This window comes from Triticum aestivum, chromosome 2A, assembly GCF_018294505.1.
Source record: "Triticum aestivum cultivar Chinese Spring chromosome 2A, IWGSC CS RefSeq v2.1, whole genome shotgun sequence".
Classification (NCBI taxonomy): Eukaryota; Viridiplantae; Streptophyta; class Magnoliopsida; order Poales; family Poaceae; genus Triticum; species Triticum aestivum.
This window is the reverse complement of record NC_057797.1, coordinates 551558009-551630097: the sequence shown is the minus strand read 5'-3', so window position 1 is coordinate 551630097 and position 72089 is coordinate 551558009. Positions and strand designations below refer to the sequence as shown.

The 72089-nt window shown below is 44.9% G+C and overlaps 1 protein-coding gene, 1 long non-coding RNA gene and 1 pseudogene across 3 annotated transcripts; all 3 read right to left on the bottom strand.

Moving 5' to 3' along the window:
- Positions 1 to 9328: 9328 nt before the first annotated feature.
- On the bottom strand, positions 9329 to 12178 carry LOC123189384 (uncharacterized). Of its 2 annotated transcripts, XR_006495729.1 has the most exons (4): positions 11901 to 12178; positions 11594 to 11814; positions 9734 to 9814; positions 9329 to 9633 (listed from the first exon to the last, which is right to left on the bottom strand). It is a non-coding gene; the product is annotated as an uncharacterized lncRNA (long non-coding RNA). The 2 variants fall into 2 exon arrangements; XR_006495728.1 differs by having other exon boundaries at positions 9734 to 11814.
- A 22562-nt stretch (positions 12179 to 34740) lies between these two features.
- LOC123191743 (ras-associated and pleckstrin homology domains-containing protein 1-like) lies at positions 34741 to 35738 on the bottom strand (annotated as a pseudogene).
- A 1887-nt stretch (positions 35739 to 37625) lies between these two features.
- Positions 37626 to 38545, bottom strand: LOC123185543 (snakin-2-like). Its single transcript, XM_044597410.1, has 3 exons — positions 38302 to 38545; positions 38136 to 38208; positions 37626 to 38054 (listed from the first exon to the last, which is right to left on the bottom strand). The coding sequence occupies exons 1-3, from the start codon at positions 38365 to 38367 to the stop codon at positions 37870 to 37872; spliced, it is 324 nt and encodes a 107-aa protein (XP_044453345.1). The 5' UTR covers positions 38368 to 38545; the 3' UTR covers positions 37626 to 37869.
- Between the last annotated feature and the right edge of the window lie 33544 nt (positions 38546 to 72089).

Sequence of the window (72089 nt, the reverse complement as noted above, 5' to 3'; positions counted from 1 at the left end):
GGTTCCCCCGCCGCTCGCTCAATCTGCGTCAATCTCGCGCGAGCTGGCTCCTCAATCTTCGGAGCATTTGTTGGGCGGGTCTGCGATTGTTTCAAATCCTCCTAACTTACCTTCAATTGCTGGACCAATTGGGTCAACCACAGCCAATACTACCCAGCCCAACAGCCCGTCTTCTGTATCACGCGACACTTCTACAAGCCTAGTCGATGCTGAATCTCCCAATGCATGGCAGGTCAATGACAAATCTCCTACCCACGAGACGGGCCGGTCAGCGGCGGATTTGGATGGTTTTTCTTCTATGGTTGATGATATGGTTTTCAATGTTTGGAAATGCCACAACTGCTTTTCTATGGCACATATCATCGCTAATTGCACCAATCAAACGCGTTGTCGCCAATGTTTTCGGCCAGGCCACAGGGAAAATCTTGCACAGGATCTGCGCCAGCAGGAGGTTTTAGGTGGGTCCCGCGTGGCATTGAGAGTCCATCTGACCACCCACCACCATCTATAGGGCTTGATGCCTCGAGTTCCCTCCAACCTGCCGCTGCCGCCTACCCATTGATACGTCTCGTCGACGAGTTCCATCTAGCATCGTCATCTGAGCCTACGCCATTACCCTCTTCCCCTCCAGCTCCGCCTCCGCCACCACCCCCCCCTTGCACCACCTACACCAGCACCACCGTCCGCCCCACCGCCAGACACGCCGCCACCTCCACCCACAACACCCCCGCCATTGCAGCGCTCTCCGCCAGCATCTCCAGAGATGGCCAACTTCGAGCTTGACCCACTGCCATATGTGCCGCCCGGCTTTGAGATCATCGACGGTGGACCGCTCCGTCTTCCTCGCATGTTTTTTGCTCCAGCTGTTGCGCCTGACAGAAGGCATGAGGAGTACGTGATTGGCATCGTCGAGCCAACGCCACTGCCTGAGGAGATTCAACTCTACCGCAATATGGTTAGTGATTTTGTTGTCAATCAGTTGGAAAGCGAAATTCTGGATGTCCAGCCATGGATTCAAGGTGTCGGGCTTTTTCGGTTTCGTAGTGCCATCTCTAGGCAGATCATGGTAGATCACCCTCCCTTTGATTTGGGTAATGACCGCTTTGTCCGTTTTATTCCGCATGATGAGGGGAACAATTACAGAGCTGTTCAGGGTTTTCGTCGTGGATGGGTCATGCTTCTTGGGGTCCCATTGGATTATCGTCGGCCGCAGTTCATTGCAGAGGTAATCAGCACCTTTGGTCGCTTCCATTATTGGCATCAGGCGAACCCTTTACTGGCGACGACTCTGGCATATGTGTCCTTCCCTGCTCCATCCCTAGTACCACGAGATGTGGTTTATCGCGAGTTCGAGGACTTTGGTGGGACTAGGGTTTCATGGTCTGCTCCTATATATGTCCTGTCTACGGATTTTGCGGACGTGCTACCTGCAGATGAAGACCCCATGCCATTTGATGGAAATCCTCACCCCCTGCCTGGTCATCTCCACTTCAACAATCACAACTGGGTTCTACCAGAGTTTCCTGAGATTGGGTGGAATGACGTGCCGCCACCCACTGTTGACAATGCTAATGATCAGCATGAGGCTGCTCCTGCAAATATGGCAGTTCCTGACAAACCTCTTGAAGTTCAGTCTCAAGAATCCATGGTGTTGTAGGTGTCTGATAATTCTATGCACAATGACAATGGTCCAGAAGACGCTCACAATGCAGAGATTGCGCCTTTTCACCCAGTGGCTCTTCCAGCTCAACAGGTCCTCCACATTGGTCAGGTGCTCACGGTCTTTGGCCCAATCCTGCCTCCCCAGATGCAGTGGACCCGTACCTTCTATAAGTACATGCCACAGTTTGCTTCAGTAGTCATCCCACGTCCATTGCAGATGCCTTTGTTCAACTCCATCAAGCAGTCCTGGTATCCGCATCTTTCTACTGGGAGCATGAATCTCAGCTTGTTGCCACCACCGATTGCTACTGAGTCTTCCTACCAGTTTTCTCCAACCAAGCGCCCTGTTGCTCGGGCGCTCTGTTTTGAAGAGCCTGCTGAGTTGTCTGAACCTGTCACCGAGAAATTTCAGTTCTATGCTATGTTGCCTGCAACCACTAACAAGTGCCCACGCAAATCTGCTTCTATTGTCCTGGAGACAGAAGTTCGACGTAGCGCGCGGCTCCGCTCCCTGCGCGATGGTTTTCGTCAGGTACCCCCAGGAACAGACACACCACAATCTGTCAGGCGCACAAAGAAGCATAGAACTTGTGCTCGGCCCACTCAGTCTGCACCCGCTCCTGATGAGACAGTTGTGCCTCCTCCAACTGCCATTGCTGATCTGCAACGCATTGGCGCACGCCTGAAGATTGCCCCTGAAAAGATCACGGTGGAAAAGCTTGTAGCTGATCCTTCTGAAGCCTCTACCTCCAGGGATGCCGATGATGCATGAAGCTAATTGCATCAAGGGTTGCTGGCGAACCCCTTCAATCGCCACTTATCTTTATTTACTCTATCTGCTGTGGAACTTTATGATGCTGTTTGATGGATGCTGTAGGTCATTATGTGATCTACTTTTGCTCTTCTTTATGTTAGTTTGTAATGAGTCAGACAAACCTTAGAGACTGGAAGATTTTGTGTTGGAATGTGCGTGGTCTTAACTCCGAAGCGCGACAACTTGCAGTCAAACAAAAGATAGATGAAAGTGGGTGCTCCATAGTCTGTTTGCAAGAAACTAAATGCATGCACATTGATCAGCGTTTCCTTAGGAAATTTTGTCCTCGACGCTTTGATACTTTCGCGTATATACCTTCAGCCGGGGCTTCTGGTGGGATTCTGGTTATTTGGAATTCAACTTTTTTCTCTGGCAGATTAATCCAGGCGCTTCCATATGGTATTATTGTTGAGTTCAAATCTTCTCACACTTCTGAAGTTTGGACTTTAGTGTCAGTTTATGGTCCTTGTCAGAATCCAGCTCGAGCTGAATTTGTTCAGTGGTTATATAATCTCAACATTCAAATGGATGAGAATTGGCTGTTGCTTGGTGATTTCAATTTCATGCGATCTTTGGACAACCGTAATCTACCAGGGGGTGATGTTAATGATATCTTCCTTTTTAATGAAATCATTGGCCATTTAGGCTTGGTTGAATTACCAATAAAAGGACGGCAGTTTACCTGGTCCAATATGCAAACAAGTCCACTCCTTGAACAGATTGACTGGTTTTTTTACCACAGTAGCTTGGACCTCAGACCACCCTAATACGATGGTCTTGCCCCTAGCAAGGACTGCATCGGACCACGTACCTTGTGTGGTCTCGGTTGCCACTTCTATCCCAAAAGCCAAAGTTTTTCGTTTTGAAAACTATTGGGTTAATCTACCTGGTTTTGCTGAATGTGTTTCTGAAGTCTGGAACAGGCCTGTCCACAGGGCTTCTACTGCGTCCACTATCTCGGCCAAATTTAAAGCCCTTCGCTATGCTCTTAAGAGGTGGCATGTTAGTCTCTCGAAGGTTAAAGCCCTTATTGCTGGTTGCAACAAGGTGATCTTGCACTTTGATGGCCTGGAGGAACTAAGGGTGCTCACTTGGCCAGAGATGAACTTTCGTAAAATTGTTAAACTTCATCTTGAGGATATTCTTCGTTTGCAATTTATATACTGGAAACAGCGACGCACTATCAGATCTATCAAAGTTGGGGAAGAAAACACGAAGTTCTTCCACGCCATGGCCACTGAGCGCTACCGAAGGAATACAATCACCTCCATTAAAAATGCTGCAGGAGAGGTTGTCACTGATCATCATCAGTTAGCTTCCATGTTCTGGTCAGATTTCAAACAACGTATGGGCCAATCTAAGGGGATTCGCATGACCTTTGATCTTGACACCTTGCTGCCTAGAGTCCAGGGTCTTGAGGAGTTATCCAGGCCTTTCTCTGATGATGAAGTGGAGGAGGTCATTAAACATTTACCACCAGACCGTGCCCCGGGCCCGGATGGATTTACTGGCCTTTTCCTCAGGAAATGCTGGAGCGTTCTAAAGCCAGATTTTATGAAGCTAGCTAATGAGTTCTATGAAGGAAACTGCAACCTGGAATGTTTGAACACATCCCTCATTACTCTCATTCCTAAGAAGTTAAGCCCGGAGTCTGTTGGTGACTTTCGGCCCATCTCTTTAACCAATACATGTCTAAAATTCTTGACCAAACTTCTAGCGAATCGATTGCAGAAAGTAATCCTCCAATGCATACATCGCAACCAATATGGCTTTCTCAAGTGTCGCTCTATCCAGAACTGTCTTGCATGGTGTTTTGAATATATACACCAGTGCAAAGCATCAAAGAGGCCCATTGTTTTACTGAAACTTGATTTCACAAAAGCATTTGACACGATTGAGCATGATGCCATCCTCACAATTCTTAAGCATAAGGGCTTTGATGACCATTGGAAGGACTGGGTCAGTAACCTCCTATCGTCGGGTTCTTCTTCAGTATTGTTAAATGGAGTACCGGGCCAGCATTTCCAATGCAAATGTGGTGTTCGGCAAGGCGATCCCCTATCGCCCCTCCTCTTCGTCATTGCGGTGGATCTTTTACAAGCTGTCGTGAATGACATGTGTGACCGTAATGTCCTCACCCTACCAATCCCAACGAGATCAAATGATTACCCGATTGTGCAGTATGCGGATGATACTCTGATAGTTTTGCCAACGGTGGATAGCCAACTCATTGCCCTCAAGGATATGTTACACAACTTTGCTACATCCACGGGTCTGCAGGTCAATTTCAGCAAATCATCTCTCATCCCAATGAATATGTCTGCAGAAGAAGGAGCTCGCATTGCTGATTTGCTGGGCTGCTCTGTTGGATCAATGCCATTTACTTATCTTAGCTTGCCCATGGGTACCTCTAGACCGACCATTTATGACCTGCTGCCTCTTGTTGATCGCATTGAGAGAAGACTTTCGGCATCTTCATGTCTCCTCAACCAAGGCAGTCGACTCCAACTTCTGTAGTCTGTCCTCACATCCATGCCCATCTACTTTCTCTGTTCCTTATCAATACCGCAGGGTATCCTCAAACAGATTGAAAGGATCGAACGTCAATGCCTCTGGCGGGGGAATACTGACGTTCCAAGGCAATCTCTAGCCGCTTGGGATTTGGTATGTCGACCAAAAAAGTTTGGAGGGCTAGGGGTCACCCATTTGGGAGTGCAAAATGAAGCTCTTCTGCTCAAGCATCTGTTCAAGTTTTTCAACAAGAAAGATGTTCCATGGGTGAATCTAATCTGGGATTCTTACTATCATTCCTCACCTCCACAAGTCACTCAGCTCTGTGGCTCATTTTGGTGGCGCGATGTGCTCAGGTTGTATGACAAGTTTGTGTTGTTAGCCATACCAGAAGTGCATGCTGGGGATACTGTGGTTTTTTGGCTTGATCGTTGGCAAATCGACAACCGTATGATTGCCCTTAAGGATCGTTTCCCTCGACTTCATTCATTTGCCATGGATGACACAATAACAGTTAAGGGTTTTCTTTCTCATCAAACGATTATGGAAGGTTTTCACCTACCTTTCTCAGAGGAGGCATATCTGGAGCTAACACAACTGCAAAACTTGCTACAACCCATAAGTTTGCAGTCTGAGGAGAATGATGTTTGGAAATGGCCATCCAAATCTGGAGAATATCAATCCAAACTCTATTATGAGTTTACCTTCTCCCGTTTGAGGATTGACCCACTGTTCCAGTATATTTGGAAAAGCTCCTGTACCCTCAAGATCAAGGTTTTTGGATGGCTTTTATTGATGGATCGCCTCAACACACGTGACATGATGCAGAGAAGACACTGGAATATCCAAGATGATACTTGTGTGCTATGCCAATCTTCACTCCATGAAGATAGAGTACACCTCTTCTTCTCTTGCAACTTCAGTCAAAGAGTTTGGAATTATCTTGGGATATCTTGGTCTGTAACGCCCAATCAGACTACTTATATGATGGCTACAGCTTCTAGGAGGGATTTCAACAGGCCTTTCTTCTCTGAGGTGGTCTTTACTGCCACTTGGAACATCTGGACACAGAGGAATGGCAAGATCTTCAGAAATGAGACTCCAAGTTTCAGAGCTTGGAGGAGGAATTTTGTGCATGATTTATCCTTACTGGCTCATAGGATCAAATGTAAATATAGGGACAGTTTATTAGCCTGGATAGCCTCCCTCCCCTAACTTCCTTTGTAAGTATGATAGCATCCCTCCCCTAACTCCCTTTGTAAGTATGCTAGCTTTCCTTTTTTCTTTCCTTCCTCCGTTTGTTGTACAGAGATCTTTTTGTTTTGTTTTGAATAAAGAGTTGTGAGGCTGTTGCCTTGCAGTATATAGTCAAAAAAAATTATCGGTAATAGATAGTTTTGTGATAAGGTAATTCATAACGGGTAACAAGTAATAAAAGTAAATAAGGTGCAGCAAGATGGCCCAATCCTTTTTGTAGCAAAGGACAAGCCTGGACAAACTCTTATATAAAGTAAAACGCTCCCGAGGACACATGGGAATTATCGTCAAGCTAGTTTTCATCACGTTCATATGATTCGCGTTCGGGACTTTGATGATTTGATATGTGGGTGGACCGGTGCTTAGGTATTGTCCTTTCTTGGACAAGCACCCCACTTATGATTAACCCCTCTTGTAAGCATCCGCAACTACAAAAGAAGTATTAAGGCAAACCTAACCATAGCATGAAACATATGGATCTAGGTCAGCCCCTTACGAAGCAACTCATAAACTAGGGTTTAAGCTTCTGTCACTCTAGCAACCCATCATCTACTTATTACTCCCCAATGCCTTCCTCTAGGCCCAAACAATGGTGAAGTGTCATGTAGTCGACACTCACATGACACCACTAAAGGAAACACAACATACATCTCATCAAAATATCGAACGAATACCAAATCCACATGACTACTTATAGCAAGACTTCTCCCATGTCCTCAGGAACAAACGTAACTACTCACAAATCATATTCATGTTCATAATCAGAGGGGTATTAATATGCATAAAGGATCTGAACATATGATCTTCCACCGAATAAACCAACTAGCATCAACTACAAGGAGTAATCAACACTACTAGCAACCCACAGGTACAAATCTGAGGTTTTGAGACAAAGATTGGATACAAGAGATGAACTAGGATTTGAGATGAAATGGTGCTGGTGAAGATGTTGATCGAGATTGACCCCCTCCCGATGAGAGGATTGATGATGATGACGGTGGTGATGATTTCCCCCTCCCGGAGTGAAGTTTCTTGGTAGAACAGCTCCGTCGGAGCCCTAGATTGGTTCCGCCAAGGTTCCGCCTCGTGGCGGCGGAGTTTCGTCTTGTAAGCTTTATTCTGATTTTTATCCAGGACGAAAGACTCCATATAGCCAAAGATGGGCATCAGAGGGCTGCCAGGGGGGCCACGAGGCAGGGGGCGCGCCCCCACCCTCGTGGATGGTGGGTGGCCCCCCTCTGGTACTTTTTTCGCCCAATATTTTTTTATATATTCTGAAACATGCTCCCGTGAAATTTCAGGACTTTTGGAGTTGTGCAGAATAGATCTCTAATATTTGCTCATTTCCAGCCCAGAATTCCAGCTACCGGCATTCCTCCTCTTCATGTAAACCTTATAAAATAAGAAAGAATAGGCATAAGTATTGTGACATAATTTGTAATAACAGCCCATAATGCAATAAATATCAATATAAAAGCATGATGCAAAATGGACGTATCAACTCCCCCAAGCTTAGACCTCGCTTGTCCTCAAGCGAAAGCCGATATCGAAAAACATGTCCACATGTTTAGAAATAGAGGTGTCGATAAAATAAAATACGGACATAAGAACATCATGATCATTCTTATAACAGCAACATATATAAGGACATCTATTCGTCACCCAGGGTAAAGAACTCTTATTCTTCACCCCACCCAACTCCAGCCTGAGCGCTACAACGTGTGTGATGTAAATTTACAACCGAACCAGCCCACTGTGCACGCATCCCACACATGCAACTTAAAATCTTGAGGTAAATTTATGGAACGAGCTACCGCTCCGCTACAACTGCACGTGGCGTAAAAAATGGATAGCAAGCCATGTAAATTTACTTCACAAAGGCATCGACTCTGCCTCCTGTTCAACTCCCACAAAGAAATGGATAGCGAGTCGTGCTGCCTCTCCAGTTCGCTTCATCCTAACCTTGTCTCGTCGCTCGGACGGCCTATCCGGTGCTAGGGAGTATTGCCATGGGAGAGCCCAACCTGACGAGGATGCATCGGGGTGGTTGCACACTGACGCACTGTCTGGCGAGTAGTCGCCGCGGCCGCTGTGGCACAGCTCGTCCCGGCGCGGAGGCTCCTCAGAGGGAGCAGAGTACCCGTCCCACCCGAGAAGGCCGTAGTGGGGGAGCCTCGTCTGAGCGAGCAGCCATGGTTCTGCCTCGAGCTGCTTTAGATCACAGCTTATTCATAAAAAAAATCGTTCTATTTTAGCAAGACCTGTTCATAACACGCCATGAAGAGCATGTGGTGGGAATCTCATGTGGGATATTTTTTTTAAGTATCGATTTCTGAAGTTGCAGCCCTAGTTATTTGTAAGATAGCTACCTTGCTATAAACGGTGAACATAAAGGGGAGAAATAGGAGATATGGTAAGAAAATATGAAATTAGTTATCTGGAATTGCAGCACCAGTTCTCAGTCATCTTATTTTTTTTACCGGCGCATGAAATGAGTTTAACTGTCTGACAAATTGCAAATTAGTACTCTTGCTGCATTTCCTGGTGAGCATCTTTCTTTTTACTGGAGTATGGCGTGCTCTTGCTGCATTTCCTGGTGTTTGATGACTGTTGGAGGTAGTACTAGCATTTTTTTAATCACATTCATATGCCTTTCTTCGGCCCATGAATGACATGTCCTCTTGTGATTAGGTGGTTGGCATTGCTTCTTTATTCATGCATCACATTTATATTTGAGACAGTGTACATGTTTGGCATCACTGGCTTAATTAGCAAGTGTCTGTGTAACAGTGTAAGATCAAGTATTGATGATTTGATCCGTTGTTGTTTTTGGTTATCACATATAAGTTCATTTCTTTGGTAATTTTGAGTGTCTGCAATTAAGAATTACACCACTAGCCTTTTGTCATCTCCCTAGTCGATTGGTTGCCAGTATCTGAACATGCTAGAGTTCGGCTTAAATGAAATGATTCGCTGGGCATAATTCTCCCCAATTACCATCACATTCAATGGACAATACCATCTCCAAACTACCAAACATATTATAGCCAAGTTAAATGAATGAATTAGATCAGAGCAGCAAAGTAAGAAGCAAAATATTCAACACTTCGAGCGACAATGTGGCAACAAAATGAAGCACTAATGCAGTCATAAGAAATTACTTTACAATGACTAGTCACAAGAAAGAGCATCTACAGATATATACATACATAGGAGCAGCTTTGTAATTTACATCTGGTTTTTTACGTGACTGAAGGAAGATGTATGAGAGATCTTCAGCGCTGCACTGATTAGCCTTTGTATGCAATACTGAAACTATCGATTAGAACTTCCAGAATTAAGCTTAGACCAGCAAGCTTGGTGTTGATCATCTTGCAACCCACGACAGCCTGCAGCCAAAAAGAAAGTGTTACAGAAACATCATATGAAAACAATATCACTTAAATTAGAAACTCCTTTAAAATAGCAGGTGGGTGAATTTTGCGGTACCAGCAATGGAGACATTGTTTTCTATTTCTCATTTCTCGACCTCCCCTCCTCTTTGTACTTTTTGTTGTCGCTTCTTTATTACTGGGGAAAACAGCAGTATGAGTCTTCCCGTAAAACAAACAATATCACTTCTGTAACATGTTGAGTACTGTTATCAGGGTATAAACGATGAGCTACCTACAGCCTAAATAAAACTGATCATGATATCATTCCAGTGGGAAATTCATATTTAATGGTTAGAGTTCAAACAGTAGGCCCACTAGAGTACATCCAAAAAGAGGCATAGCTTGTTTCAATTGAAACTTGAAACAAATTATCTGTTGATGTTCATATGCAGTTCCGTGAGAGAATGCATGGAGTTTCAGAACAAGCCCACATGATTAAGAAGAAAATCAGTGGATATCCCCAATAAAGTAATGGTGTTCTTTTTGGTGAAACGTTTCCAAGGTGTATTAATAATACATTATTGAGATGAACAAATTTACCTTGCATGAAATGATCAACATCATAATAGATGATTGTAGAAAATGCTACGCATAAATAAAACAAATAAATTCCTTCTATTAGCTGCAGTACAAAAGTGACAATTTGTTTTTTTAGAGGGGAGACCAACTACCTGGTTTCATATTTTGTTGTACTCACAAAGGTTTAATCAAACAATGAAGAGCACACTCGTTGGGCTAAACTATAGTTTCAGTGGAATTATTCTGTGCTTGTGACAAATGTCATTCTTAATTCGGGGATAGTGTCAAAATAGAAACCAGAATCCTTTGCCTCCTCATATGGGGAAGTTAATCTATGTAAATTCAAATTAGCAATTTTATTTCTAAGTCTAACCAGATTTGAGCAGATAATTTCCATGGGCAAATGAATCGACACATACTAATGTAAATTAGTGGAGAGGGGGTGATCTCAAGGCGACCCGTGGTGAATGCCTGGCTGGACGACCGACATGGTAGGAAGAGATGCAGAGACTGCATGAAGAAGCGATGCCAACAACCAACCTAACCTGATGCCAAGGACCACTGGCGACGCTACATCACTGCTCGGCCTGCTACTAATCCACGACCACCAACCACGGTACAAATACCAGGTAGTGCTCAAAAGAAAATACATATACTATTATCTGCAGGAAAGCTAACTAATATGAATTCCTAATATGTACATATATTAGATTAACGAGCCTAAACTCCAGCTACATTCAAATGAATACTGCTAAATAATTCAAAAGCATGTAAAATACTGAATGGTTTTCCCAGGGGACTAAAACAAAACTGGAAATCTTCATCACTGATTGAGAAAACATCAGGCTTCAAAAATTTAAACAACAAACTAAATATTCTCCTATATGACTGTACTTCTAGCTGACAAAATTTTAGCCATTTCGTAGCACCTGATGCTTCCACATCATAGAGCATAGAAATTTGACAGAAATACTGCTCTACCTCTACATGGACTGGGAACAAACAGCAGACTAAAACTTCCTAACCAAAAAACACATCCAACAAAACTAGTTGGAGATACAAAACAAACAAAATTAGAGTCTGTTACTAAGAAAAAACAATTAAAAAAGTGTAAATGAACCCATGCAAACACAAGCACACCCATACTGTAAACTTCATATAACCTCTTCGGGTATGACATTCCTTCTCAAGATCTCTCTAGAGTCTACACTACCGATTCGACAAAAATGGAACACCGATTTAGCAATTTGGAAAGAACCAGTTCCCACAACGTTGTAACCCTGGTCCTTAATTAATGACATTCGTTCAGAAAAAGAAAGAAAATTTGGGAAGAACATGGACATAAAGAAAGTGGAAATATATTGGAACTAAGACTAGTAGGATCAGGGTTTCTCACATCCTCCCATGAGCTCTCCACCTGAAACCTTGCGGCTTCCTGTGGATGAGTATTACACACACCAATGACTCGCTCAACTTCAGGCACCATACTCAGAAAGGTATCTAAAACACAAGCTATAATGGCTGTTGCCACTCTCCACATCTAGGAGATGGCACACGCCTTCGACGCCCCCTTGTCCGTGTCACCTTCTTCCCAATCTTCTTCCTGAACTGCTGCAGCTACAGGCAGACAACCCAAAACACTCAATCGGCAAGAAAATTGAAAATATCCTAAAAATAAAAACAAAAAACGTTGAACTCAGTACCTTCTAGCGCCACCTGAAACCCACCGCAGCGCCGCCGCATCCATTCATGTAGAGCCACCGCGGCCACCATACATACGAGGGCCGCCCCGCCTGCCAACCGACAACTACACTGCTGATCCCATGAGCAGCGCCTCACCGCATCGCCTGTTTGGAATAGAATGGGAGGTGGGCCGCCAACACCAAGCAGTAAGATTTGCCGCCGAGCACCACACTGTCGATCCCACCAGCCGCTCGCCACGAAACCGCTCGTATAGAATAGGATGGGGAACAGGATAGCTCCTAATCCCCACGATTAGCTAACCATCAAGGCAAAAGTAAAAGGGACAATTACATTTGAGCCCCTAGTTGTGTCACACCCATGTGTTTTGCCTCTAAATTCAAAAAAATCTCATTTCTATCCAAGCTCGTTTACTCCTCTTATGCTTTTGCCCTTTGACCGTTTGACCGTAACTTTAAAAACTTCATAACTAAATCATACTAACTCGGAAAAATGCAAATAAGATATCAAAATGATCAGAAAAACATCACCTATATGTGCATGTCATTTGCATTCATGACAAAAGTGCTGAAAAATCCCTATCTCAGTTTGAGCTCATATGATGCCTTTTGTCATGAATGCACTTTTTTCATGAATGCAAATGACATGCGCATCCAGGTGATGTTTTTCCGAACATTCTGATATCTTATATGCATTTTCTGAGTTAGTATGAATTCGTTATGAAGTTTTCAAAGTTACGGTCAAAGGGCAAAAGCGTAAGAAGAGCAAACGAACTCAGGCAGAAACGAGTGTTTTTTGAATTTAAGGGTAAAACACACGGGTGTGACACAACTAGGGGCTCAAATGTAAATGTCCCAAAGTAAAATTACAGCGGCACTAGTAAATTTTACAGCGGTAAGGAGGAAAAGTAAAATTACATCGGTGCCAGTAGAATTTTATAGCGGTAGACGGTGTCAGTTTGGTTTAGCTTTAACCTCCGTCTCGGTCGATCGACCAGGGTGAAGAATTACTTATTCTTCACCCTGGGTCCCTAATAGACTTTATATATATATATATATATATATATATATATATATATATATATATATATTGTCATATGATTTTTTATGCTAAAGTAACAATTCAATCACAATTTCAAGTATGAATCAGAAACTTCACTGAAAACTAACAAACTATAATCTCAGTTATTGAAGCAATTACAATTTATCATAAGATAAGAAAGAGTCAATATAAGAGCTTTTCAGCAAGTCCACATACTCAACTATCATTTAGTCTTTCACAATTGCTAACACTCACGCAATATTTATGGGTATGAAGTTTTAATCGGACACAGAGAAAGATAGAGGCTTATAGTTTTGCCGCCCAACCTTTTACCTCATGGGTAATGTCAACAATAATAGTTCATGAAAACTCACATCCAATTAGCTATATATATTTGGATCTTTCCAACACATTGTGCTTGCCAAAGGATAAAATGTAAAAAGAAAAGGTGAAAATCACCATGACTCTTGTACGAAGTAATAGATAAGAATAAAAGATAGGCTCTTCGCAGAGGGAAGCAGAGGTTGTCATGTGCTTTTATGGTTGAATGCACAAAATCTTAATGCAAAAGAATGTCACTTTATATTGCCACTTGTGATATGGACCTTTATTATGCAGTTCGTCGCTTTTATTTCTTCCATATCACAAGATCGTACAAAGCTTATTTTCTCCACACTAATAAGTCATACAGATTTGGAGAGCAATTTTTATTGCTTGCAACAATGACAACACTTGAAGGATCTTACTCAATCCATAGGTAGGTTTGGTGGACTCTCATGGCAAAACTGAGTTTAAGGATATTTGGAAGCACAAGTAGTATTTCTACTTGATGCAAAGAATTTGGCTAGCATGAGAGGGAAAGGCAAGCTCAACATGTTGGATGATCCATGACAATATAATTTATTTTGGATGTAAGAAAACATAACCAATTACGTTGTCTTCCTTGTCCAACATCAACTCTTTAGCATGTCATATTTTAATGAGTGCTCACAATCATAAAAGATGTCCAAGATAGTATATTTATATGTGAAAACCTCTCTTTCTTTATTACTTCCTATTAATTGCAACGATGACCAAAACTATGTTTTTCAACTCTCAACAACTTTTATTCATCATACTCTTTATATGTGAAGTCATTACTCTCCATAAGATCCATATGATCTCTTTATTTCTTTTTATTCTTTCTCTTCTCTTTTATTTTTATCCCCTCAAGATCATAGCAAGATAGCCAAGCCCTTGAATCAACACTAATCTTTATTATATAGCTCACAGACTCGATTACATAGAAGGATCATAAAGCAAAAACTCAAAACTAGATCGTACTAAAACTTTATTCTACTAGATCAAGATATTACCAAAAGGATCAAACTAAGAAAAATGGTAAAGATAAAAGTGTGATGGTGATACGATACCGGGGCACTCCCCCAAGCTTGGCAGTTTCCAAGAAGAGTGCCCATAACAGATACTCAGTTCTTCTTTGTTGGTGGAGAAGATGATGCCGATGATGGATAGTCGCACATCGAGCGTAGGAGATCCTCCAATTTGCGGATGATGCCCTTGAGTACGATGATATGCTCCTTCAACACAATATTTTCACTTGTGAGATACTTGTTTTGAATGCGAGCTAACTCAATCATCTTGAAAGCTTCAATCTCCGTTGGGATAAGGAGATTATGATGGGATTGAAGAATGTCTTTGTCTTCTACCGCCGGAACTTGATCCCCCATGGCCTTCTTGATCCCATCATCTTTTTTGATCTCTCCGAGCTCTTCTCTCTTCAGCTCTATCTTCATTAGCCAAGCATCGTTGTCTTCATTGTTGGAGAAGGAGGGAGACGACATGATGCCTGGCCTTGACAATCCTGGCAGAAAACAGCTCAGAACAAAAACAGGAGATATTTGCATGGTACAGTGGTCAAAACCTTCGGGAGATTATATAATGATTTTTTTACTGACCAAAAGAAGTATCGTGCAAGAAAACAGAGTCCGGAGAGCACATGAGGTGCCCACGAGGCAGGGGGCGCACCCTCCACCCTCATGGAAGACTCGTGTCCTTCTCGGACTGATTCTTATTTTCCTATTTTCTTAAATATTCCAAAACGGAGAAAATTTGCTATTAGAACTATTTTGGAGTCGGTTTACTAACCGTACCACATACCTCTTCCTTTTCGGAGTCTGAAACGTTCTGGAAAGTGTCCTTATGTATTCCTCTGGGTTTACGGTTTCAATAACATTAGTTTCAACATTTATGGGATTACCTGAGATATAATGTTTGATTCTTTGACCATTCACCACCCTCGGATTTGTGCCTTCGAAGTTGTTAATTTTTATGGCACTGGAATGATAGACCTCCTCAATGACGTAAGGACCTTCCCATTTAGAAAGGAGTTTGCCTGCAAAAAATCTTAAACGACAGTTGTATAACAATACATAATCACCTACATTAAACTCACGTTTTTGTATCCTTTTGTCATGCCATCTTTTAACTTTTTCTTTAAACAGTTTGGCATTCTCATAGGCCTGGGTTCTCCATTCATCAAGTGAGCTAATGTCAAAAGGCCTCTTCTCACCGGTAAGTTTGAAATCATAATTGAGCTCTTTAATGGCCCAATATGCCTTATGTTCTAGTTCAAGAGGTAAGTGACATGCTTTTCCATAGACCATTTTATACGGAGACATACCCATACGATTTTTGTATGCATTCCTATATGCCCATAATGCTTCATCAAGTTTCTTGGACTAATTCTTTCTAGATCTATTAACAGTATTTTGCAAAATTAATTTAAGCTCTTTATTGCTCAATTCTACTTGACCACTAGACTGTGGATGATATGGAGATGCAATTATATGATTAACATCATACTTAGCAAGCATTTTACGAAAGCCACCATGAATAAAAATGTTAACCACCATCAGTCATTAAATATCTAGGGACTCCGAACCTCGGAAAAATAACTTCTTTAAGTATCTTAATAGAGGTGTTATGATCAACACTAATAGTTGGAATAGCTTCTACCCCCTTAGTAACGTAATCAATAGCAACTAAAATATGTGTATACCCATTAGAGGAAGGAAACGGTTCCATATAATCAAAGCCCCAAACATCAAATGGTTCAATAACAAGTGAATAATTCATAGGCATTTCTTGACGTCTACTAATATTACCAATTCTTTGACATTCATCACAAGACAAGACAAGACAAACTTACGGGCATCCTTGAAGAGAGTGGGTCAATAAAAACTGGATTGCAATACCTTATGTGCAGTTCTATCTCCAGCATGGTGTCCTCCATAAGCCTTAGAGTGACACTTGCGTAGGATCTGTTCCTGTTCATTCTTAGGTACACAACGTCTAATAACACCATCTATCCTTTCTTTATAAAGGTGTGGGTCATCCCAGAAGTAATGTATTAAATCATAGAAAAACTTTTTCTTTTATTGGTATGTGAAACTAGGTGGTATAAATTTAGCAACAATGTAATTAGCATAATCAGCATACCATGGAGCGGTACGAGATGCATTTATGACAGCTAATTTTTCATCAGGAAAGCTATCATCAATAGGTAGTGGGTCATCAAGAACATTCTCTAACCTAGACAAGTTGTCTGCAACGGGGTTCTCAGCTCCCTTTCTATCAATAATATGCAAATCAAATTCTTGTAGCAAGAGAACCCATCTAATAAGTCTAGGTTTAGCATCTTTCTTTTCCATAAGATATTTAATAGCAGCATGATCAGTGTGAACAGTTACTTTAGAATCAACTATATAAGGTCTGAACTTATCACAAGCAAATACAACTGCTAAAAATTCATTTTCAGTAGTAGCATAATTTCTTTGGGCACTGTCTAGAGTTTTACTAGCATATTGGATAACATTTAATTTCTTATCAACCCTTTGTCCTAAAACAGCCCCTACAGCATAATCACTAGTATCACACATAATTTCAAATGGTACATTCCAATCAGGTGGCTGAACAATAGGTGCAGAAATCAAAGCTTTCTTAAGTACTTCAAATGCTTCTACACAATCATCATCAAAGACAAAAGGAACATCTTTTTGTAAGATATTAGTCAGAGGCCTAGAAATTTTTGAGAAATCCTTAATGAACCTCCTACAAAAGCTGGCATGACCAAGGAAACTTCTTATACCTTTAATGTCCTTAGGACACGACATCTTTTCAATAGCATCAACCTTGGCTTTATCAACTTCAATACCTCTTACAGAAATTTTATGCCCCAAGACAATACCTTCATTAACCATAAAGTGGCACTTCTCCCAATTCAAGACAAGATTAGTTTCTTCACATCTCTGCAAAACTCGATCAAGGTTTCTTAAGCAATCATCAAAAGAAGTTCCATATACGGAGAAATCATCCATGAAAACCTCAACAATCTTTTCACAAAAGTCAGAGAATATAGCAGTCATACATCTTTGAAAGGTAGCAGGTGCATTGCATAAACCAAAAGGCATACGTCTATAAGCAAAGGTACCGAAAGGGCAAGTAAAAGTTGTCTTTTCTTGATCCTCTTTGACACAGGTATTTGAGAGAAACCAGAATAACCATCTAGAAAGCAAAATGTGTATGTTTGGATAATCTTTATAGCATTTGATCAATAAAAGGTAAAGGGTAATGATCCTTTTTAGTAGCTTTATTTAATTTGTGAAAATCAATTACCATTCGATAACCTGTGACAATTCTTTATGGGATCAGTTCATCTTTATCATTAGGAACAATAGTAATACCTCCCTTCTTAGGGACATAATGGAAAGGACTTACCCACTAACTATCAGCAACGGGATAAATTATACCTGCCTCCAAAAGTTTTAGTATTTCTTTTCTTACCACTTCTTTCATCTTAGGATTTAATCGTCGTTGGTGATCAACAACCGGTTTCGGGTATTTCTCCAATTTTATTTTGTGCTGGCATAGAGTGGGACTAATGCCCTTAAGATCATCAAGAGTATATCTAATAGCAGCACGGTGCTTCTTCAGAGTTTTCAATAGTTTCTTTTCTTCTTACTCTAAAAGGTTAGCACTAATAATAACAAGATATATCTCTTTCTCATCAAGATAAGCATATTTAAGAGTATCAGGTAAAGGTTTAAGCTCAAACATGGGATCACCCTTGGGTGGAGGAGGATCCCCTAGGATTTCAACAGGCAAGTTGTGTTTCAAAATAGGCCCCTGTTTAAAGAATACTTCATCTATTTCCCTTCTTTCGTTCATAAACATATCATTTTCATGGTCGAGCAAATATTGTTCTAAAGGATCACTAGGATGCATGGCAATAGAAGCAATACCAATAATTTCATCTTTACTAGGCAATTCTTTATCATGGGGTTGTCTATGAAATTTAGCAAAATTAAACTCATGAGACATATCCCCCAAACCAATAGTAACAACATCCTTTTTGCAGTCTATCTTAGCATTAATAGTATTCAAGAAGGGTCTACCAAATATAATGGGGCAAAATTCATCTTGTGGGGAACCAAGAACAAGAAAATCAGCAGGATATTTAAATTTCTCACGCAAGACATCAACATCTCTAACAATCCCAACTGGTGAAATAGTGTCTCTATTGGCAAGTTTAATTGTAACATCAATTTCCTCTATCTCAGCTGGGTGAAATATCATGCATAATTTCTTTATATAAGGAATGAGATATTGCACTAGCACCCATATCACACAAGCCATGATAGCAATGATCTCATATTTTAACAGAAATAATAGGCATGCCTACAACAGGTCTATGTTTATTTTTAGTATCGGGTCTAGCAATTCTAGCAGCTTCATCACAGAAGTAAATAACATGCCCATCAATATTATCGGCCAAGAGATCCTTAACCATAGCAATACTAGGTTCAACTTTAATTTGCTCAGAGGGTGTAGGTGTTCTAGTATTACTCTTATGAACAACAGTTGAAGCTTTAGCATGATCCCTTATTCTAACAGGGAAAGGTGGTTTCACAATATAAGCAGTAGGAACAACAGAATCATTATAAGTAATAGTCTTTTCTTCAACTTTAATAGGTGCAACTACTTTTACTTCAATGGGAGGATTATATTTAAACCACTTCTCCTTAGGGAGATCAACATGAGTAGTAAAGGATTCACAGAAAAAGCTACTATCTCAGAGTCAAGTCCATATTTAGTGCTAAATTCACGAAAGGTATCGGTATCCATAAAAGATTTAACACGATCAAACTTTGGGGTTATACCTGAGTCCTTACCTTCGCCGAGATCCCAATCTTCGGAGTTGCGTTTAATTCTTTCCAATAAATCTCATTTGAATTCAATAGTCTTCATCATAAAAGAACCAGTACAAGAAGTCTCGAGCATGGAGCGATTATCGAGAGAAAGCTGAGCATAAAAATTTTGAATAATAATTTCTCTTGAGAGCTCATGATTGGGGCATGAATATAACATTGACTTAAGCCTCCCCCAATCTTGAGCGATGCTTTCTCCTTCGCAAGGCCAAAAATTATATATATATATATATATATATATATATATATATATATATATATATATATATATATATATATATACGATCATGATGAACAAGATGCATAGGATAAAACCTCTGATGAAATTCCAATTTCAATCGGTTGTAGTTCCATGATACCATATCATCACATAGCCTAAACCATGTCAATGCCTTTCCCTTCAAAGATAAAGGGAATACCTTCTTCTTGATAACATCCTCGGGCATACCTGCAAGCTTAAATAATCCACAAACTTCATCCACATAGATTAGGTGCAGATCGGGATGTAAAGTTCCATCACCTATGAAAGGATTAGCTAGCAGTTTCTCTATCGTAACCGAAGGAATTTCAAAGTAAACATTTTCAGTAGGTTCAGTAGGTTGAGGAGCAACTCTTTGCTCTATTGGTCGGGGTGAAGATACCCCGAACAAGCCCCTCAAAGGATTATGTTCCATAGTAACAAGCGACAGTAAATTTCAGCACACTATATAAATTTTTCCTTACCAAATTCCACCTACCAAAGACGCTTCACTCCCCGGCAACGGCGCCAGAAAAGAGTCTTGATGACCCACAAGTATAGGGGATCTATCGTAGTCCTTTCAATAAGTAAGAGTGTCGAACCCAACGAGGAGCAGAAGGAAATGATAAGCAGTTTTCAGCAAGGTATTCTCTGCAAGCACTGAAATTATCGGTAACAGATAGTTTTATGATAAGGTAATTTGTAACGGGTAACAAGTAATAAAAGTAAATAAGGTGCAGCAAGATGGGACAATCCTTTTTGTAGCAAAGGACAAGACTGGACAAACTCTTATATGAAGGAAAACGCCCCTGAGGACACATGGGAATTATCGTCAAGCTAGTTTTCATCACGTTCATATGATTCACGTCCAGTACTTTGATAATTTGATATGTGGGTGGACCGGTGCTTGGGTACTGTCCTTCCTTGGACAAGCATCCCACTTATGATTAACCCCTCTTGCAAGCATCCGCAACTACAAAAGAAGTATTAAGCCAAACCTAACCATAACATGAAACATATGGATTCAAATCAGCCCCTTACGAAGCAACTCATAAACTAGGGTTTAAGCTTCTGTCACTCTAGCAACCCATCATCTACTTATTACTCCCCAATGCCTTCCTCTAGTCCCAAACAATGGTGAAGTGTCATGTAGTCGACGTTCACATGACACCACTAGAGGAAAGACAACATACATCTCATCAAAATATCGAACGAATACCAAATTCACATGACTACTTATAGCAAGACTTCTCCCATGTCCTCAGGATCAAACGTAACTACTCACAAATCATATTCATGTTCATAATTAGAGGGGTATTAATATGCATAGAGAATCTAAACATATGATCTTCCACCAAATAAACCAACTAGCATCAACTACAAGGAGTAATCAACACTACTAGCAACCCACATGTACCAATCTGAGGTTTTGAGATAAAGATTGGATATAAGAGATGAACTAGGGTTTGAGATGAGATGGTGCTGGTGAAGATGTTGATGGAGATTGACCCCCTCCTGATGAGAGGATTGATGATGATGATGACAATGGTGATGATTTCCCCCTCCCGAAGGGAAGTTTCCCCGGCAGAACAGCTCCGCCGGAGCCCTAGATTGGTTCCGCCAAGGTTCCGCCTCGTGGCGGCGGAGTTTCGTCTCGTAAGCTTGCTTCTGATTTTTTTCCCAGGACGATAGACTCCATATAGCCAAAGATGGGCATCAGAGGGCTGCCAGGGGGGCCACGAGGCAGGGGGCACGCCCAGGGGGGTAGGGCGCGCCCCCCACCCTCTTGGATGGTGGGTGGCCCCCCTCTGGTACTTCTTTCACCCAATATTTTTTATATATTCTGAAACGTGCTCCCGTGAAATTTCCGAACTTTTGGAGTTGTGCAGAATAGGTCTCTTATATTTGCTCCTTTTCCAGCCCAGAATTCCAGCTGTCGGCATTCCCCCTCTTCATGTAAACCTTGTAAAATAAAAGAGAATAGGCATAAGTATTGTGACATAATGTGTAATAATAGCCCATAATGCAATAAATATCAATATAAAAGCATGATGCAAAATGGACGTATCAGCTGGCCGGCCTCCCCCCTTGCTCCTTTATATACGGGGGCAGGGGCACCCTAGAACACAACAATAGACATGGTCTTAGCCATGTGCGGTGCCCCCTCCACCATAATCCACCTCGGTCATATCGTCGTAGTGCTTAGGCGAAGCCCTGCGCCGGTAGCTTCATCATCACCGTCATCACGCCGTCGTGCTAACGAAACTCTCTCTCGACACTCAGCTGGATCTAGAGTTCGTGGGACGTCACCGAGCTGAATGTGTGCAGATCGTGGAGGTGTCGTACTTTCGGTACTAGGATCGGTCGGATTGTGAAGACGTTCGACTACATCAACCGCGTTGTCATAACGCTTCCGCTTACGGTCTATGAGGGTGCATAGACAACACTCTTCCCCTCTCGTTGCTATGGATCACCTAGATAGATCTTGCGTGTGCGTAAGATTTTTTTTGAAATTACTGCGTTCCCCCACAGTCAAAACTTTTGTGTGGAAAGTGTTACATGGAGCCATTCCCGTCAAATCAACTCTGATGAATCATCATATTGGGACGGACGACCGGTCTCCAATCTGTCATGAGCACCCAGAAGACCTGAAACACTTTCTATTTGAATGCGCACCAGCAAAAACGATGTGGTACATACTAAAACTAAAACAAGCAATATGAGATGCATGTATTGTAGACAGGTCAGGTCCAGCCGTCTTGGAGGAGTTGTTGGATTCCTCAACGAGTCATTACCTTGATCTACCTTATGTAGGGATTGCGGAGGTTGTGGCGATCGCAACATGGTACATCCGGTGGATCAGACAGACAGTCACACACAAGAAGAGGACACCCCAACAACAAATTGGAAGTTATCTGTTATGTCCCTATGCACAAACTTCACCAAAGCAACTCAGAGTAGTTAAATGGATAAAAACCAGATTCATGTCAAGTTAAATTAAATTGAATGTAGATGCCTCGTTTCATTTTGAAGAGGGGGAAGGGGCGACGGGCACGGTTATCCATGACAAGATTGGCAATTTCCTTGCGGGTGCATGTTTTTATGTTCCACACTTGTCATCAGCCACGATGATGTAAGCACTGGCAATGAAAAAAGGCCTTGAACTGGTGGCATCTTTGGGCTATCATCAAGTCGTTGCTGAATCTGATTATTTAGAGGTGATTGAAGCTTGCAAAGGAGGACAAATATGGTGGAATGAAGAAGCTGCAGTTTATGCGGATTGTGTTGATATGGTGACGGAAATAGGAACAGTTCAATACTCGCACTGTCTCCGGGAGGCCAATAGTGTCGCACATGAGATAGCAAAACATAGTTATGGAAATCTTTTATCTTGTAATTGGGTAGATGATCACCCTCCTTTTCTTACTGAATATCTCGTGAACGATGTAAGTGTGCTTATTTGATTAATAAAGTAAGCCACGATAGCATTTCCTAAAAAAATGCGGGAGCTACTTCTCGTCAGCTGTTTGAACCTAAAGAGTCGTAGGAAGTGTTGAATTTTGATTACGCGCGCTGAACTCAGTCAACACACAAACTCTTTGAAGACGGGTTCTTATTATTAACGCAGTCTTCTTTCAAGTTCGCAAAACAAACAAAATGCAGTCCTCTTTCAGGATTTCTGTACGCAGTGGATGACCTCCCAGTGCCCGCATAGGGCGACGGAAAGCTAGCAAACACGTACTGCCCGTGCACTTCGGCCAGGTCAGGTGCTGGGACGTTGGCATTTTTTCATTCTGCATTTTAAACTTAAAAACTATTCACATTTTTTGTTAAAAAATTCTTCATAAAATCAAAAGAAATATTAGGGACTCAACAATGTTCCAATTTTTTAACCTTTTATGTATTTTAAAAATCAATGCGGATTTCAAATAATGTTTCCGAAATGTTTACAAATATAAAAATTGAATTTAAAAGTATTTTATGATTTAATATAATATTACTAAATTTCCAAAAAAATACAAATTTGAAAAAGTGTTCACAAATCTGAAAAATATTCCAAATTTCAAAAAACTCAACGATCAGACGGTTACTAACTAGTCAACCAACCAACCAGCAAGATGGAAGCGAGCCAGGTGCTTTGGTTGACAAGCATGGAAGAGAGCTGCTATTCGGCGCTCTTAGCACCGGCTAGCGCTGCTGGCACTCGCACGCGATGCGTAGCAGCCAGCCCAGCAAATACAAAGGTGTCGCCCGTTTTCACACTTGGCTCGCTTCGATCTCGCTGGTTAGTTGGTTGACTAGTTGACGGTCTGACTGCTGAGTTTTGAAAAATAATCATAAAAATGAAAAGATAAATTTGAAAAGGGTTAAAATTTTAAATAAAATTCACAAAAAATAAAATTTTATAAGAAAATGGAAAACTGGCAAATGTTCGCGAATTGAGAAAATTACAAGATTTTGGATTCTTTTTGCAAATATGAAGTTCACGATTTGGGAAAAGGTTCATGAATTTGGAAAATATCAAGAAAGCTGAAAAGAAAACAAGAATTTGAAAAAAAATGACATGCTCAATGTTCATGCATTAAAAAATGTTCACGGATTTGAGAAACAATAAAGGAATTTGAAACTTCCTCAAAAACAGTAAAACAAAAAAAAGGAGAAAACAGAGAAAAGAAAACAAAAAACAAGTAGAAAAAACCCCGAACAGAGAATGGCTACAAAACCCAGCACGAAAATGTGGAAAAGAAAAACATGACCGGAAGTATACGGCCCGCACCAGCTACTCCTAGTGTACGTGGGAGGGGGGGGTGTATATCTGGTTCACCGGGGCAATTGGTGCTACCGGTGCACCGATGCCCCGTTGCACATTTAAAAATGTTTGAAAAAATTCATAAAACATTTAATGCATTGACACAGCAAGAATGTATATTGTCACAATTCAAACCAAAATTTGAAACATTACTCGAGATACAAAAATGGCAAATTTGACACAGAATAGCACATAACACAAATTGGGCTTCGGTTTTGGCCCATTAATACATTGAATCAAAATTTCTATTTTTGTATCTCGAGCAATGTTTCGAATTTTGATTTAAATTTTTGTGAAAACATACATTGATGTTGTGTCGATGTAGTCAATTTTTTCAAATATTTTTTAATGTGCAATGGGGTCCGATGCACCGGTAGCACCAATTGCCCCAGTGCACCAGATACGCCCCCCCCCCCCGGGGGGGGGGGGGGGGTGCCTCGTGGTGTCGAATAGGGAAAATGTATTTTTATGTCAGGTTGTAATGGGCAGGCCCACTTCTCGTCGCTCACTTGCTGACTTCGGGGTAGTTCGCACGCTTTGGGATCCTCGCTCGCTAGTTTTACTTGTTTTGTCCATTTGTTTTTTTCTTCCTTTTTTTAATCTTTTCCATCTTAGTTTTTTTGGTTTTCTTTGTTCCTTCAACCTTTTTTCTGTTTTACTTCGTTTTTTTCACCTTTTCCCGTTTATTCTGCGGTTTATTGGTTTTTTATTTTCCTTCTTTGTTTTTTTCTTGTTTGTTTTCATTGGTTTTCTTTGTTTTTCATTGAACATTTTTTGTATGCATCAAGAAGATTTTTCATATATACGTTTAAAGTTTTCTAAATACATTATTTATATTCTTCCTAAGTTATATTTTTATAACTACTTTTTTCCAGGCACATTGTATATTTGTATATACACATTGCATTTTTTAGAAATATGGAATTAAAAATTTTAAAAATATATTTTCTTTCTCTTTTGTGCATAAACATTGTACATACATCTCGAACATTTTATCTATAGAGGTTTAACATTTTTAGGACATGATTAAGATTTTTTGAAACATATATATTTTTCATGTCTACTTTTCTCCATAAACTTTGTAATTTTTTTTACATCAGGAACATTATACGAAAAGGTGTTTAATTTTCTAAATACATGATTAACGATTTATAAAACATATATTTTCTTTGTTAACTTTTTCATGTACATTTTATTATACATCAGAAACATTTTTTATATACATGTTTAACATTTTCCAAGTACATGATTAACATTTTTGAGAATTTATATCTTGATGTCTACTCTTGTCCTTACACATTTTCCACTTTTAGTATGCATCGGAAACAAATTTTTTCAAAACACATTTAGTAATTTTTAATTGCATGATTAAAGTTTTTCACAAACTTATGTCATATGTTTTTTCGAATATAGATATTGAGAATATTTAAAAGTATAAAAAATAAAAAAAAAGTAGGCAAAAAAAACTTAAAAAGACGAGCCCTTTCGAGAGTTGTGGTCTCCCCTCGCCTGCGTGCTATATCTCGCTTTACACGAGATCGAAGCTGTCTCGCTTCAGGCATAGCACTAGCGGGCGCACCCAATAGACTTGGACTCACTCGCGTTAGGTTAGGTTTTCTTCGGGTTTTTATTTCTTTTTGTCGTTTCTTTTGTTCTTTCTCCGGTCCTTTTTTTTCACGGGTTTCCTTCTGTTTTTCTTTTTTCTTTGTTATAAATTTTACTTTTTTTGCTGGTTTCTTTGTTTCTGTCTCATTTTTAGGTTCTTTCTTTTCCTTTTTTGCATTGTTTTTCATCCAATTTTTTGCCTTTTTATTTTTAGTTTTCTTTCTCATTTTTCAGGTTTTTTCTTTCTTTTCCTTCTTGCATTGTTTTTCCTCCAATTCTCTTGTTTCCTTTTTCTCTTTGGTTTTCTTTCGTTTCTTTTTTTCTCTGTTTCAGACACATGTCTACATTTTTTGTTACACGTTGTACATTTTTTCTTAAACGTAAAGAACTTTGTTCATACATGCATGAATAGGCCTTCAGATTTGATCTTCTCAGAGCAAGAAATTCTGGTGGTAGAAAAATCGTGAAAAATGGTACGCGGAGTTTCAGGATTTATAGGTGAAAGAATCAGCATAAGGCGGTGCGAGGGGGGCCCATGCAGCCACCCCACGTAGTGGGGGCCTAGGGTGCCCCCTGGCTTCTTCTGGTGCTCTCTAGAATCTTCGTCTTCTGAAAGATCTACGTAAATCCCCACGGTATTTTGAGATCCGTAAATGTGAATTTTCTGAGAAGTCAAAAACTTGTAGAAAAACAACTGGCGTTGGGCACTTAATTAATAGTTAGTCAAGAAAAATAATATAAATTTCTATAAAAATATATTCAAAAGTGATATTATTGTAGCATGAAAAAATAAAAAATTATAGATATACATGAGAAGTATCAACTGCCACAACTCCGTCATTCCCGACTGGAAGCCGAAAGTACCCCAAGCCCGCACGAGGCGGAACAATTGCCCCACCGCAATCTGGCATTATGCCATTTTCCTTCCGCAGCTTTACCTCGAAGAAGTTGCTTTAGAGGCCAAAGTGCGGGGTCATCCCCAAGAAGCACTCATACAAAGTAATGAATCGCGTAAGGTGTGGAACCCCGTTCGACATAATATGATGGAACTGGTTGCCGCAGTAGTGAAGGCTCCATCGAAGGATGCAATGAAGGGGAAGGGAGAGGTCACAACACAGAAATGAAGTATGGGTCACTCTATGCCATCCCTCAGTACATGGACCCCGATTGGCCGGCTCTGCAGCTTATTCAACTATGGCATGTGTCGGGTTGAATTATGTTGGACATGTATTCTGCACTATCGTTAGGTGGTGCGGGGTCATCACTTCCCGGCTCCAGGTTGTTGGCCACTATTTTTTGGATGTCAGTGACCAGTTAGGAGGTTGTTGGGGAGGCTGCTCTTTATAGGTTGCTTGTCTTCTTGGATCCAACTGGTCTTTGTGTCAAGGGCGCAATGTGGTCCCCATATTGCTTATGCGAAATACTTATTTTTGTCGATGTAAGTTCCAGAAGTAACTCACGAATGCACACCTTCATACATTTTGAGTTTAAACATCGTGTCCTACCTTCCACGCAATCTTAAAAGTTCTTGGTCGAATTTTCTTAGGGTTTCTTTCCATGAGCCCTTCTTTGGGAAAAACACTTACCAATTCCAGGTGGCTCTCACTACTAACTAATTTATCAAAAGAGACTAGTGAAACCTCCCTACTGCTATTTCCCATCTTCATTTTTGTGACACCTGTCAAAACTAGATGAGACATCAATGAAGTAAAACGGTGGGATGCTCAACAGACATATATGGAGAAATGACTAAGGTACGATGCATAAGCCAACATGCGAGGAGGGGGAGGAGGGTTTATATGATGAGAAAGGCAAGAGAAAAGGCGAAAAAATGAGCAGGAAAGGGCAAATTAATGAAAAAAACATTTCATTGGCAGCCAAAGTGGGTAATCATTGCTACATGCATCTCCGTCGCCTTGTTTCGGTGATATGACGGGTTTTTCATTTCTGGCAGCAACAAAAAGGGTTCCTCGTCCCCGTCGACAACGGAAAAAAACATACTTCTTTTCCATGGGCAACGAATAAGGCTCTTCGCCTCTCTTGAAAATGAAAAGTTGGTCTTCGTTGGTGACGACAAAGACAGGGTGCTATAACTGTAATTTTCGAAATTGCGATTATATTTTCAAGACTTCATAAAATGGAAGTTATATTTTTTTAAAGAAATCCGCAAGAAAAACCGTAGGCCAATAACCGTAGGAAAAAGGACAGATCCTGATTTTTCCTGAAAGGGGGTTAGATCGTGCTGAAGTTTCGAAAAAGGACCAAATCAGTGAATTTGGACTCCCATGGCTACCATGCCTTCCTTTTATCTTGAGTAAGGCCAACTCCACCGCGCGACCCTATCCTATCCGTCCCCGTCCGTTTGGGGTAAAAGGGACAAATGAGACGGCCCAGCGCGCGGGCGCAAACGGATTTTTGTCCGCTTTGTGTCCGCTTTCGACCCATCCCCGACCCAAGTTTGCGCCGTTTTTGGGGTGAAACGGACAGCGCGCGGACAGGTGGGACGCGCGCGCTTGTCCTCCCCTGACCCACCTGTCGGTGGGAGAAACCAACCCCCCCCCCCACACGCCCATTTGGCGCAATTTCCCCCAAACGCTCCCACGTCCCTCCCGCCGCCCCCTCTCTCCCCCGTCCATGGCCGACTCCCCTCGAGTTCCGGCGGCCTGGCCGTCGACCCGCCACAAAGGTGAAGAAGAAGGCACCAAGGAAGTCAAGGTCGGAGTGCACGCCGGAGGAGATCACCAAGTTGAACGCGGAATCGGCGAAGAGGAGGGAACGGAGAGCGGTCGTCAAGGTCAATGCCGCCGCGGCCAAGTTCGACGCCCATCGCGATGAGCTGGAGGCCGCGCGGCGCAAAGCCGCGGCCGACGAGAAGGACCTCGTCAACAAAGCGCACGCCATCCTCATCCTTGGCATGTGCCGTCCGGCCGGGTTCCCTGCAACGGTCGTCGGCCCGGCGAGCACAGGCTCGTCGGTCGCCCGACCTACGCACTTCCAGTCACCGACGTCGCGCACCGCGCCCATGTCGCCTGGCTTGCCTCCGCCAAGGCACGACGGCCAGACCCGTTTCTCGGGGTCGCCGGACGTGGGCTTGTTCGTGCCGTCGACACCGCGCCCCGCGGCCGTCATCGACCTCAACTACATGCCTGGGTCCAGCAGCGGCGGCCGGCCGGCCATCGAGATGCAAATAAAGCAGGCATGGGCACCGTTCACGGGCACCATGTCGGCCCCCCGCGTCTTGTTTGACGGAATGCCAACCCCAATGCCAACGGTCGACGACCCCTTCTACAACCAGTACATGGAGGACGTGATCTTCGAGGGTGGGCATGCCCGTACCTACGACCTCGAGGAGACCCAAAGTCAGGATGGTTGTGCCCAGTACGTGCCCGATGAAGAGGCCGACGACTGTGCTGACTACAACCATGGTGACTCATGGCATGAAGACGATGACATCTATGTCGAAGGTAATGGTGATGAAGAAGAAGGCAATGACGTTGATATTAGTGGCGAGCCATTGTTCATCGACGAGCTCACCCAAAGAGCGGAAGCACAAAAGAAGAGGAAGAGCATTCGCACGGGTTCATACACACAAGATGAGGACAAGTTGATTTGCCAAGTTTGGATGGAGATTAGCCAAGATCCGAGGACCGGCGCGCAAAAAAAGGGCATTATTTTTTGGACGAGAGTCCACAAAACATTCCATAAAAGGAAGATGTTTGAGCCCTACCAAATTACAAGCAACCGTGGCATCGGCTCGATTCAAAAGAGATGATTGTTCATCCAACAAGAGTGCAACAAGTATTGCGCGGCATTTGAGAGCGTTGAAGCACGACCCGTGAGTGGTCTCGGCGTTGGGGGCATGGTATGCTCTCCTCTTCCTAGCCCTTTCCTTGCTACGACGATGAGACTTCTGGCCGTGTATATGTTTGCATGTTCACCTATTGTTGATCATGTGGTGTAGGCATTTCAATCCTTGGAGGCATTCAAGGCCCGGCACAACGACAAGCCATTCACTCTAATGTATTGTTGGACGATCATCAACAATTGCCCTAAGTTCAAGGACCAATACCGTGAACTACAAAGGAAGAGAGGACTGAAGACGGCCAAGTTCGCCGGAGGTGGAGATGGCGAGGCGTTGAAGAGGCCGAGGGGCAAGACCAACTCCAAGATTGATGGCATACGTGATGCCTCATCCACGGCATTGCATGACACTTTGCATGGTATGATGTCCCAAAAGGATGTGAGGGACGAGAAGGAGCGGCAAAGCAAGGAGGAACAAATCAAGCAATACCTAGACCTTCAAAGAAAGAAACTTGAGATGAAGGAGGCGGCCAAGAGGAGGAAGATCGACATGGAGGAGGCGGCCCAGCAAAGGCAGCTCGACATGGAGGAGGCGGTATGATGAACCGGGGCCGCTGGCCTGAACTAGGGCTTGGCATTTGAAACGTTGCTTTTGGCTTTTTAAATAGACACGGATAGGATGAAGCAAATGGATGCGGCCATGCCCTGAGCGCACGGCCACCGCATCTCAGAACACGCCTCGACACGATCCTAAATTCCTATCCAAACGGACAGAATCCGGACAAAACAAACATTCGTTTGGGGTCGCGCGGTGGAGTAGGCCTAACAAAGTACGCGCAATCTTGGCTAGAGCTCCAGCCCCAGAGGACACAACTCGGTGCCTGGAGGTTGGTGGTGTTACTGTCACGTACGGTACCATGCACCCGTGCGTGCTATGATCACATACCTTATCTTCTCTATGCAAGTACATGTCTGTTAGCTCGAGAGTCGAGACAGTACCGATGCACATGCACGCTTGCATGCACAACCAAGAAATGAAGCATATATGCAGGCCTTGCAACACGACAACGCATGCGACAGACGGAGTAAAGAGTGGCAGACACAGCTCACAACAGATGGTTCATGGCATGGACTTTTTTTTTGAAACGGAGGCAAAAGATTTGCCTCATATATTAAATAAGGAGAGAAGAGTTTGTTACAACATACACCCAAAGTGCGGCATGACAATTATTCTCGCAATAAAAAGGACCCTAACTTCTTTGCCCCGGCAGTGATCCAAAGGTTTGCCTCGTCGACGATGGTGTTGAGTAAAGTTGGCGGAGGTGCGCTCTTATGCCGAAACATTCTTGCGTTTCTCTCATTCCAAATGACCCATGAGACAAGCATGGTGATCGAGGCCTTCACTTTTCGGTTGGTGGTGCCCACGGTGCTCATGCTCGCCCACCATGCCTTGACTGAGTCGTACGAGCTCCACGCAGACGTGTCCATGTCGTGTATGAGAAATTTCTGAATAACCAAATTCCATAGCCTCAGCGTGAAGCGGCACCGGAAGAATAGATGGGTTCCACATTCTTGCACACCCCCGCACAAGGGGCAAGGGCCACAATTTGGCCAACCTCGCTTAGCCAGTCTGTCGGCGGTCCAAATTCGATCTTGCAGCGCGAGCCAAGCAAAGAACTTGACCTTTGGTGGGGCCCAAGGCTTCCAAACCATTTGGTCCATGGGGGAGAGGACCAAACCCAAAAATTGTGCCCTATAAGCAGAGGCCGCAGAGTAATGCCCAGAGTCCGAGTGTTTCCATATTATGTCATCCTCAGCAAGCTCGTCAAGATGCACCTCATGTAGAAGCATCCAAAGGGTGAAAAATTGGGTTACATGTTCGGTGGAAGCAACCGCAGGCGGCCTGATTTTGAGGATCCACGCGTTTTCCTTGAGGGCCTCCCGTACCTTCCAATGTTTCCGCGATGAAGACTCGTAAATGAGAGGAGCAATGTCCTTGGGCTTGCACCCAAGAAGCCAAGGGGATTCCCAAAAGGGTGTCCTCGCCCCATTCCCAACCTTGATTGTGGTGCAAGCGTAGAAGAAGTTGAGATCTTCCTTATCACACGGGTTACCTCTCCCAACCCACAATTTTGTTGACTCCTTCCATTCATACCAAGGCCACCGTAGTATCAAAGCCCGCGCGAACTTATTGGTGTTGAGGACCCCAAGCCCACCATAAGCAAGCGGCCGACTGACAATGTCCCAGTTAACCTTGCATTTTGCCCCGGTTGTCTTGTCTGACCCGGACCACAGGAAGGCCCTCTCAAGCTTGTCAATGCTTTAAAGGATGGTAGGCTGTATGACAAGCGGTGTGATGAAGTAGATCACTTGGGAAGCAAGCACCGACTTGACAAGAGCCGCGCGCCCAATGATGGTGATGTTTTGGCCCTCATATGTTGTCAATCTGCTTGCCACCTTGTCCACAAGGAATTGCAAGTCAACGAGCTTTAGCTTCCAGACAGAGAGTGGTAGACCCAAATATCGCAGCGGGAAGGAGGCCCTAACAGCCGGCAACCCTTGGGTGATGCGCCCCAAGTCAAGGTTACCGCACCAAATCGGAACCATCGAGCTCTTATGGAAGTTGGTGCACAGACCGGTGACATCCCCAAAGCCTCTCAGAATAGTCGCAAGGTTGTCCACATCACTTTTGATCGGAGCTACAAACACAGCCGCGTCATCCGCATAAAGGGAGGTACGCACCATGACCCCTCTCCCTCGGAGCTTATGAAGCAACCCCTTTCTCGTTGCTACGTCAAGGATTCGTTGTAGAGGGTCAATAGCTATGACGAAAAATAGTGGAGAGACAGGGTCCCCTTGCCGCATGCCCTGACCGTGCTTGATGGGAGCACCAGGTACCCCATTCAAGAGGATCCTCGAAGATGAGGAACATAGGAGAGCCGCAATCCTCTCTCGAAATTTGTTTGGGAAACCTCGCCTCCGAAGGAGGTCAAGCAAATACTCCCATTTGACGGAGTCAAAGGCCTTGCGAATGTCCAACTTGAATAGGAGAGAGGGGGTCTTGCTCTTGTGAAGGCGCCGCGCGAGGTTTCAAACATACATGAAGTTGTCGTGGATGCTTCGTGTTTGGATGAAAGCACTTTGAGTGTTGGAGACGAGGGCATACATGTGCGGTCCGAGCCTGATGGAAAGCACTTTCGCAATTATCTTGGTGATTCCATGAATGAGACTGATAGGCCGATAGTCGACAATGCTCTCCGCCCCATCCTTCTTGGGAAGCAGTACAATATTCGCAGAGTTGAGCCAGTGAAGATTTGTTGTGTGGAGGGAGTCAAAGCTTTGAATCACCCTCATGAGGCTGTGCTTAATGATGCCCCAACACTTCTTGAAGAAGAGGCCAGTGAAGCCGTCCGGCCCAGGCGCCTTGTCACTAGGCATGCTATTTATCGCCTTGATGACCTCCTCCTCGGAGAAGGGAGAGTCAAGCTCGTGTAGGTCATGCGACTCCAGGTTGAGTTCCTCCCAATTGAAGTCCTTTGTGCTCGCGCTTCCCCTTTTCATTATATGCGAGAAATGCTCGTGAATTATTTTTTCCTTGGCCTTGTGCTCCGTCACCCACCCTTGATCATTCATGATTCGGTGAATGTGGTTTTTCCTCCTTCGCGCATTAACCCGACGGTGAAAGAACTTGGTGTTGGCATCACCTTCTCTGATGTTTGTGATTCTGGCACATTGCTTCTTGCGTGCTTTCTCGAGCACGGCCAGGCTTATTACCCTTCTCTTGAGCCTAGCCCGAAGGTCAAGCTCCTCGGGGGAGAGCAGCCTTCCCTCTTGAGCAATGTCGAGGCGGAGGATCACCAAGAGGGCGGCATGGAGATGGACCTTAGCTTTAGAGAAGAGACCCCTACTCCATCGAGAGAGGCGCATCGCTATTTTCTTTAGCTTGTGAAAAAGGATAATGTGTGGCTCGGTGTGCTCAACGGGCTCGACCCAGGCCTTTTGGATCACATCATTGAAGCCGGGCATAGAAGTCCAAAAGTTCTCAAATTTGAAAGTTTTAGGCCTCCTAGGACCCTTATCCTCGGCGAGCAAGAGTGGGCAATGGTCGGATAGGGACGAAGAAAGTGCATGGAGCATGTGGTCGTTGAAGGTGGTGTCCCACTCCGCATTGCAAAAGAAAGAGTCAAGCTTGCTCAGGGTTGGGTTTGCCCTCTCGTTGCTCCAGGTGAACCTCCTATTCTGGAGGTGGATTTCTTTAAGCTCACAACTATTGAGAGTTGCACAAAACCGGTTGATTCGACTGGTGTTAACATTCCTCTTGTTTTTATCCCTTGCCCGATAAATTTGGTTGAAGTCCCCGGAGGCGATCCAAGCGACCCCAACAGGCGGCTTCTGGCTAATGAGCTCGGCAAAGAACACGTCCTTAAGCGAGGGGTCGGTCGGGCCATAAACGGTTGTTATTTTAAATCTGACGCCCGAATCCCTGACACAAACCATGGCTGAGAGGCAGTAAGCTGTACAGGTGATGTTGGACATCTCCACCAAGATATCATCCCAGAGAAGGAGGATACCTCCCCTCGTACCATTTGCCAGGCGTTGCGCAAAGTTGCGTAACCTATGACCCCCCAAAAAAGCGGCCGTGAACTGGTCGATATTGTCAAGTTTTGTCTCCTGAAGACATACCACATGGCAGGAGCAGGAAGCAATGGTTGCGTTGACCGTGGACTGCCGATCCAGGCAGTTAAGGCCCCTAACATTCCAGCTCAAGAAATTAATTGGTTGAGCTAACATGATTTAACCACAAAGACCCTGGAGCATATGCACATAACATGAGCAGAGAAACCATAACAGTACTTGGCATAATGGTTGGAGCAGCAACATTGTGCTTGCACCCGGTTACAGTAGCGGACGCCATAAGTTGGAGAAGCAACTCCATAGACTTGATACAAGGTGTGTAGCTAGCACGCACACAAACTTCTACTCTAGGGATACATTGGACCCAGTACGCAGACACCCCTGGACATGCATTTGGTTGTACTAACATTTGAACAAGATCAGTCCCAGGTTTGAGCAACAACTACTTAGGTTGCAGCCTGCTGCAGCTCGGCCTGCTGATCAGCCCTCTCCAGGTCCAGCGCACCACCCCCGCCATGCGCCAGCAGGGCATCCTCCACAGCGTGCGCATTATCGTTGTCGAGCTTGAAAAGCCACCTCATGGCTGTGATCACCTCCGGAGACAGGTGCTCTTTGAAGCGTTCCGCGAAGGCATCGAGGGCCGCAGTAGTTACATCCTCACCATCCTTCACGATGCCGAGAGAGCGGCAGACCAGAATTTCTGCCGCTCTAGCCACCGGCGTGGCCCTGGGGTGGCTTGCCGCCCGCGTCTTCTGCAACGAAAGAGCGCCGCCAACCCTGGAGATAGTCACACCAGCCATGGTTTTCCTGCGCGCAGCAGGAGCTCGGGGTGGTGTTGGTGCAGGGGTGGGTGTTGGCAGGATGGCTTCCTGGCGATCTTCAAACAGGGGTGCAAGGCACTGGAGGCCGACCGCGCCACCACCACCAGCAGCAGCCCTACGATACCGCACAGGCGAGGGAGTGCGGCACAGCAGCCCACATGACAGCAGGGGCGGTGTTGGGGAGGCCTCAAACCCCGGAGGCCTGGAAGGCGATGGAACAGGCAGCAGCAACATCGAGGGCGAGCAGAGCTCGAGCAGCGCCTGGCTTGGCATGTCCGGCACGAGCATAGCTGACCGGGCTTCATTCCTCATGGACCTTGGAGACGGCAAGAGGACAGTAGTTGGCGACGGCGGAGGCGAGACTGGCGGCATGAGGCTCTCCTGAGACCGACGCCGGGCAGCGCTTGGCGAGGGGTGCCGCGCGATGCTGCGCCCGTGTTCAGCATCTAGCGGCAAGGTCAGCAGGGGCTGCATCTCCAAGACACGGGCCGCGTCCGCGCTGGAGGAGCCGGAGCCCAGCAGGACGGCAGGCTTGGGCGGAGCTGCATCAGCAGCGCGGCGACGGCTGTCGCGGTCACGACCAGCATCATCCCGGCGGTCCTCGCGCCCAGCACCGCGACCATGGTCCTGCGAGGCGTCTCGCGGCTGCCTGGAAAGGCTGCGCCTGATGCGCGTGCCCCACCCATCCCTGTTGCGCGAGCCGTCGCGCCCCCTACGGTCCCTGTCGTCACGGCGCCTGTCTTGGTCTTCGTCACGGTCACGCCGGTGGTTGTTGTCGGGGCGGGAGAGGCGCTCCCGCGGGTCTCAGGCCTGTCGTTCGCCGTCGACGATGCCCTTCGTGAAGTTGTATCCCTTGGACACAATCCTGGGGCCTTGCGTTGGGTCCTCGTGGATGGAGAGATGGATGATGACCCGCCGCTCCCGACCACGCCGACCGAAAGCCGGTTGGTCGCCCGCACGTGCCGCCAGGGTCACCCAGTTGACACGCAGGACGTTGGCTGGAGACGCAGTCCACGCCCAGATCGCCAGCACCTCGCAATCCGTCTTGAGCCTCGAGGCTGGTTCGATGTAGTCGATGGAGCAGCCCTTCCCAATGGCCTGCGCGACGGCGGGCTCGTCCCACGCCTGCAGCGGGAGTCCGTCCAGACACAGATGAACATGGTGGACGAGGTCGACGCTCCTGGAGTGAGCTTCCAAACTCCAAGGGCAAAGTTGCAGCCTCGTCTCGCGGAACGGCAGGCCCCGGCGCCCCGTCGCGTCGACGCAGTGATGCTGGTGGAAGAACCTGAGGAGGTAAGCCTCCGGGAAGTGCTTGACAACTGAGACGTCATCCGTCAGAGCGCCCAGCTCGAAGGCGATGGCTGCGCCAATCTCCTGCGTGCTTGCCGCAGGTCCCTGTCAAGCCACGCAACCATCGCATGCGAGCCCAGCAGCGCAGCCTCCTGATGCATGGCCGGCGACCCGTGGATCACCGTGAACACCTCCGTAGGCCTCTGCGAGTGGTCGCCAGACCAGGCCATGGCAGGGACGAGGCGGGGCGATGCCGTAGGCAGGGGGCGGCGGCTGAGCGGCGCACGCACTGGGGACGGATGCAGAGGACGCATGGACGAGGCACCCAGACGAAGATGCGGAGCCGGTTTGTTGGAGCAGAACTTTGCACGGTGGCCTGGTTGGAAGCAGCCGCGGCAGACAATCTGGTTTCTGCACTTGGCTTGGCGATGGCGGGGCATAAGGCAGCGAAAGCAGAGATGTTTAATCCACTCTGGAGTGGGCTGGCGGGGCTTCAATGGCGCGTCTGGCAAAGCCGTCCAGCGCGGCCGACGGGACGCGACGGTGACCCATCCCCCCGCGTCTGCAGCCTCGAGCCCCGCGGGCGCCGCGCGCGTTGAATGCGCATCCAGAGCACGGCCGCCCACGCCTTGGACGACCTCGGCCCAGCTACTCGAGTTAATGCGCGCCCCCTGGCCAGCGGCCACTGCGAGAGCATTGAAGAGGGGGGCAGCTTGCCTGGACTCGCCGCGTTGCAACTCAGGAGGCGTCTCCGGAACCACGGACACCTCATGCGGGTCGCGCGGTGGCCGACCAGGAGGCGGAGGGGGAGGGGTGGCTAGTTCCCGATCCAGATCTCGATTCAACACAGAGAAGGGCCGTTGCCCAATAGGCCGGGGGGAGGGGAAGCCCCAGAGCAGCGAGGGCGGGGCAAGGCCTAGTCGCGGGAGCCACGGCGAGCCAGATTGGGTGGCCAGCGGCGCCGGAGCGGCAGCCGCCAGGGAGGGCTGGTGGACTACGGTGGTGGGGCGGCGGCTATCGCGAGAGCGCGAGCGGGGACGAGCCATTTTTGCCATTTTGTATCCGTTTCTTAGGCAATTAACGTATATGGCATGGACTTGGACTGCAACGGATAAGAACTCTCTTTTCTTTGAATGAGGGACGAGGGAGCGGGACGCATGAAGCGCCAACTTTTCATCTCAAACAAAGGTGACGTATACGGCTAGCAAGAGAACCATGCATTCACCACATAAACCTCCGGATGGGCTTTATTACACGAGAAATACGCCCACCTACGGGACAACACGTACTTACTCTTTACACAAGAACACACCAGGACCAGGTTCACCAGCTAGCTAGTGCTAGTCTAGTCAACACCGTTCCTTCCACACTAAGACGAAATCACGAAGGTCACCGGTAACACTAACGACAATCATGAGCAAAGCTTAGCTACTCTACTAAGATATTTAGGTTGGCTGAAGATATTCAGGGGCACTTGGTCTTGTTGCCGTGCGTGGTCCAGTCGGTGTAGCACTTGCCGCAGGTCTCCTTGTTGCTGGCCGTGCCCGCCGGCACACAGCGGCACACGCTGCAGCACTTGAGGCACGCCCGGCTGCACAGCTTCGACCGCGAGTTGGCGCTGCACCGCAGGTTGCACGCCCACCCACAGTCTGCATCACACGCCATGGAATGAACGAGCACATTTTCTCTCATCTGAAATACGTACTCCGATCATAGGGCAGATTTGATACCTTTAGAGGGGTCTACGATGTTGTGGGGAGGAGGCCCGAGCGGAGCAGCAGCCGGAGCAGGAGAGTCGGCAGCCTATCCACCACCCAGAGGAGAGGACAAAATCAGCCATGTATATTGTATGCATTGTCGCATTGAGTACTTAGACAGAAGGCACCCTTAACTTACCTTGATGGTGCTGAGTAGGAGGAGAGACGCCACCAGCGCGGCCACCGCAAGCTTGCCGAGCGCCATGGCTCCTTCCTCTCGAGTCTGAAGAGCTTTCCTGAGCTGTGTGGTCTCTTTGGGTTGGGTCTGTGTGATGGTTAAATAGAGCAAAGCTAAGGGTTTAAACACTTTACAGGCTTGCGCTGTGGAAGGGGAAGTGATGGGTGGTGGCCAGGTTGGCTCCTTGCAAGGGCGTAAATGGTCTGCGGTCGCGGCAGTGCAACTGCACTTGCCCAATGGCCTTTGACGCGTACCACCACCGTTGCCTGGCTGAGTGGCGTAAATGGGCTTAATTCGCCCTGCTCACGGGGCGCCACACCTGCCCTGCCCTGCCCTGCCCTTGATTACAGATAGATAAACACACGGGCTACCCCGATTGCGTTCTGTATAGCACACCTAGGATTCTCTCCACGTCCACGATCGTGTGGAAATTTGGTCCTCCTGTCAAGCAAGCCTGCTGTCGTTGAGGCCTGGGCCGCACGGTGCGTCGTTTGATGAAGGGTGAGCGAGACAAGGGAATAGGACGGGGGAGCAGAGCAGAGTGGCGGGCGTACGAGCGTTGAGCTGCATTCCACTTCCACCGAGGGGCGGGGAGGGAGGGGGCAGAGCGTGCGTGATGTGGGCAATGCCGCGGTGTGGGGACGAGCGGGCTACACTACAACCCATGTAGGAGGAGACCTCACTCTGCCCCTAGGATTTGTCTGATCAAGTTCTCGTAGGATCTTTTTAGGCATCTCCAACGCCGACTCTCAAACCTTCGGCAACCATTCGAATCATGAAAATCACCCAACGCGATTCGGGCGCCATTTCTTCCACAAACCGAAGACACACGTGAATAAGGTTTACGAAAGTCCAGACCGATCTCACGCCCGCTTCTGACCACCCCGACCCACAAAAAAACACGTCACCTCTCCCTCCCACGTTTTCCTTCCGATGCAGGCACTGCTCACCGCGCCGCATTCATGTCGGCCCAGAGCACACGAAGGCCGGCATTGATGACGTGATGTGACCGGTGGGAGGGAGGTCAGCGCTGACGGACGCGACCTCTCGACAGCCGCCGCTTCAATGCAAACGCAGGTTCCCGAGGAACGAACTCGAGTCGTTGCGCCGCAATGAAAGGGCTGACCGGCCCTTTGCATGGCCTGGTCGCGGCTATTTAAGCCGCATTCCGGCGCCGTCCACGTCGCATCCTCCTCCTCCTCCTCCTCCCCTCCCCGCCCATTTCCATCCACATCTTCGACAATGGGCAAGTCCTGGGCGTCGGTGCTGGCAAGTGGCTCCAGGGCGGGATCTGGCGGATAGTGGCGGCACCACCCTCGAACTCTGGGGTCGTCGTCCTCATCGGCTAGCGTGACTCAACACGGACGAAGATCATCATCTCCGCCGACGAGGTGGACTAGTAGCCGCCGCCACCGCCGCAGGCCGCGCCGACGGTGTTGCGCTAGGTCTACGACGGCACCGACGGGAAGTCCACACCAACGGCTCGGCTCCGCCACCGGGGGTGCTCCTCCCCGTGAAGCCGGAGCCGACATCCCCTCCACGCTCTCCGCTGCCGCGCAGCCACGGCGTCCAAATCGGACGCCGCGTGAAGGAAGAGCGATTCTCGCTACCGCCCTAGCGTGTCATGGAGGAGCGGCTCTCGCTACCGGCACGACCCATCATGAAGGAGGAGCGCCGCTCGCCGCCGTCATTTTCCAAGGCGTGCGGTCGCATTCTGCACTACCTCCGCGGTGACGACTCCTCACCGTTGTCCCGGAGCGCCATGATGGCGCAGGAGTACGCCGTCCGGGAGCAGCCCCGGCGGGACAGCCGCAACGCCGCACGTCGATCCAAGTTTGCGGACTCGGACGTCCCGCCACCACACATCGCGATGGACCCGGACCTAGCATACGCCCGGGCGCTAGACCGCTCCGTGATGATGTCGGAGACGGCCAAGCGCCGTCTCTCCGCCACCTCAACGGGGAGATGGCCAGGTAGGGCGAGGGATGGTCCCTCATCCTGATCGCTGTCGCCAACGACGCCTCCTCCAACAACCACCGCCCTCTCTCCATCCTACGTCATTTGTGGCCGCATTGCGCACGACGCAGGAGGGGGCAAAAAGGATCATCTGCGAGTGCCAGGCGGCCTCCAGGAAGCCCTGCCGTGACGTCGCCTCCTTCTGCCGTCCCAAGGCCGATGACTCCGACTCTGACGCCGGGTCGGGCCAGGATGATAGAGGAGGAGCCGCCGACCAGCCCGGCATGGACTACGAGGTCATCGTGAAGTATAAGATTGTTTAGGGTTTTATTTTTAGGTTTTTAGTTCACCGAACGAAATATTGTCTGATTTATGTACAAATTATGCTAGTTTCAATGAAATCCGCCATGTTTATATCAAAATTCATCAGGTTTGCACGAATTCCGTCTGGTTGGTTGGAGTTGTTGTCAAAATATATGAGGCTACATTTAAATGCGTCCTCCCGCATCCGTGTCCGTGGACTCCCTCCTCCCCCCTTCCCCGTCCGCGAACGAATGCAACAGGAAATTTGTGGGTTTCCGTTAAAGATGCCCTTAGTGAGCAGGGAGTATCATAAGTTAATATCATGTGCTAGTGTATGATATTTCCCGGTATAATATTGTCGCCTCATTAATTTATGAGTGTTGAAGACACCGTTCTGCTGATTTCTGCACGATTCATGCTGGCAATCGAGATTACCCAGGCGGGTATTGGACTCCCATCCCCGTCCCCATCCTCCTACCCATCTGCGGGGATAAAAATAGTCCCATCCCCATCCCCGTCCTTTTTTTATCCCCATGGAAAAACCCATACACGCAATCAACAACAACATCTGATAGCATTTCCGTAGAAGAATAGTATTTCAGCACAATAAATAATATGTTGTGGCTAGGTTAGGACTTTTTAGGGCTTTTTGGCCAAAGGGGTGGGATGGGTGAAAAATTGGGTGAGTAAGGGCGGGAATTACATGGGGTCTACTAATTTTAGTGCCTGCATGTAAGGACTTCACGGGTAAGGCGGATAACGGGCACGGGTAATGTCATGGAATTGTCACGGCAGATGTCCTAGTGTGAGGACTTAGTCGTGGAGACATCGCACTAGGTTAACTTAAAGGGGTTAAATGGGACAAAGGACACAGGAGTTTATATTGGTTCGACCCCTTGCGGTGAAGGTAAAGGCCTACTCCAGTTGAGGTGTTATTGCTTATGTCTCGATTACCAGGGAGCGAATACGCTTGACCTAGCTTTTGATCTATTCTCCCTTGCCCTAAACCGCCGCTGGGTCGTCCCTTTATATACACAGGTTGACGCCCATCCGCTTTACAGAGTCCCGATCGGTTCATATAACGTGTCTGGCTCGGTGACCTAACACACATGCCTTACAATACAAGTCATACATATATGGCGGTTTACGCTTTATGGGCTTTAAGCCACCTCTGGGCCTAGGGCCTTTTAATGAATCTTCATAATGAACCACCATCTTCAGCGTCTTTATGGGCTTTGTCCCGATAGATCGTCGTGGATTAACCCTGCCCCTCCTGGGCGGGTTAACCCAATAGTTACATCCCCAACATTAGGCCCCAGGTTGATCTGAACTTGTTCATGTCAATCTTCAACACTTAGGGAAAAAATCCTTCTTCACTTGTTCTTCAAAATATATTGTAACCCGCCATGATGTCATCTCCTGGAATTACGGAAATCCGCCATGACATCATCTGCCATTAATTTCGCACAAGACACATCATATCTTAACGGATCTTTATCTTTAATTAAGCACTCCAAAAATCGAGGCATTGAAACGCCTGGATAATCATCTTTTGGCCTCCTCGTTTCTCATGCCTGCCTACTGACCCTTTCCTTATAAATAGGCCCCGACAGCCTATCCATTCTCCCCCTTCTTTCCTTCTCGTCTTCCACCTCTCCCCATGACGCCTCTGTATGTCTGAGCCCTGCCATCGCCGCGAAGCTCATCGTCGTCCTCGACCTCGGCCGCTGGATCAACCTGACCGGGACCAGAGAAAAAACTGCAGCGCCTCTCTATTGCTCAGTGGTTCCAGTGAGTACCTTATCTTCTCCACCATAGATCTTCATTAGGGGTTTCTTCAGTTCTTATGAGTTCATCATTGTTCTTCATCACGCTTCTGTTTAATCCTTACTTTGATCTAAAACTGGCCTTTGAAATATGCAGAACCTGTTTCAATCCTTTGCCTTAATCACCGAACATGCCTTTTAGCTGCAGAAATCTCACCAATGTGTTAGTTCCTGCACTGCTGCAATATTTAGGTTTTAATTTATTTTCCTTTTCTGCACAGTGCTAGATCCAAATACCCTGCTCCAGTCTGTAAAACTTGTTTATTCAACACTTAGCAGATTTCACACTTTGACAGATACCAATCTGATCATGGCGGCTTACATCACCGGTTCTCACTAGCCATATGTCATTAGGCCCCATTTAAGCCACCACTCTGAATACACTGCCACGCCTTACTTCCGGCTTAATAAATTAATTTAAAATAGCAAAAACTTTTCTTTCTTGCAGGCATCTTCCTTCACAATGCCACCAAAGACAGTCACTTCATGTAACTGGGTTCCTTCCATTGTCACTGAGAACATGCTCAAAGACTTTGTCAAAATTGGCAATTTACCAGCAAAAAATGTCATGCATTGGCGCGTCCCAATCCAGACGAAGAACGACCTCAACCAAAGGATGATGATGTCATTGTTTTCACTAGCCGCATGAACTGAAGCTTCTCACCGCCCGGCTCTAAATTTTTCTGAGATGTTCTGCACTTCTTTCAACTCCATCCGCAAGACATCGGACCCAATTCCATGTCAAACATCTACAAATTTCAAGTCTTCTGCGAAGTATACCTTCAAGAGGAGCCCAATGTTGGACTTTTCAAAGAATATTTCTATTTGAACCGCCAAAATGAGTTCACGAACGGACCCAGTTTGGAACTTGGCGCAATCTCAATTCAACGAAGAAGATATGCTATCTTCCCTTATGCTTGCTTGCCAGGTCATCCCAAGGATTGGAACCAGACATGGTTTTACTGCAAAGATACCTCTCCAGCTGACGAGAATCCATTGCCGGGTTATCGTGTCGAGCGCCTGGACCCAAAGCATCATCTTCTTGAAAAGCTTACCACTACCGAACGTGCAAAGCTTGCTCCTACCATTGCAAAGGTTAAAGCTCTGCTGGGAAATGGGTTAACTGGCATTGATTTGGTTCGGTGCTGGGTTTCTTGGCGAATCATACCCTTGAGTCGCCGACCCAACTTAATGTGTACTTACACTGATGGTATAAAGGATCCGCTGCGCCACAGCTCTGTGTGCTTAACTGATGAGGCAATCAACGAAATGGGCAAGTCCCTTGTGAATGAAGATTCGGAAGATTGCAGCAAAGTGGGTCTGAACCCTTTCTGCAAACTTAACCCACCACCGGATGTGAGTCTCCAAACTCACTTACTTTTACCTTATTATTCAAATAATTTATTAACTCAAGCTTTGATGACCTTCACAGGCTGAATCTGATTTTTGGAAAAATAAATACGACCATGAAGCTGCCAAGAAGGCCAGGGCTGCCAAGAAAGCCGCCAAGAAAACCACTAAGAAAAATAAGAAGAAATCAAGCACCTCCGACATGTTTGAACTGGATGACAGTTCTGAGTTGGAGGTAGCCCTTAACTCCCTTGGCTCCTTTTCAACTACCTTATTGACACTGATTATTCTCAGGATGACACGGAGGCGAGCCAAGCAGCTGAAGAAGAGAGTATTATTTCGTCTAACTTAGAGCCTTTGCCAAGACAAAAAATTCGATGGGTAACCTGGAAAGTAAGCTTTTCGCACCCCTTAGCTCATTTGGATCCTCACTTTCTTTTGAAGCAATAGCAGCACGAGAGTCGGCGACAAACTCAGACCAACGGAGGTGAAGAGTTATCGTCCGGCTTATCAAATACCCCAGCTCCACGAAAACGGCAAAATGAGGTCTTTCCAAACTTAGCTCGTTCCCCTAGCGGGTCTCATTCGTCAGCCACTTACTCTTTCCGATTCAAACTATCAGGAGGTTTCTCGCTCTTCCTCCGGTGACTCATCTCAAACCCAGCTACCGGATTTCAAGACTGCCCCTAGGTAACATCTCTTTTGTTTTCTATCTCCTTATGCTCTTATACTTGTATTGATCTCTCATGAACCATGAAGTGGAAGCAAAGCCTAACAAGAAGGCAAAGGTGACCAAGCCGGTTGAAGATCCTAAAGTCCCTGAACCGGAGAAGCAAGTCCCAGCATCAGATGTTTCTGAAAACAACCAAAAGAACCTGCCCATGAAGCCCCACCAGAGATTCCTGACCTTTCCGGTGACCAGAAAAAACTCAATCCTTTGAATACTGAATCATCAAGCCCACTTAAACCGTCGGAGACACATGCCGATGATGTTATGATTACTGGCACCGGCTTTACAGAACAGGGAAATCCAACTGTCTTGGCCAAACACTTCGCTAAACAGGAGTTTATTGAAAAGCGAAAAGTGAGATTTGTTGTTGCCCACTATTCTCAATTGAGCAGCAGTGAAGTACTCTCTAGCTACCTCAACCATGTACATACCAGCCGCGATCTTGAAATCGATATGGTGAAGCAGATGCATCAAAAATATGAGGTATGAATTCCGGCTTAAGTACATTATGCATATCCCGTCAGCCCCCAAGTCTACTGTGTATAATAGAATTGCATATGATGTAGACTTTAGAATAGCAATGAGTATAAACCATCTTTGAGAAAAAAGCCGTCTTTCACTTAAACCGAGTTTTAATGATCAACATTGCATCCGTAGCCCCCAAGGGCCAGTTTAATCGGCATGAATGAACCGATACTCATCATTGCTTAAAGCTCAAAACTTACTCATGTAGCCCCCATGAACCGGCTTTGTCTGCGGCACTGCCGAGTCAATCCAAAGTAGTAATGAAATATGAGCAAATATGCATTAGCCCCCAAGTGCTAAGTACTATTGCTTGCAAAGTGCTTGGGACTTAGTCATATAAACCGCTGTAGGAAGAACTGTTCAGTAAGAATTAGCCCCCAAGTGCCAAGTGTTGTTGCTTGCAAAAGGCTTGGGACTTATATTCATGTAACCTAGATATAAATGTGTTTGTAATCTGTGTTTTTACAGGACGCCACTACTAAACATCAATCACAATTGACTGATGCAAAAATCTGGCTGGAGAATCAAGAATCTGAGACCTGGAAAGCGGATTCAAAATTCCAATTTAGCATGGCTGAAACGGAAAAACTGAAAACCAATTTTGAGGCTGAAAGAAATGCCTGGGCTGAGGAAAAGACTGTTGAAAGAAATGTGTGGTACCAATGATGTTGTGGTTGTTGTCGGGCTTCTCGACCAATGTCCACACTTGATTTCTCTCAAAGTTGTGTAGCTCTTCATGCATGGCATTTATCCAATCTGGATCTTCCAATGCTTAGAGATGAATGAATAATGTTCACAAAAATTAGCCAAACAAGATTTAGAGTGAGTGATTCTCCCGTTTTGGATATCATTGTAGATTTGCTCGACGGGATGGTCTCTCGCGACTCTTGCTCGTACTCGTGAGAGCTTTTGTTTTGTTCGGGGTGGAACATCTTCTCATCATCTTGTCCTTCTTCATTGTTGACGTTGTCATTTCCTTGTCGGGGTGGAGAAGGAGGTTGACGAGGTTCATATTGGTGTACTTCCTCATTTTCTTCATCTTGGTGTGTCCCACTTGTGGATGCTTCCATATCAACTCTTGGTTCACCTTGTCGTGAGGTAGAAGCTTCCACTTGGATGGACGAGGTACTCTCCTTCACCTCCATTGGACGGATCTTGCCAATAGACAAGTCTTGGATTGCTTCCAAAGGATCTTTATCTCCTACATCAATTGGCAATTGCTCTACTTGTGAGCCGTTAGATTCATCAAACTTCACATCTACCGTCTCTTCAACCTTTTGGGTGAGATTGTTGTAGACACGGTAAGCGTGAGTGTTTGAGCCATAACCAAGCAGGAAACATTCATGAGATTTAGGGGCAAATTTGGAACAACGATGCTTATCAAGAATGTAGCACTTTGAGCCAAATACTCGAAAGTATCCAACTTGGGGTTTGTTACCGGTGAGGAGCTCGTATGCCATCTTGCCGAGTAGCTTGTGAAGATACAAGCGATTTGTTGCATGACAAGCTGTCTCAACCGCTTCCGCCCAAAAGTGTTTTGGAGTCTTGTACTCATCAAGCATCGTTCTTGCCATCTCAATAAGAGTTCGGTTCTTCCTCTCAATAACTCCATTTTGTTGAGGCGTGTACGTAGCCGAGAACTCATGTGAAATCCCTTCTTCGTCAAGAAAGGTATCCACATTTGCGTTCTTGAACTCTGATCCATTGTCGCTCCGAACCTTCTTGATCTTCACTTCAAATTGATTTTGGGCCTTACTAGCGAAGTTTTTGAAGATCTTTTGGACCTCCGATTTACCATCAAGAAAGAACACCCACGTAAATCTTGAAAAATCATCGACTATGACTAGACCAAATGAGTTACCACCAAGACTCTTGTAGGCATTGGGACCAAAGAGATCCATGTGAAGTAGCTCAAGCGGTCTTCTCGTGGTCATGATGTTCTTCACGGGGTGGCTTCCTCCAACTTGTTTTCCTCCTTGACAAGCACTACAAAGTCTATCCTTGTCAAATATAACATCTTTTACTCCAAGGATATGATCACCTTTAATAAGCTTATCAAGATTTCGCATGCCCACATGACCTAACCTTCTATGCCACAACCAACCTCTCGAGGATTTAGCAATTAGGCAACTTCTAGGTTGAGCCTTTCTAGTGAAATCAACAATATATAGATCACCTCTACGTGTACCGGTAAAGACCATTTTATGATTATCTCTACGGAACACTTGGCAATCTACTTCAGTAAATAGGACATTGAAACCAAAGTCAGCAAGTCTAGATACGGAAAGTAAATTGTAGCCAAGAGATTCAACGAGCATAACATTTTGTATAGAGCTATCATGTGAGATGGCCACCTTACCAAGGCCAACCACCTTACCCTTTGAGTTGTCACCAAAAGTGACATACTTTCGAGGGTCGTCGTTTTCAGCAAGCTCACGAAACATATCTTTGTCTTCGGTCATATGATCGGTACACCCACTATCAAGAACCCATTGCTTTCCTCCAGTCATGTAGCCGCAAATATTTGCCATAAGACCAAAGTGTATCATAGACTCATTGAGATCAAGGTCACTATCATCATCCTCATCATAGTATGCATGTTCAACATCGTCTTGTGAAGGATCAATTCCTAGAGAGAGCAATTCATTAGATAAATGGTCATCACAATAGTCATCTTTATGAATTCTAATGGCTTCGGAGATGATATTGCTAATGATTTCAACATCACCTTTGGAACTCGTAAGATTAGTAAGCTCAAATAGACAATCACCAAATTTGGGATCATTGGAACTCATCTTACTCAAGGCAATATACTTATGAAGGATCTCATCTAAGTTTTTCAAGGAATAGTTTGGAAATTCTTCCTCAAGGAATCTCCATATGGTGTAGGCACAATCAAGAGCAGGCAAGCTAGCAAGCAAGTTTCTAGGCAAACCTCTAGTGATGAAATTGACAGTTCTAAGATTATGGATCATGTCAATAGACTCATCAAGGGTAGGATGCAAAGGATCAACATGAGGTGCATAAGGGCTAGTAATGTACTTGTTCAAATGATATTCATTGAAAATCTCAAGCATCTCAATTTTCCACTCGTGAAAGTACTCTCCATCAAGAATAGGCACTCTACGTCTAAGACTCCCCAACGTAGACTCATCCATCTTCCTCCAAAGGTGTTTAAACCAAAGCAATGGAGACCAATGCTTTGATACCAATTGAAAGGATCAAGAAGAGGTGTCTAGAGGGGGGTGAATAGACTCTTAACAAGAAAAAGTTGCAGTTTTTATTTTCTTCAAGTTAAGGTAGAGTTTTAGCACAAGTTCAAACATTCACAATACATATCAAGCAAGCATGACAAGAGTATATGAGCAGCGGAAAGTAAAGCATGCAATTTGCAAGAATGTAAAGGGATGGGATTGGAGTGTGCAAACGCAGTTGGAGACACGGAGATTTTTGGCGTGGTTCCAATAGGTGGTGCTATCGTACATCCACGTTGATGGAGACTTCAACCCACGAAGGGTAATGGTTGCGCGAGTCCACGGCTCCACCCACGAAGGGTCCACGAAGAAGCAACCTTGTCTATCCCACCATGGCCATATCCCACGAAGGACTTGCCTCACTAGGGTAGATCTTCACGAAGTAGGCGACCTCCTTGCCCGTACAAACTCCTTGGTTCAACTCCACAATCTTGACGGAGGCTCCCAAGTGACACCTAACCAATGTAGGAGACACCACTCTCCAAAAGGTAATAGATGGTGTGTAGATGATGAACTCCTTGATCTTGTGCTTCAAATGATAGTATCCCCAACACTCAACTCTCTCTCACAGATTTGGATTTGGTGGAAAGATGATTTGAGTGGAAAACAACTTGGGGATGGCTAGAGATCAAGATTTATGTGGTTGGAGTGGAATATCTTGACCTCAACACAACTGTAGGTGGTTCTCTCTCAAAAAGTGTAAGTTGAAAGTGTAGGCATGTTCTGATGGCTCTCTCCATGAATGAAGAGTGGGTGGAGGGGTATATATAGCCTCCACACAAAAACTAACTGTTACACACAATTGACCAAACTCAGTGGGACCGAATCGGAAAACTCGGTCAGACCGACTCAGTTCATAATGTGACCGTTAGGCTTTTCGGTGGGACCGACATGATCAACTCGGTGGGACGAATGTGCTAGGGTTAGGGTAAAACCTCATCTCGGTTTGACCGATTACACAAACTCGGTGGGACCGATTTGGGTAATAAGCAAAACAGAGAGTTGGTCAGTCAAGCTCGGTGGGACCGATTGCATATCTCGGTGAGACCGCGATTATTGCAATAGGCAACAAAGAGTTTGCAAGCCCATCTAGGTGAGACCTAGACCCCATCGGTGTGATCGAATTGATTAGGGTTTGTGGCAATGGCTATGTCAAGAGAACTCGGTGGCGCCGGATGGAAAATTTTGGTGGGGCCGAGTTTGACTTTTGGTTTGGGACATATGTGAACATGGGAAAGTGGTTGAGGGTTTTGGAGCATATCACTAAGCATTTTGAGCAAGCAAGCCATTAAGCAATACCTCATCCCCTTTTAATAGTATTGGCTTTTCCTATGGACTCAATGTGATCTTGGATCACTAAAAGGTAAAATGTAGAGTCTTGAGCTTTAGAGCTTGAGCCAATCTTTTGTCCTTAGCATTTTGAAGGGGTTCCACATCTTCTTGTTCATGGCACTCCATCTGTTGAACTTATCTGAAATATACTAGATAAAAACATTAGTCCAACAAGAGATATGTTGACATTAATTACCAAAACCACCCAAGGAGCACTTGTGCTTTCAATCTCCCCCTTTTTGGTAATTGATGACAACATACATCAAAGCTTTAGATAAAGATATAGAGAATAACAAGTAAAGCTTTGAAAAGACATGTAACATGCATGGGCTCCCCCTACATGTGTGCATTCATGTCAATATGGCTAGTAAGAGCATGTGAATGCATAAACATGACAGAGCAAGCAATGTGTTACATGTATCTTGGCTAAATGCATCAGAGCAAATGATGTGAGTATATGAAGTTGTAACTTCATGCTCATGATTCCTTCTTGCAAACAATATGTACATTATCAAGAGATCCTCATGCACATGAGTGTGATGCATATACTTACCTTGTGGTCTTGAGCTAGCTTTGGAAGAGATGAACCTGGGTAAACAATGTTAGATAACACAAACACATCTACTAAGCAAAGCAAACAACAAACCATAAGAGTACCAAGATTGGGATGACATGTAGAGAGTGAATACTAGGTACTCTATTGTATATAGAAATGTCCCCAAAAGGTAAAGATATGCAAGGAATTCAAGGATTTCCTTCCCTAGCAGTCTTTCTCCCCCTAAATCTTGTATTGGATAATGTGTAAGTGCATCTAGTGCCCCTTAGTGATTTTGGTGTATTGAAGACTTATAGGTTAAGGGACTAATGCGTTTGTGAGTGTACACAGGTCTATAAGTCTATGAGGAGTTTGATATTTGCAGAGAAAGTCAACCCCTAAAAATGAAGTTCTTCGACTGAAGACTTTGGACTTCTGAAGACCTTCTGAAGACTTTGAAAGTGAAGAAATTGGTGCAATCCTGAAGACTTGGTATTCATTCGAGGAACATGAAGCATGAAGACTTTTGTTTTTATAGTTTCATTTTCTCTTTCTTGAGTCTTAGGAAATACCGTACTGTTAAAGGGGGTTGAGGAAATACTAAGGAAAAATTTCCATGTGATGCTCAACTCAAAATCCTACACCTACCAATCCCTTAGAGTGAAGCCATTGGAAATCTCATACAGTTCATTCATATTCTTCAGTGATAGAGACGAAGTTCTTCTGGTCTAAGAGGAATTTGTTCTGGCTGAGGAGTTAGGAATTCGCCACTGCGGATTGCCTACATAGTGAGGAAGATGATAGCCCTAAGGAATTTGATACTCAAAATTCCGACCATTGCTGTGCTGTGCGCTAGCTGTCCCAAATATCTACCCACCTAACGGTCATATCATTGAAGGGCATTTATGTCTTATCATGTCGGGTTGCTCCCTAGGCTATAAATAGCCGCCCCCTACAACCACTAGCTGGTTGGCTGCTCTGGGAGAAAATGACACTTATCATTTGAGAGCATCCCATCCTCCGAGGACTTTGAGCGAAAATTATCAAGTGAGGAAAACCCAAACCCAAACACCTACAAACCCCAAGTGATTGAGCATCACTGAAGAGATTGATCATGCGTGGATCCGATGCTTGTTACCTTTGAAGACTGTGCTTCTTCCAGATGGTTAGGCGTCAAGGTCTAGAGCATCCAAGAGGAATTGTGGATCGCCGAGTGACCAAGTTTGTGAAGGTTTGGAAGTCACCTGAAGACTTACCACGAGTGATTGGGCGAGGTCTGTGTGGCCTTAGCTCAAGGAGAATATGGTGAGGACTATGTGTCCGGGACTGTGTGTCCTCAGGTTTAAATACCTAGCCGCTCCAACCAGATGTACAACTGAGACAACAGTTGGAACTGGTCTACCAAATCATTGTCTTCACCAAGCTCACTGGTTCTATTTCCTCAACTCTTTCATTTCCTCATAACTGTGTTGAGTGCTGGTTCATATATGTGTTTGAAGACTTTTACTAAAGACTTTCTCAATTTCCTCAATTCAATTTCCTTAGTTCAATTTCTTCAGTCTGTTTGTCTTTATCCTGTGTTATCCTGTGCTTAGGCTTTCGGTACTCTGTGCTTATGTTCATTTCATCATGATGACTATGCTTGTGTTCTGTTATGTTTACTTTTGAGTACTTATTCCGCTGCTAGTAGTTCTTTGCTAAGGAATTTCCTCACCTGCAAATTCCTCAGTGAAGAATTCATAAAAATCGCCTATTCACCCCCCTCTAGTCGATATAACGCACTTTCAATTGGTATCAGAGAAAGGTACTCCGTTGTTCGGTGTGATTTTGGTTTAACCACCTGGAGTTTTAGGTATGTCGACCGCAGGTATGATCAAGGTCTCTACTGGGTGTCCTACCTTCAATGGGACGGACTACCCCTACTGGAAGAATAAGATGCGAATGCATCTTGAGGCAATTGATAACGATCTCTGGTATGTTGTGGAAAATGGTGTTCCCTCAGTCACACCTTCTTTGAATGCTGCTGATGTGAAGAGATTCAAGCAACTCGATTCTCAAGCGAAGAATATCATATGTGGCCATCTGAGCAAAGGACAGTATGGAAGAGTGAGTGCTTTGGAAACTGCTAAGCTTATCTGGGATAGGCTGTCCAAGGTGAATGAAGGAGTCTCAACAGATCATGACTCTCGAGTTGATGTTCTTCGCAATCTCTTCAACCGCTTCAAAAGACTCGACAATGAAAATGTTCAACAAACCTTCGATCGCCTAACTGACATCTCAAATGAGCTTCAAGCACTTGGTGCCACTGACATCACCGACCATGAGGTGGTGAAGAAATTGCTGAGATTGCTTGATTCCTCATTTGATACTCTGGCATTGATGATACAAGAACGTGCTGATTACAAGTCACTTGATCCCGCTGATATCCTCGAGAGGCTAAATACTCATGAGTTCCAGCTTGCTGAAAAGAGAGATCTCTACGGTTCGAGCTATGGGAGATCACATGCACTGAAGGCCAAGGCAGTATCTGAGTCCGAAGATGAAGACTCTGGTAGCAGCCTTGGTGATCCTGAAGAACTAAGCCATGATCTAGCACTGCTCGTGAAGAAATTCCAGAAGTTCTCAAGACGTGGTCGCTTTGGAAGACCCTCAAGGAGCAATGATTCCTCATCCAGTGACTACAAGAAGAGGCTTTGTCACAAATTCAAGAAACCTGGACATTAGATTCAAGATTGTCCTCAGTGGGAAAAGGAATCAAAGAAGAAGAAATACAAGGATTACAGTTCTGATGATGCGAAGAAAAAGAAGAATTCATCAAAATTTTCATCATCAAAATCCTCAAAGTCCCCATCTCACAAGAAGAGCAGCTCTATGAAGGCTCGGGCATTCATTGGCAAGGAAATGGACTCTGAGGCTGAATCTGAAGAAAATGAGGAAGATGAGGCATCTGAGGAGTCCGAATCTTGTGTGGCGAGCCTAGCCCTCGCTACTGCTTTCGTCAGCAAGTCTATCTTCAACACTGAAGAAAATGACCTCACCAACAAGGCTGATGAAGGCAATGATGACTACGCTCCCACCTATTGCTTCATGGCAAAGGGTGCCAAGGTACTCAAATATACCTCCTCTGAATCAAGTGAGAATGAATCTGATGAAAACCTTAAGCCCATCTATTCTAAACCTGCTAAGATTGCTGTAAAACAACAAAGGGCTTTTGAAAAGGTTCAAAACATGCTAGACAAAAGTGATGATATGTTGGGTGAAGAAATGGATCGCACTAAAGCCTTGACTGAAAATCTTCAGAGACTTTAGACTAGGTTTGACAACCTTCAAGGTCATCATAACACTCTCTTATCTGATCATGAGAAGCTTTCTTATGAATTTCTTCAAAGAAAGCAAGATCTTGAAAAGCTAAGAGTGAGTTATGAAGATCTTCAGAAGGAGCGCGATTCATTACTTGCTCAACAAATCAACGCTTCTCGGGAAGAATTTGTTCCTCTATGCTTGAAGTGCATTGAACGTGAATTTGCTAATTCTTCACCTGAATGTTCAAATGCTATTAATGTTTCAAATTCTTCATCTGCCTTTGCTATCACTAATTCCTCATATGAGGACACTGCTAGTATCACTGACGATGCAAGGCTGAAGGAATTGTACATGACATGTATGTACAAAAGCCTCAAAGGGCATCAGACTCTTTGTGATGTGCTTAAAAAGAAGATTCTCAACAGGAACCCTAGGAAAGAGGGTATTGCCTTTGAGAGGAAACTCAATGCTGATGGTACATATTGGAAGCCTGAGCAGTACCCCAAAACCTCATGGGTTGCTGCAAAGGGACCTCCAGTTGATCCATCTAACTTATCTGGCTTTGCATGTGAATCTCCTCGTTCTAATGATGAGTCATTTGACTCCAACTATAAATTGTTCAAAAATCAGAATGGTGAAATATTTGCTAGATATGTTGGCACTAACTGCAGGAACGATCCTCCTATGAAGAAAATCTGGGTTCCCAAAAGGTGCCTTGAAAGTCTTCAGGTGAATGTCCTCAGGACACCACCTATGAAGAATAGGAACCCCAGATCAAATTCTTCATATGGACCAAATTCCTTAAAAGGATCAAAGTCCTCATATGAATATCATCATGCTAATAACTCGGTTTTGCAGGGAAGAGCTAAGGGCTATGAATATGGGCATTATTCTTCTAATCATTATGTTCATAAGTCCTTGAAGAATTTCTCTTCTTATTCATATGCTTATCCTAACCCCTCTTATGTGAAACGAAATGGACTGGCTTCTATGCCACCTTTCTCGTATGGAGCTCGCAGAGTGATGAACTCTTTGCCACCCCTTCAGATATGGGTGGTGAAGAAAAAGAAGTAATCTCTTCCGCAGGGTCAGGTCTCCAGACGTACGTAATCGTCTGAAGAATTTTCTGGAGACCTGAGTGTGCCTGATAGGACGCATGCTAACCATGAAGAAATGAACTTTCATTTCTCACGTCCTCAAACTGCTTTATCTATTCTATTGCGTGATGAAATTGATCTGATGAATTGATGTCATATTCTTCACTGATGAAGTATATGAGTTCGTAAGCTGCACTAATTCATCTGCAGGATGATCAACCCAAAGCCACTAAGTGGGTCCTCGATAGTGGATGTACAAATCACATGACTGGTGACAAGAATCTATTGATGGATGCTCCATTATCTCCGTCGCATCTGAAGCATATCATCTTTTCTAACAAAGGCAAAAGTCAAGTATTGGGTCTAGGTAAGGTTGCGATCACAAAGGATCGACACATGGACAAAATCATGCTTGTCGAGTCCTTAGGATACAACCTCATGTCTGTCTCAATGCTTTGCGATCTTGATATGGTTGTGGTCTTTGGCAAGTACCATTGTGTTGTGGTTATGGAAGCTGACAATTCCAAAGTCTTCGAAGGCTTTAGGAGAGGAGACCTGTATATTTTTGATTTCTCTACAGGACCACAACCAGCCTTGTGCCTACTTGCAAAAGCTTCAGAAAGCTGGCTCTGGCATCAACGACTTGGTCATGCAGGCATGAGGAATTTGTACACGCTTGCGAAGAAGAAGCATGTCATTGGCATCGAGAATGTCAAATTCCTCAAGGATCACTTATGCGGAGCCTGTGAAGCTGGGAAGATGACAAAGGCTAAGCATCCAGCGAAGACTATCATGACCACCACTTGTCCATTTGAATTGCTTCACATGGATCTCTTCGGTCCTAACCATTATTCTGCAGTCTCAAATGAGGCATCTCAATATGGCTTTGTTATTGTTGATGATTACTCTCGATACACATGGGTACACATTGTTACTTACAAACATGAAGTGCAGGAAGTCTTCAAACGATTTTCCTCGAGGGCTTCAACCAACTTTGGTGTGAAGATCAAGCACATCAGAAGTGACAATGGAACCGAGTTCAAGAATTCTGGTCTTGATGACTATCTTGATGAACTTGGTATTACTCATGAGTTATCTGCTCCTTATACTCCTCAGCAGAACGGTGTCATGGAGCGCAAGAACAGGACTCTTGCTGAGATGGCTTGCACTATGCTTGATGAATACGAAACGCCTCATCGTTTCTGGATTGAGGCAATTGATATTGTGTGCCACATCATCAACAGAGTATATCTTCACAAATTCTTCAAGAAGACTGCCTATGAACTCCTCACTGATAAGAAACCCAATGTAAGTTATTTCAAAGTCTTCGGTGCTAAATGTTAGATTAGAAATCCTCATCACAACTCAAAATTTGCACCGAAAGCACATGAAGGTTTTATGCTTGGTTACGGAAAGGACTCGCACACCTACAGAGTCTTCAACAACGTTCTTCACAAGGTTGTTGAAACTATAGATGTGCGGTTCGATGAAACTAATGGCTCGCGAAGATTGCACCTACCTACTGTGATAGATGAACCAACACCTAAGGAAACTATCAAGTTCAAGGCTACTGAGGATGTCATTCCTACTTAAGAATCTGCTGAAGAATTCATTCCAGAACATGAAGAACGTCGAGCTAATGCACCTGAAGAAAATACTGAAGAAAATGGTGCTGAAGAAAATGTTGATCAAATTCATCAACGACAACCAGCTCATCCTCGCATTGCAAAAGAAGTGCAAGTTGAAAAGATCATCAATGAGATTAAAGCGCCAGGTCCTCTCACACGATCAAAAGCTTCACATTTATCTAACTTTTGTGGGCACTATGCTTTTGTCTCTATCATAGAGCCCACTAAGGTAGATGAAGCATTTCTAGAGCCTGAGTGGATTCAGGCCATGCAAGAAGAATTACAATAGTTCGAGCTCAATAACGTCTGGGAACTAGTCAAACGTCCAGATCCTCGCAAGCACAATATCATTGGCACAAAGTGGATCTATCACAACAAGCAAGACGAAAATGGCCTTGTGGTAAGGAATAAGGCACGACTTGTAGCTCAAGGCTACACATAGGTTGAAGGAATTGATTTTGATGAAAATTTTGCACCTGTTGCTAGACTTGAGGCTATTCGCATATTACTTGCTTATACTAACCATCATGATATCACTTTATATCAAATGGATGTGAAAAGTGCATTCCTCAATGGTAAGCTTGAGGAAGAAGTATATGTTGCTCAACCCCCAGGTTTTGAAGATCCAAAGAATCCTGACAAAGTCTTCACACTCAATAAGGCCCCCTATGGCCTCAAGCAGGCCCCACGGGCGTGGTATGATACTTTGAATGAATTCCTTATGAAGAAAGGCTTCAAACCCGGTTCACTCGACCCTACTCTTTTCACTAAATCTTATGATGGTGAATTGTTTGTGTGCCAAATATATGTTGATGATATTATCTTTGGCTGTACTGACCAACGTTATAGTGATGAATTTGCCTATATGATGAGTGAATAATATCAAATGTCTATGATGGGAGAATTGAAATTCTACTTAGGTCTTCAATTTCGTCAACAATGCAATGGCATATTCATATCTCAGGAGAAATACCTCAAGGATGTACTGAGGAAATTCGGCATGCAAGATTGCAAAGGCGTCAAAATTCCTATGCCCACAAATGTCCATATGTGCACTGAAGAAAATGGTATTGACTTCGATCATAAGGTATAACGCTCCATGATTGGTTCTTTATTGTACTTATGTGCATCTAGGCCAGATATAATGCTTAGTGTTTGCATGTGTGCCCAATTTCAAGCTACACAGAAGGAATCACACCATAAGGCTGTGAAGCATATTCTTCGATATCTAGCTTACACACCAACACTTGGATTATGGTACCCCAAGGGCTCGGTTTTTGATCTCATCGGATATTCTGACTCTGACTATGCTGGTGATCGTGTGGACCGCAATTCAACATCTGGTACATGTCATTTCCTTGGATGATCTTTGGTCTGTTGGTCCTCAAAGAAACAGAACTGTGTATCACTATCTACTGCTAAAGCTGAGTACATTGCCGTTGGTTCTTGCTATGCTCAATTGCTATGGATGAAGCAAACTCTCAAGGACTACGACGTCAACATGAAGAATGTGCCTCTCTTCTGTGACAATGAGAGTCCATCAAGATTGCTCACAACCCAGTTCAGCACTTGAAGACAAAGCACATTCAGATCCGTCATCATTTCTTCGTGATCATGCGTTGAAGGGCGACATTTCTATTGAGCATGCGAAGACTGAAGAACAGCTAGCCGATATCTTCACAAAGCCCTTGGATGAGAAGAGATTTAGTAAGTTGTGCTGTGAGCTAAATATCCTAGAATCTTCGAATGTTCTCTGAAAAGGACACTCATCCTAACACTTATGCAAAACTGATGACTTAGATGTGCAACACATGAAGAAACGTTTTTCTTAAATCAATGAAGAATAACACTCTAAGTGTGAAGAAATTAACGAAGAATTTGATTCTCAGAACCCTACGACAATTGTACGCGGTGTCTAAAATCATCATTCTTATACGGTGGGTCACGCCACCACCAAAAGTTGAAATTCCTCAGTTGTTCAAATTCTTCAACTTTGCATTGTCTTCACTGTTTCTGTTGTTTTTCTTCATTGGCTATATATATATATGAGTTTATGTCCTCTATAGCATTCACTTATGCCTATTTCTTCAAGTTGGTTTTTCTACTAAGTGAATGTGATCGGACCCTTCCCCCTCTATGCTATACTAAACCCAATCTGTTCACAAATTCTTCATGTGCGTTCTATTTGAAACTCGTTCAAAATCTTCACTGTGTCCTTGTCAGCTGAAGAAATTGTGAACGGAACTTTAAAACCTATCTTATCCAAATTTTCGGCTTTTCCGCTCAAACCGTTCTGCATCGCATGATATACTTATCTATTCACCCACGATCTAACACAATCTCCACTTCTCAGTACATGGGTGACACATGTCATGCGAATGAGAAGGGTCAGGGGCACGTTCGTCCAAATTCTTCGGGCGAATAGTTTTTCACCGTGGCTATAAATACCCCCTCTTCCCTTACTCACTTCCTTTACTCCGCTCGACCTCCTTCTCAACTCCGCCGCCGCCGCTACTTCATCGTTGCCGGTGAGGAAGAGCTTCACTGCCTCAACCTCATCGCCGCCGTACTCACACCGGCCGCGGAAATCTTCACTCCGCCGCCGCCGTAGCCGTCTTCCTCCGCCGAGTTAGGGCGTGGAAGATCTGCACAGACGAACTTCACTTCTCCACCTCACAGTTTGTCGTGTTCTTCATTCAGGGTAATTAAAAGATACTTTTACTGCCCTCTGTGATTCAAATGATTATCTACAAAATCTTCAAAGGTGTTTTTCTTCAAATCTTCACACACTAAACACCTCACATGTCATCTGTTCTTGATTCATTTCTCTAAGCTGCAAATTTCTCTTCAAGATTCCTCAATTGTGCGGATTTCTGATCTGTACAACTCTGGAACCTAAGACTAAGAACGCTCAGTGAAATTCTTCAAGACTCGTCTGGTCAAATTCCTCAAACTTGTTCTTTTTACAAAACCTTCTGAGAATGCATATGACCTCTCAAAATTCCTCGCAACTATACTCTGTTCACATGTACTCATGTCTACTGCTGAATCACTAGGTTCTCATCAACTAACTCATTTGCAGCGTTCCTCAAAGAAAAATTGCATACTTCTTTAGAGAATTCAATTGTTCAAATTCCTCAACTGAAGAAAATGGCTAACAGTAAGAAGCCACAGAAAGGAGGAAAGAGGCCTGAAATCAATACTGCCTTTGAAATCCCTGATACATATACAAAGATTACTGCACTCCTGATGAGGCCAAGTTCGGGAAAGAGGACAAAAATTAGCGCAAGGTGCGCATACAGAGGATAGAGAGGAGATGGGCAAGAGAGTGGAGGGAGTACGGATATGTTACTCCCAAATACATGAAGAAATTCACACTCAATCATCCATGCCCAAGACCCCATTGGCACCTGGCCAAATAGCTGACCCCACCAGCCTCAAGCGTGGTGAGGATTATCCTGATGAATGGGCCAAGCGCCAGGCCAAGTTGGCTAGACAAGCCAGAGAAGCTGTGAAGAAATTCAACAAAGACTCAGCTGCTGCTGCTGCTGCCGCCGAGGCCTCTGTCAAGCCTAAGAAGGCCATGTCAAAGAAGCCTGCGCACAAGCCAAGTGCTTCGCCTTCAGTGCCCTCAAGGCCAAGTTCCTCAGCAATGCCCTCACGGCCAGAATTTTCAAAGCCCTCAAGGCCAATTCCTCATGCTGCTCCTGCTCCTCCCAAATCCTCAGCTCCTCAAAAGTCCTCAACAGCTCCTCCAAAGTCCTCAGCTGCTCCGACAAAGTCCTATGCACCTGTGCATCTTGCCACGTGTCAAAGGACTACAGGCGTCTCTATTGCCTCAGGAGCTTCAGCTAGTTCCTCAGCTACACCCAATTCTTCAACGGGACCCTCTCTGCTGAAGACAAAGGCCACTGCTGGATGAGGTCCTCGCCCTAGTCCTCAGAAGAAGCAGGTCGCCTTCCAAGTGCCATCTGAAGAAGAGGAAGCTGATGATGAAGAACTTGCCGAGATCATCAGAGATAGGCAAGTCAGGGCCTCTAGAGCCAAAGGCACAAATGTGCCACTGCTTTTGGATCCAAGGTTGATCCTCGACTATATTGATCTCTGGCATAAGGACCCAAACACTCCTATGCCTGATTTCAAGTTGACTCCTGGCCAAAGTCACATGCTGACCCATTTCATCCAAGAAGAAAAATGGAAATATGAGAAGGCCAGGCAGATCAAGAAAGCGCAATATAAGAAGGAGAAATTTCTGAAGAACAACATTGTCACTATGACAACTGATGAACTTGTGAAAATCCAGTCTGAAATCAAACCCTCAGCGATGACTTCAAAGCCTACTCTGCTGATTGGCAAGGATCCAAGGTCAGGTTTGTTAAACTGACTGACAACTTCACTTCAAATGTTGCACCCCCAATGCAACAAGAAATTCCTCAAGCTGAAGCATCTGCTCAGCCAACTGAAGAACATGCCAGCACCGCTGATGACTTTCAGGCTGCTTAAGAAAATGTGATTTCCAGGGCTGATGACTGTATTCCAGCTGCTGAAGAAATTGCCACGGCATCCACTAGTGGTGCGCCTGAAGAAAATGAAGAAGTCAGGGCAACTGCATCAGTTGTGCCTGAAGAAAATCAACCAGGTTCCTCTGCTCCTCCCGCGCCTACACCAACTCCGATCCTTCAATCTGCATCAGATGTGAAGAAGACCAAGGTTGCAGAGCGTGCAACAGTGAAGAAACAGAAGGCATCAAGTTCATCAAATTCTTCAGCCCCGAAGAAGATGAAGCCACTAACAAGCTCGTTTGCAAACCCAATTGATCCTGTTCCTATCTCAACCATGCCATCAAAGGACCTTGTTCCTTTTGATGAAGAATATGCGATTCCAAGTGAATCTGATGAAGAGAATCCCTCTGCTGCTTCATCAGAGCAGATGGATGAAGAAATTGAAGTGGATCAAATCCCTTCAACACCAGTTGTTTCTTCGCCTATGCCTCAGTTCACAGCTGAAGAGGCTGGCGCTGAAGAAATGGGAGATGAAGATGTGGACATTGGATGTACCACACCCGTGCTAAGTGATGACTTTTGGGAAAGTCAGCATCCCAACTCTCCACTGCTCACACCTTTACAACAAATACCTCAGTCCCCTGCACAAACTGTTCAAATGGGCTCTGAAGAAACTCACCCCACTTCGTCTGTACGTGAAGAAATTCCAGCCACTAGTGCTGAAGAAACTGCTGCCGCTGAACATCTGAAGACGCAGACTGCCACTGAAGAGGAACCAGAAATCCCTCAGTCTGAAGAACCTGAGATTGCGATTCCTAAGGTTGTGATGCAACTCACTGACACTCCTCTACCCAAGCCAAAGGATCCATTCTCTAGGAAGCAAAAATTCAAGGCTGATGATTTCTTCGGCGAGCACGTATTCTTCACAAACTACAACCCCTATGACTCTGCTTGCATTAGGAAGAGACGTTTCTAGACTGCCAGCCAGGCTAATTTCTATTCCTCAGTGCTGTTCAACAAAGACAACATCTTCTACCATGAGCACATTCCTCACGTGGATATGGAATCCCTATCGTGCTTCGTGCCAGTCCTCAGTGTTCTACACGACGCTGGACTGTTAAATTTCTGCACTGACATCTGTGATTGGAATGAAGAACTCATTCTTCAATTTTATGCGACGCTGCACATCACAGAAGATTCTGAAGATGTGAATTCATGGGTGCTGGACTGGATGTATGAAAACACTCACTACACGGCACCAGCTATTGAATTGCTTTGTGCTTTACCACTCAGTCCTCCCCTTGAAGCTGCTCGTTGCATCTACAGTGAACCTGAGCTTACAAATCACTACATGCAAGTTCTGATGAAGCCTTTGAAGCCAGGTCAGGCCCCATGAACCAAATTCCTCGTGAAGGAATTACTATATGTGCCTCGGACTGTCTATCGCATTCCGACAAGGACAATGAGCCCCATCAAAGTCCACGACTCATCTGATGAGGAAATTGTCGTCATCATGAAGAATCTGGTTTTCAACATCATTCATGGCATTCCTGTCAATTATCACGATTTCTCCATGAGGACTCTGGCAAATGTTGCACTTTCACCATTTGAGTGAAGCCTTATGCACCCTTGATCATGAGATTCCTCAGGACAAGGTCTTCACTCAACTACAAAGCTGATTTTCAGAATCACCTCAGCTACTTGCCCCCAATTGAAGTCCTCAAGCAGACCTATTCCTCAGCTGATGAAAAGGGCAAGGCTCCGGTTGTTATTGATGAAGGCATTCGTCCATTGGATGGTCAGTTTCTCAAGGCTGCATCTTATTCCACCAATGATGACTCTGCCACACATGACTCTACTGCCAATGCACCCAAGTCTACTCCCCAAGCCACTGCTCCTCGTGTGATGACTGACTATGAGCTTCTGCTTAGTCTTCACCAGAAGTTGGATCGAAACCATAAATGGGTTAAGCGTTAGTTTGGCTCATTTCTTCACAACATGACTGGTACACACAATGTAGTGAAGAAAAACCATTACTACCTCCATGAAGTTTTTGGTCGCACCTGGGCCATTCTGTCACATCTGTATGGTGAACAAGATCTCAACAAAATGGGTCTCAAGGAGGATTTTGACTGGTCTGCACCCCCACTCAAGAAATACAAGAAGGTCAAGGTTCCTCCTTTGGTGTCCAGCTCCTGTTCTTCATCACGCGATACCAACGAGCATGAAGACTTGGACGACACTGCAGCATGCCCTTCCACGACAAACGACCCCAACAACGATGGCGCTCCTTCATCAACTTGATATTCTGCAGGGGCGTTAGTCCTCATTTTCGATCCTTTTGGTCATTCGATGACAAAGGGGGAGAATTTTGAGTTAGTCTTCAAGCGGGTCTGTATATATGGGTGTTTTTTTGCTAAGTTACAACTCTTGTTCTTCTGAAACTTTATTGGATCGAGTTGTAAACTTAAACCCGATGGTGCTCCGATACTTTTGATGTGTCTTTCTACATGCTTATTCCTCATATGTGTTAATGCGTGCATGCTAAATTACATCAGTCACCATATTTCATCATGCATTTCATATTCCTCATTATGATATGTCAAATGCGTGTATGAATTACAAGATATAGGGGGAGATCTCCATGATTCAACTCTTCAAGTGTGCATTGCTTCAAATGCAAATTCCTCACTATGCACATCTTCAGGGGGAGTTCTTCTATATCTTGCAATCAAATTCCTGAATATCAGTTTTTACACTTCATATGTTTATCCCCGTTGAAAACTTAACCTATATTGTCATCAATCACCAAAAAGGGGGAGATTGTAAGTGCATCTAGTGCCCCTTAGTGATTTTGGTGTATTGAAGGCTTATAGGTTAAGGGACTAATGCGTTTGTGAGTGTACACAGGTCTATAAGTCTATAAGGAGTTTGATATTTACAGAGAAAGTCGACCCCTAAAAATGAAGTTCTTCGACTGAAGACTTTGGACTTCTGAAGACCTTCTGAAGACTTTGAAAGTGAAGAAATTGGTGCAATCCTGAAGACTTTGTATTCATTCAAGGGACATGAAGCATGGAGACTTTTGTTTTTATAGTTTCATTTTCTCTTTCATGAGTCTTAGGAAACACTGTACTATTAAAGGGGGTCGAGGAAATAGTAAGGAAAAATTTCCATGTGATGCTCAACTCAAAATCCTACACCTACCAATCCCTTCGAGTGAAGCCATTGGAAATCTCATACAGTTCAGTCATATTCTTCAGTGACAGAGACGAAGTTCTTCTGGTCCCTGAGGAATTTGTTGTGACTGAGGAGTTAGGAATTCGCCAGTGCGGACTGCCTATATAGTGAGGAACATGACAGCCCTGAGGAATTTGATACTCAAAATTCCGATCTTTGCTGTGTTGTGCGCCAACTGTCCCAAAATATCTACCCACCTAACGGTCATATCATTGAAGGGCATTTATGTCTTATCATGTCGGGCTGTTCCCTAGGCTATAAATAGCCGCCCCCTACAACCACTAGCTGGTTGGCTACTCCGAGAGAAACTGACACTTGTCATTTGAGAGCATCCCATCCTTCGAGGACTTTGAGCAAAAATCATCAAGTGAGGAAAGACAAACCCAAACACCTACAAACCCCAAGTGATTGAGCATCACTGAAGAGATTGATCCTGCGTGGATCCGACGCTTGTTACCTTTGAAGACTGTGCTTCTTCCAGACGGTTAGGCATCAAGGTCTAGAGCATCCAAGAGGAATTGTGGATCGCCGAGTGACCAAGTTTGTGAAGGTTCGGAAGTCACCTGAAGACTTACCACGAGTGATTGGGCGAGGTCTGTGTGACCTTAGCTCAAGGAGAATACGGTGAGGACTATGTGTCCGGGATTGTGTGTCCGTAGGTTAAAATACCTAGCCGCTCCAACCAGATGTACAACTGAGACAGTAGTTGGAACCTGTCTACCAAATCATTGTCTTCACCAAGCTCACTGGTTCTATTTCCTCATAACTGTGTTGAGTGCTTGTTCATATCTGTGTTTGAAGACTTTGACTGAAGACTTTCTCAATTTCCTCAGTTCAATTTCTTCAGTCTGTTTGTCTTCATCCTGTGTTATCACGTGCTTACGCTTTCGGTACTCTATGCTTATGTTCATTTCATCGTGATGACTATGCTTGTGTTCTGTTATGTTTACTTTTGAGTACTTATTCCGCTACTAGTAGTTCTTTGCTAAGGAATTTCCTCACTTGCAAATTCCTCAGTGAAGAATTCATAAAAATCGCCCATTCACCCCCCTCTAGTCGATATAACACACTTTCATAATGGGAGAACATAGGGAAACAAAATCAGAGCAAAACAGACCATAAACATAAACATAAACATAACATAGACATGTCTTTCCCCTCTTAAAGACATGTGACTTCTCTCCTCTTGAACACCAAGCATCTGGGGCCTTTGATGTGACTACCTCTCTCTCCCTTTTTCTTTCTCTCCCCTTTGGAGAGAATAAGCTTTGATGTGACCTCTCTCCCCCTTTGACATCAATTTCCAAGAAGGGATCTTCTGGAGTGTGAGTCAAAATAGGTTTGGTCCTTGAGTCACAGAGCAAAGCAGCATATAGATTGTAATGCTGTTAGAGGACAAGAATCATCGAGTGGAGCTGGAACAAAAGTGCAGGAACAAGTGGTAAATTGTTTTCTCTGCAGTGAAATCAGTGACACCAAGTTATATTTTTCGGTTGCACCGAAATGCTTCGGCGTGACCAAAAGAGATGAATCGGTATGAGCGAGTTCCAGACAGAGAGAACATTTGTCACCTCAGCTCATTAGGCAAATAAGATCTCACAAAGATCTGCAAGGAATTAACTGAAAGATTTGCAATGAATTCGATGCAAGAGATGCAGAACACAACAAAGAAAAAGAAAAGAGAAGGGAAATAAATATGCAAGAGACAAATGCAAGAAAAACATAGAAACACTAGAGAACTTCATCTAGAATTGGTCGGTGACAGAGTCACCTATGTTAGAGTATATTGACCGAGGAGTCAAGTGAGATCACTTGATCATAGGTCATACTCATCATTTAAGCGCAAAATGGGGTTACCATTTATTGTTTAAGCTTTTGATGTATTCGCATCTTGTTGAGTTGCTTTGACCCATGACTCAGGGTAAAGCTTCTCTAAGATGAAATAACATACCTTGGGTGGTGGTATTGAACTTGATCATGTAGTTGAACTTGTGTGGGTTGCTCAAGGTTGATGTAGCTCATCAAGAGTTGGGAGCATGTGACGCCCCCAGACCATTGCGCCAGGTGTCTTCCAGTTATTCGTTGTTGTTGCCTTGTCATTTGCTTGCTTGTCGCATCTTGTCATGTCATCATGTGCTTTGCATCATCATGTTTTCAAACTTGCATCCGTCTAGGTTCCCCAGTTCCGTCTGTTATCCGTTCTGAGCCCAACCACACTTGCACGCGCCCGTGGCACGTCCGAAATATTATTTTATTAGTGGCCGGAAAATGTTCTCGAAATGGGTTGAAAGTTGGCATGCAGTGTTGTTATGTTGTAGGTAGGCCGCCTGCCAAGTTTCATCGCATTCAGAGTTTGTTTGACGCCCCAACGGATAACTATAGCAGCAATATAGCCGGTCAAAACGCCAGACGTTTTCGGTCTCCGAAAACAATCGCCCGACTCCATTCCCCCTCTTTCCTCTTAGCCCAAGCCCTTCTTCACAGTACTCCTAGGCCCAGCCTGACCCCTCCTTACGAAGTACATTGACCCCTCACGCGCGTCCGGCAGCTGTCCCAAACCCGACCCTGACAGTCGTCACCGTCGGATCCGGATCATCCCCAAACATCCCGAAAACATCTCCGTTTTCTTGTTTGGACTCACTATCTATTTTTTCTGGTCATCTGATTACGATCGGAGGGACGGATTAGCCCCTAACCAAAAATCCATTTGCTATATATAGTTCCCCTTTATCCATCTCTAGACAAACTCTAAAATCTAGGACTTTTGTCCTGCCGCCGCCGCCACACTCAAATCTCCCTCGGGATCTCACCCGAGCCAACCACCCACACCCCAGATCCCGTCCTCTTGATCCAGAGCAGCAACACAGTGCCCGAGCTCCTCCTCTTGCGCCTTTGTCCTCGACCCCCTCGCGCCCATGGAGCCCGAGCCCCTCCAGCAAGCCGACCTTGACCTGGACGACCGGAGCAACAGGTCATGTTGCAGCTCCCCGTCGCCTCCCTCTCCTTCCTTTCCCCCTCCATATTCCCTCTCTCAGCTCTCTCCCTTCTCTTATTCACATGAACAGGGGACGCCATGAACGAAACTACCTGCTCGATTCCCTGCTTCTTGTTGACCACATCATCCCGGACCAGCTCGCCGGCGTTCTTCGTTGTCCTCGCGCGTCCGCCACAAAGACCGGTCGGATCCGTGCGCTACCTCGACTCCAACCTATCGGAGTTGCTTCACCACGGCCTCCCCTGCCTCCATGGACGCGTCCAGCACCGCAACAGCAGCACTGCCTTGTTCCTTCTCCCCTACAGCCATGGGCGCCTCAAGCTAGGGCTTGCCTTGCCGCCCTTGCAACCTCGGCCTCGCCTTCGCGCCTCAACCTACCTTGTCGTCGCCGGGAACCCCAGGCTAGCCGCCGCCGTGCTAAGTTACCTTCTCCATGCCGGGCTCGGCTTCCTCGAAGTCTTCAGCAAAACTAGAGCACCAAGTCCCTCCGCCTCACCTCGCATGCCCGCGCCAGTTGCCACCGACGACCTCTCCAGGACCTCCTCGCCTGCCCGTGGAAGTTCCAAGCCCCGTCGCTGATGTTTCCGCTTCGCCTGAATCGCGCCCCTACTTTGCCTCGAACAGCTGTAGCGCCGCATCGCCTCTGCGTCGTCCTTACCACCCGCTGGAGCCAAGGGCGTCACCTCGGTTGCCGCCCTGCCAAGCTCCGCTCGCCGCCAAAGTCCACCAGCGTCGGTGACCTCCACCTCCACGGCCCCCTGCCTCGACCTCTTCCTGTTCGTCAGGAGACGACGAACGCTTCAAGCGTTGACCACGTCTTCCTCCTCACTAGGCCAGCACGCTCCACCTTGCCTCTGCCAGCCCAACATGCGAGTCGGCCCAGTCCACCCCGGCCTACCTCTCCACCACCTGGGCTTGGCCCAATGTGAGCAGCCACCCCAAATCCCCCCGTGCACTGTTGGTCAGCAGTTTCAGCCCAGTTTATATTTTTTTCGTCCGCTACAATTTTGCTAATAACCAGTGGTTTACATGTTTTACAGAAAACTCCCCTAACTTCATGCATATAAAAACTAATTAACTGTGCATCGGAATTAAACAAACCTTATCTGAAAAATGCTTAGAATCTTGTCTAGTTTCATTATATCCAACTTTCATGCATGTTTGACATGTTTAAAATGTTGTTTGTTTAATTTTGCTCATATGCCATGTTAAAATGCTTTATTTCATAACTTAATAACCGTAGCTCCAAATTTAATAAATTTTTATATGTAAATGGGGTAGAAAAATGCCTAGTTTAACATGGTGGCTTTACTTTGCATGTTAAACAACTCTAAAATATGGTTTAGGGCAGAACAGTACCAAATCCATAATTTGCATATGAGGATTTTCCGGACTTGTTGTTTGTTGTTCCGGCCTCATTTAAACTTGCCTAGACAGGTAGATTTCATATGCTTCACCTCTTTCCATGTTTAACAACTTTTAATATTGTTGAGTACCTAACCGGGAGTGAACTAAATAATTGATGTGGTGTTCCGTTGAACTCTAAAATATGCTTCACCTCGTTGCATATTGAGCTCCACTTAATTTGTAGTTTTGTTTTTTGCACTTTGCCATGCCTCTTTAAACCAGACATGCATAATACTTGTTTGCGCATCATACCATGCTTATGTGATGGTTCTTTACTATGTTGTTTGCTTCTTTCGGGGTTGCTTTCTCTAGTTAGCCTCGGTTTCATTCCGGAGTTGTGAGGATTCATTCGACTACATCCGTTTGTCTTCTTCATGGGCTCGTTCTTCTTCCTTGCGGGATCTCAGGCAAGATGACCATACCCTCGAAATCACTTCTATCTTTGCTTGCTAGTTGTTCGTTCTATCGCTATGTCGTGCTACCTACCACTTGCTATATCATTCCACCCATAGTGCCATTTCAAGCCTCTAACCCACCTTTCCTAGCAAACCGTTGTTTGGCTATGTTACCGCTTTTGCTCAGTCCCTCTTATAGCGTTGCTAGTTGCAGGTGAAGATGAAGTTTGTTCCATGTTGGAACATGGATATGTTGGGATATCACAATATCTCTTATTTAATTTAATGCATCTATATACTTGGTAAAGGGTGGAAGGCTCGGCCTTATGCCTGGTGTTTTGTTCCACTCTTGCTGCCCTAGTTTCCGTCATACCGGTGTTATGTTCCTTGATTTTGTGTTCCTTATGCGGTTGGGTGTTATGGGAACCCCTTGACAGTTCGCTTTGAATAAAACTCCTCCAACAAGGCCCAACCTTGGTTTTACATTTGCCTAACAACCTATTACCCTTCCCTTGGGTCGGCGCCAACCCAAGGGTCATCTTTATTTAACCCCTCGGGCCAGTGCTTCTCTAAGTGTTGGTCCAAACCGAGCCGCCTGCGGGGCCACCTCGGGGAAACTCGAGGGATGGTTTTACTCGTAGCCTGTCTCATCCGGTGTTGCCTCAAGAACGAGATACGTGCGACTCTAATGAACCACAAGTATAGGGGATCTATCATAGTCCTTTTGATAAGTAAGAGTGTCGAACCCAATGAGGAACAGAAGGAAATGATAAGCGGTTTTCAGTAAGGTATTCTCTGCAAGTATTGAAATAAGTGGTAACAGATAGTTTTGTGATAAGATAATTTGTAACGAGCAACAAGTAACAAAAGTAAATAAAGTGCAACAAAGTGGCCCAATCCTTTTTGTAGCAAAGGACAAGCCTAGAAAAACTCTTATATAAGGAAAAGCGCTCCCGAGGACACATGAGAATATCGTCAAGCTAGTTTTCATCACGTTCATTTGATTCGCGTCCGGTACTTTGATAATTTGACATGTGGGTGGACCGGTGCTTGGGTGCTGTTCTTATTTGAACAAGCATCCCACTTATGATTAACCTCTATTGCAAGCATCCACAACTACAACAAAAGTATTAAGGTAAACCTAACCATAGCATGAAACATATGGATCCAAATCAGCCCCTTACGAAGCAACGCATAAACTAGGGTTTAAGCTTATGTCACTCTAGCAACCCATCATGTACTTATTACTTCCCAATGCCTTCCTCTAGGCCCAAATAATGGTGAAGTGTTATGTAGTCGAAGTTCACATAACACCACTAGAGGCTAGACAACATACATCTCATCAAAATATCGAACGAATACCAAATTGACATGACTACTAATAGCAAGACTTCTCCCTTGTCCTCAGGAACAAACGTAACTACTCACAAAGCATATTCATGTTCATATTCAGAGGGGTATTAATATGCATATAGGATCTGAACATATGATATTCCACCAATTAAACCAACTAGCATCAACTACAAGGAGTAATTAACACTACTAGCAACCTACTAGCACCAATCCCGGACTTGGAGACAAGAATTGGATACAAGAGATGAACTAGGGTTTTGAGATGAGATGGTGCTGATGAAGATGTTGATGGAGATTGCCCTCTCCCGATGAGAGGAGCGTTGGTGATGACAATGGCGATGATTTCCCCCTCCGGGAGGGAAGTTTCCCCGGCAGAACAGCTCTGCCGGAGCCCTAGATTGGTTGCGCCAAGGTTCCGCCTCGTGGCGGCGGAGTTTCATCCCGAAAGGTTGCTTCTGGTTTTTTTTCTCGACGAAAGACTTCATATAGCAGAGGATGGTCATCGGAGAGCCACCAGGGGGCCCACGAGGTAGGGGCGCGCCCTAGGGGGGGGGGCGCCCCCATCCTCGTGGACAGGGTGTGGGCCCCCTGGTCTTCATCTTTGGCGAGGATTTTTCATTATTTATTATAAGGTATTCCGTGGAGTTTCAGGACTTTTGGAGTTGTGCAGAATAGGTCTCTAATATTTGCTCCTTTTTCAGCCCAGAATTCTAGCTGCTGGCATTCTCCCTCCTTATGTAAACCTTGTAAAATAAGAGAGAATAGCCATAAGTATTGTGACATAATGTGAAATAACAGCCCATAATGCAATAAATATTGATATAAAAGCATGATGCAAAATGGACGTATCAACTCCCCCAAGCTTAGACCTCGCTTGTCCTCAAGCGAAAGCCGATAACAATAAATATGTCCCCATGTTTAGAGGTAGAGGCGTCAATAAAAATAAAATACGGACATGAAGGCATCATGATTATTCTCATAACAGCAACATATATAGATATTGTCATATGATTACTTATGTTCAAGTGATAATCTATTCACAATGCAAAAGTATGAATCAGAAACCTTATTGAGAACCAACAAACTATAACCTCAGTCATTGAAGCAATTGCAATTTATCATAACATCAGAAAGAGTCTATGTCAGAGCTAAAAAGCAAGTCCACATACTCAACTATCATCTAGTCCTTCATAATTGCTAACACTCATGCAATACTTGTGGTTACGGAGTTTTAATCGGACACAGAGAAAGATAGGGGCTTATAGTTTCGCCCCACAACCTTTTACCTCGAGGGTAATGTCAACAATAATTACTCATGCCCCCCTACATCCAATTAGATATATCTATTAGGATCTTTCCAACACACTGTGCTTGCCAAAGGATAAAATGTAAAAAGGAAAGGTGAAGATCACCATGACTCTTGCATAAGGTAGAAGATAATAATAACAGATAGGCCCTTCGCAGAGGGAAGTAGAGGTTGCCATGCGCTTTTATGGTTGGATATACAAAATCTTAATGCGAAAGAACGTCACTTTATATTGCCCCTTGTGATATGAACCTTTATTATGCAGTCTGTCACTTTTATTACTTCCACATCACAAGATCGTATAAAGCTTATTTCTCCCACACTAATCATACATATTTAGAGCAATTTTTATTGCTTTGCACCAATGACAACTTACTTGAAGGATCTTACTCAATCCATAGGTAGATATGGTGGACTCTCATGGCAAAACTGGTTTAAGGGTATTTGGAAGCACAAGTAGTATCTCTACTTGGTGCTAAGAATTTGGCTAGCAAGAGGGGAAAAGGCAAGCTCAACATGTTGGAGGATCCATGACAACATACTTTATCTCAGATATAAGAAAACATAACTCATCATGTTGTCTTCCTTGTCCAATATCAACTCTTTAGCATGTCATATTTTAATGAGTGCTCCCAATCATAAAAGATGTCAATGATAATATATTTATATGTGAAACCTCTCTTTCCTTATTACTTCCTATTAATTGCAACGA

Bases quoted from the DNA above. Each gene is read 5' to 3' on its own strand.
- LOC123185543 (XM_044597410.1), bottom strand. From the start codon at position 38,367: ATGGCGCTCGGCAAGCTTGCGGTGGCCGCGCTGGTGGCGTCTCTCCTC. The intron at 38,209-38,301 runs GTAAGTTAAGGG...GGTGGTGGATAG, and splicing joins TCCTACTCAGCACCATCAAG to GCTGCCGACTCTCCTGCTCC. The intron at 38,055-38,135 runs GTATCAAATCTG...CGTGTGATGCAG, and splicing joins CATCGTAGACCCCTCTAAAG to ACTGTGGGTGGGCGTGCAAC.